The 72089-nt window shown below is 44.0% G+C and overlaps 1 protein-coding gene and 1 long non-coding RNA gene across 2 annotated transcripts; both read right to left on the reverse strand.

The window, feature by feature from the left end:
- Positions 1 to 6480: 6480 nt before the first annotated feature.
- On the reverse strand, positions 6481 to 31361 carry LOC140076149 (carboxypeptidase O-like). Its single transcript, XM_072122657.1, has 8 exons — positions 31353 to 31361; positions 31120 to 31221; positions 29122 to 29226; positions 28167 to 28277; positions 11488 to 11578; positions 10774 to 10976; positions 9684 to 9768; positions 6481 to 6826 (listed from the first exon to the last, which is right to left on the reverse strand). The coding sequence occupies exons 1-8, from the start codon at positions 31359 to 31361 to the stop codon at positions 6555 to 6557; spliced, it is 978 nt and encodes a 325-aa protein (XP_071978758.1). The 3' UTR covers positions 6481 to 6554.
- An 837-nt stretch (positions 31362 to 32198) lies between these two features.
- Positions 32199 to 38250, reverse strand: LOC140074522 (uncharacterized). The gene is made up of 3 exons (XR_011849208.1): positions 38172 to 38250; positions 36035 to 36110; positions 32199 to 32305 (listed from the first exon to the last, which is right to left on the reverse strand). It is a non-coding gene; the product is annotated as an uncharacterized lncRNA (long non-coding RNA).
- Between the last annotated feature and the right edge of the window lie 33839 nt (positions 38251 to 72089).

The raw sequence follows: 72089 nt of genomic DNA on the forward strand, positions 1-72089 counted from the left end.
GGGCGGGGTGAGAAACCACCTGCTGATGAGGGAGCAGGGGAACGCCGCAGAGCTATACTCCCTAGGTTCATGTCTCAAGTTACTGGGACTCGTGGTAGAGCACTGTTGAGGCCAGAACAATGCGAACAGGTGATGTTGTGGATTACGGACAATGCTTCTATCCATTTGTCCACCAGTCAGTCTTCCACGCAGTCCACCCATGTCACCGAAATAGGCACTCCTCCACCTCAGCCTCCTTCCCCCCAGACTGCCCCCTCCCAGGAAAATTTGGCATTTGAAACGGCATACTCTGAGGAACTGTTTTCTGGACCCTTCCCAGAGTCACAAACCACTTGTCCGGTTGCTGCTAAGCTATTTTCCGATGCCTAGGTTTTCCACCAGTTGCAGTCTGTGGGTGATGATGACATTGTTGACGTAGTGGAAGAAGTGTGTAAGGAGGTGTCGGACGATGAGGAGACACGGTTGTCAGACAGTGGTGAAGTTGTTGTCAGGGCAAGAAGTTCGAGGGGGGAGCAGACTGAGGGATCGGAGGATGATGAGGTGACAGACCCAAGCTGGGTTGATAGGCCGGGTGAATACAGTGCTTGTGAGACGGAGGCGAGTCCTCGAAGAGAACAGGTTGGAAGAGGCAGTGGTGGGGCCATACGGAGAGGCAGGGCCAGAGCTGGTGCATCAGCGCCAAATGTTTCACGTAGTTAAGCTCCCGTGGCGAGGGCTAGATTTTCGGAAGTCTGGAGGTTCTTTAAAGAAACACCGGATGACCGACGGACTGTGGTGTGCAACCTGTGCCACACCAGGATCAGCAGGGGTTCCACCACTACCAGCTTAACCACCACCAGTATGCGCAGGCATATGAATGCTAAACACCCCACTCAATGGAACCAAGGCCGTTCACCTCAGGCCGGGCACACCACTGCTCCTTCCCCCGTGTCATCTGCTGCCTCTGCTAGTCAGCCCCCTGCCCAGGACCCCGGCCCAAACACCTCCCGTGCGAAAACCACACCTTCACCTCCACGATCCTCCACCAATGTCTCCATGCACAGCGTTCAGCTCTCCATACCCCAGAAGCTGGAGCACAAGAGGAAGTACAGTGCAACCCACCCACACACCCAAGCCCTCAACGTCCACATCTCCAAAACTACTTAGCCTGGAGATGCTGCCCTATAGGCTGGTAGAGACCGAGGCCTTATCAAAACCTCATGGCGGCGGCCGCCCCTCGGTATTCGGTCCCCATCCACCACTACTTTTCCCGATGTGCCGTCCCAGCCCTGCACCAGCACGTGTCAGACAACATCATCCGTGCCCTGACCAACGCCTTTTCTGACAAGGTCCACCTGACCACGGACACGTGGACGAGTGCTGCCGGGCAGGGCCACTATATATCGCTGACGGCACATTGGGTTAACTTGGTGGAGGCTGGGACCGAGTCTGACCCTGCGGCTGGTCATATACTGCCGACGCCGAGGATTGCGGGGCCTACCTCGGTCCAGGTCTCTCAGGCCTACTATGCCTCCTTCTCCTCCCACCCCTCCTCCACCTCCTCCTCCGAACTACCATCCGTGGGCATGGCGCCATCAGTCGGTAGCTCTAGGCACAGCAGCAGTGCCGTCGCTAAGCGACAGCAGGCGGTGCTCAAACTGCTGAGCCTAGGCGATAAAAGGCACGCCGCCCAAGAGCTATTACAGGGCATCACGGCGCAGACTGATATGTGGCTGGCACCGCTGAACCTGAAGCCAGGCATGGTTGTGTGTGACAACGGCCGTAACTTGGTGGCGGCTCTGCAACTCGGCAGACTGACACATGTGCCATGCCTGGTCCATGTTTAAATCTCATAGTTCTGCGCTTCCTCAAGACATACCCCAATCTGTCTGATTTGCTCACGAAGGTGTGCCGCATCTGTGCGCATTTCAGGAAGTCCAGCACAGATGCTGCCACTCTCAGGGCAGCGCAGCGCCGCCTCCAACTGCCCGCTCACCGACTGTTGTGCGACGTGCCCACAAGGTGGAATTCAACATTAACCATGTTATCCAGAGTTTACCAGCAGCGCAGTGCGATTGTAGACTGCCAGATGTCAACTTCCACCAGAACTGGTAGTCAGGTCAGTCAGCTTCCTCAAGTCTATAATTAGGAGTGGATGTGGATGTCTGATATCTGTCAGGTGCTGAGTAACTTTGAGGAGTCAACACAGATGGTCAGTGGCGATGCCGCCATCATCAGCCTCACCATCCCGCTGCTTGGCCTGTTGAAAAACTCTCTGGCCAGCATGAAGTCAGAAGCTTTGTGCTCATCACAAGAGACGGGGGAAGAAGATTCCCCTGTTGATAGCCAAAGCACCCTCAGGTCTGTTTCTCAGCGCATATCGGAGGAGGTGGAGGAGGATGAGGAGGAAGAGGAGGAGAATGTTGGCAAAACAGATGAGGGGAGCATTGCTCAGTCCTTCACTGTTCAGCGTGTATGGGCAGAAGAAGAGGAGTTGGAGGAGGAGGAGATGGACAGTCAGGCCAGTGAGTGGAGTGAATTCTTGCGAGTTGGGACTCTGGCGCATACGGCAGATTTCATGCTAGGCTGCCACCCAGTGACCCTCGCGTTCAAAGTATTTATTCCAGCACCGATTACTGGGTATTCACTCCTGGACCCACGGTACAAGCAAAATCTTTCCACTCTCATCCCTGGAGAGGAACGGAGTGTGAGAATGCATTAATACCAGCAGGCCCTGGTGCACAAGCTGAAACAGTATTTCCCTTCTGACAGCGCTAGCGGCAGAGGGCATACTTCTGCCGGACAAGTATCGAGGGAGAGTAGGCGAGCAGGCAGCTTGTCCAGCACTGGCAGGGGTACGCTTTACAAGGCCGTTGCCAGTTTTATGTCACCCCAGCAAGACACTGTCACCTGTCCCCAGTCTCGGCAGAGTAGGGCTGATCTTTACAGAAAGATGGTGAGGGAGTACGAAGCTGACCATACCATCATCCTAAATGATCACACAGCTCCCTACAACTCCTGGGTTTCAAAGCTGGACATGTGGCACGAACTGGCGCCTTGGAGGTTCTTGCCTGCCCTGCCGCTAGCGTGTTGTCTGATTGGGTTTTTAGTGCAGTTGGTGGCATCATCACTGATAAGCGTACACGCCTGTTGACTGACAGCGCTGACAGGCTGACGCTTATCAAGATGAATAAAGCCTGGATTTCTCAGGATTTCCATTCTCCACCAGGTGAAAGAAGCTCAACCTAAATAACGTATGCACTCCTCCTCCTCATTGTCCTCCTTCTCCTCCTCTTTGTACACTAAAGTAGAGGAAACTGGCTATTTTTTGCCAGGGCCAACTGGCTCTAGCTATAGTACTCTAAGTATTTAATTTTTCTGGAGGGCCACCTACCCGGTCCTCTGTTTTAAACAATTTTGGGAGTGCCACATACAGGCACTCAATCTATTTAATTTTTATGGAGGACTACCTACCTGCTCCTCTGGTTTGAAAACTTTTTTGGACTGCCACATACAGGCACTATCCAAATTTAATTGTCTCCATAGCAGCCTCCACACATCGTCTTTATAGCTGCCTCCACACGTTGTCTCCATTGCTACTTCCACACATCATCTCCATAGCTGCCTCCCAAAGTCGTCCATATAGCTGCCTCCGTACATCATCCCCTTAGCAAACGAGCTGTGTCAGGCAGAATTTTGGGTTGTTTTCATGGCTTCCACATCAAACTTGTTAACTTTGTCACCACCCTGCTGTGTTATCCACAAAATATACTGGCAAACTTTTATCATTTACCGATATTATTTCAGCGCTTCTTGCGCATCTGTTTACATTCCCCTCACCCGCCACAACCCAAACTTATAAGAACACTACTACACTTGATCTTATACAAAAGGTTCTTAGAAGTGCTGTTGGGGAGGAGCCGAGAGACAGGGGCTTGGACAGGCGAAAGCTCGCCTGGCAGCGGACCTCCAGCTCCATCCCAAGATCCAACTAACATAGTTTTAACTGCAGCACCTTTAGTCTACTACTACTTTACTGCCTTCATACATTGTCCCCTTATCAAACGAGCTGTGTCAGGCAGAATTTTCGAGTGTTTCACCAGATACATAATGGAACTCGGCCCATCTGTCGCCGCCATGCTGGAGACCTGAAGTTGCAATCATAGCAGCGCAATATGGATGCCCCATACTGTCGCTCTTAATCATGGAACCATTTACGAAAAAACAATTAAAAATAGAACCGCTATGCTATTCCATTATTCCTAGGTGAAATATTCAAACAACCCCGCCTGCTTTGAAAATTATAATTTTTTCAAAGTAAACGCTTCTGGCCCCCAGGCCCATTTTGGGTAGGGAGGAGCCGAGAGACAGGGGCTTAGACAGGCGAAAGCTTGCCTGGCAGCGGACCACCAGCTCCATCCCAAGATTAGGCAGCCTCAGAGGCATCCATGCATACTGCCCCTGCTGTTTCCTGTCCATTTTGCCTCCACGATCCTCTACAGCGTCTACCAATGTCTCCATGCGCAACTTTCAACTCTCTATACCCCAGACGCTGGAGCACGAGAGGATATACAGCACATCATCCCCTTATTAAACGAGCTGTGTCAGGCAGAACTTTCAGGTGTTTCAGCAGATACATAATGGAACTCGGCGCATCTGTCGCCGCCATGCTGGAGACCTGAAGTTGCAATCATAGCAGCAATATGGATGCCCCATACTGTCACTCTTAATCATGGAAGTTGTCTCCATGGCTGCCTTCACATGTCGTCCTCTTATCAAACAAGCTGTGTGAGGCTCATTTTTCAGGTGTTTCACCAGATACATTATGGAACTCGGTCACTATGTCGCCACCATGCTGTGTTATCGACTAAATATACCGTCAACCTTTTGTTGACATAGGAAATCATTTCAGCACTACTTGCTCACCTCCTTTGGTTCCTCTCTGCCACCCATTGGTTTGAAGCCTGAGTCCATTTAGGGTATGTCGCCATGACACTCTCTAGCCTGCCGCTGCTGTCGCTGCCTCTGCATGCCGTCCCCTATAGTGTCAGGGTCAATTATTGGATGTTTTAGATGCTATCTAGCCTCATTCGGTTACTCTGTCATGGCCATGCTGTTGCCCATATTTTTGGCATAATGGTGCGATTAGGCATCCATGCATGCTGCTCTGCTGTTTCCTGTCCATTTCCGTGGTGTTTACATCATTTTCTGAGGTTTCCAGGTGTTTGGCAAAGCTTCCCTGTGCAGACCCTTGGTCCCCTTGAAAAATGCTCGAGTCTCCCATTGACTTCAATGGGGTTCGTTATTCGAGACGAGCTCTCGAGCATCAGGAAATGTTTGTCTCGAATAACGAGCACCCGAGCATTTTAGTGCTCGCTCATCTCTACTCATAAATAAATGCAAAACATACCACCAAAATTTTTCAACTAACATGAAGTACAAAGTGTCATGAGAAAACAATTTTAAAATCACTTGGATATGTAAAAGATTTCCGAAGTTCTAACCACTTATAGTTACACAGGGCAGATCTGAAAAAATGGGTCCTGTCAAGAAGGTGAAAAGTGGCTTCGGCGTTAAGGGGTTAATGTATGTAACTGTGTTCAAAGTTTTGCTAACCCACAATGAGATGGGGAGTATTAAAATACACAAATCTTAGAAAAAGAATAGGCATTATAAACAGGGAATGATACAGAAATGTATGAGACAGACCATATAAGGAGTACTGCATACAATTTAAGGCACCACTGTATAACAATGACATACCTGAATTAATAAGGTGATGTGGTAACTAAGTGAATTAGAGTATAAGGACAGGTTATCAAATTTCTTTCTATTTCTTTCTTTTTGAAAAATGACATTTACAGGGATTACTAATTACAATGTATTAATATCTGAATGGGCAATACAGTTATAGAGGGCTAGGTAAAGAGGATAAGTTAGAAAAAAATCATGTTAATGGAAGTAGATTCTTCAGATATATTGATACAGCAATTTGTCCTGATATATTGGAGTTGGTACGGATTTTTTCCCCACTATGGACAAATTGGCATCAACATTGGGGGACGATAAACAATTCTGACATTTATTTACAGGTCCAAAAGATTTTGGAATTATGAATTATGCAGTGTATTTAATTGATGTCAAAAACACACTCCATATAGAGTGTTGATACAATAAAATATCTGAAAGAAAAGTACATTTTTATTTCTTTACAGTGAAATTTTACAGTTTTAAGCAAGTAGCTGTCTGTGTGCAGCTTTTGAGTTGGGCCATAATTGTCATTTATCCCCTATCCACAGAATAGGGAATGTCTGATCATGAAGGCTCCCACTGTTTGGTTGTCTTGGGGCCCATTTCAGAAGTCCCATTGCAGTCTACGGCGCACAGATTGAAAACTCATCCTTTACTCCATTACATATCAATGGGAGCTCCAGTAAGTTGAAGCCAGAAGTGTGCATTGTAGGGTTGATAAGTGGGACTTCTCGCTGTCAGATCCTGTGAATAGGGGATAAATGTTGATTTTGGGAACACCTATGTTATATCTATTGACAGCGTGCAGGTTATTTTCAATCATATCAATATAGAGAACAGTATGTGCCAATGATTATTGAAACGATCAGATTTATCCATAAAGTGTCAGAGAAAATACTTGATGCACTGTTAAAATGTTTTTCATTTAGATAGTCAACAATGGATAAGATCCCATCCATAACTTCTTCACATGTAGGTTCAATCTGGTCTTCAGGAAGAACAAATCCATAAGTTCCATTATCTCTTAGCTCAAATGTATAAGTCAAAGGAATTCCTAAATCTGTAGCCCAATCCATTGAAGAACCAGCATTACTATCTGTTTAAAACAATAATAAAAGAGGAAGTGTTAGCCCCTATCCTACAACTAGTAATACAATATACAATACAATATACAATAATTCTCACAAATTTTATGTCAAAAAGACATAATTCTATGTATAAACATATGTATACAGTACATGACAGAGTACGCTCACTTTAACTTCATTGCAATTTTCAGCAATACCATAAACTATATTTATACATATAAAGCTGAGGGTATGGAGTTATGTATGTATGTCCGCTAAAGGAATCTGGCAATCACGTTTACAATCACCAAATTTTTTACAGCCAATGCCTGTGACTCAGGAAATGTCAGAATAGGTTTGTACTTTCCAAAATACACTTATTAACAACCATATACTGGAGCCATTGTCTCCTGGCTGCTGTGACAGTTAAAAGCTGAGCTGTGATTGGTTGCTATTTTGCCACAAACCATTAATATGAGCTCTGAGGTTTAATTGGTTACCATCGGCAATGAGTATAAGACAGCTTATGTGTGTGGTAACATGGTGAGAGATAGAGAGAGACATAGACAGACAGTCAAAGACAGACAGAAGGAAACAGAGAGGCAGTCTAACAGAGACAGTCAAAGATAGACAGAAAAATACAGTCAAAGACAGACAGCGAGAGATGGCCAAAGACAGACAGAGAGGAACAGTCATAGAGAGACAGTTAAAGACAGACAGAGACATTCAGAAAGAGAGATGGTCAGAAAGAGAAAGAGATACAGATAAAATATTTTTTGTTAACCCATTTCATTTTGTAACTATCCTGGGAAATGCTACAGCTAGTATATATACATATCTGCATAACACAAATATACACTGTGGTTGGAATGAAAGATCTCACATTTGGACACATAAGACCAAAGCACAAATTTCCACTTGCCTTATGTCCATTTCTTGTGTTCTTTAGCCTAAACTGGTCTCATCTGCTTGTTGCCAGGTCCTTAGCAGTGGTTTCCTAGCAGCTATTTTACCATGAAGACCTGCTGCACACAGCCTCCTCTTAACAGTTGTTGTAGAGTTGTGTCTGCTGCTAGAACTCTGTGTGGCATTGACTTGGTCTCTAATCTGAGCTGCTGTCCACCTGCGATTTCTGAGGCTGGTGACTCAGATGAACTTATCCTCCACAGCAGAGGTGACTCTGCTTCCTTTCCTTGGTTGGTCCTCATGTGAGCCAGTATCTTTAAAGTGCTTGATGGTTTTTTCGACTGCACTTGGGGACACTTTCAACGTTTTCCCAATTTCTTCTACTCACTTCAAGTAATGATTGCCGCTCGTTTTTCTTTGCGTAGCTGCTTTTTTTTTTTAGCCATAATACAAATTCTAACAGTCTATTCAGTAAGACTATCAGCTGTGTATGCACCTGACTTTTGCACAACAAAACTGAAGGTCCCAACCCCATTTATAAGGCAAGAAATCCCACTTATTACACCTGAAAGTCACCTGTGATGTGAAAACCTTTTCTGGTGACTACTTCTTGAAGTTCATCAAGTTAATGCCAAGAGTGTGAAAAGCAGTTATTAAAAGAAAAAGGTGGCTTTAATTGCTTTAATTAGTTATGGGTATGACATTTTTTTTTTAAAGTCAATAACCAAGTATCAAGCATGGTTCAAGCTCATGTACACATATCTTTGATTGTATTGCTGACAATACAGAGACAAAGATAGAAAGTCAAAGACAGACAGTCAAAAGGAGACGGAGAAAGACACTCAAAGACATACAGAGAGAGGCATTCAAAGACAGACAGAGAGAGATAGAGACAGCAAAGTACAGAAAGTCAAAGAGAGACAATCAATGGCAGAGAGAGACTGTCAAAGACAGAGACAGAGAGAGTAAATGGAGGGCTGGTGTTGGATGCGTTAATGTGGGGATCCACAGGTATGCATCAACGTGGCCAATAGGAGGGGGAGACAGAAAGCGCAAAGGATTCAAGTGTATTGTTTGATAAGGAAATATATATAATAGAATGTCTCTCACCTGGTTCAGTGAAAGATAGAGCGTAAAATAGATGGAGGGACTGCTGCCGACGGGACTCAGGTCCGGGCAAACCAGAGTTGACGGACTTGGCTGTGTGCTGAAGAACCACGAGGAGTTGTCCCGTTCTGGAGGCGCTGTCCCAGTCTATTATCTGAGTGTGACAGCGCCTCCAGAACGGGACAACTCCTCGTGGTTCTTCAGAGACAGAGAGAGTGACAGTCAAAGTCAGACAGTCAAAGTCAGACAAAGTTAGAAAGTTAAAAAACAAACAGAGAGGGACAAAGAGAGACAGACAGTTAAAGACAGTCAGAGAGACAGTCATAGAGAGACAGTCAGAGAGAGAGAGATACATATAAAATATTTTTTGCTAACCCATTCTATTTTGTTAAAGCTAAGAGCAGTTCTTTACTATTCCAGGCAATGCTGTGAGCTACAGCTAGTACATATATAAAGATATTTATATATAAATCTCAAACAAGTGTAATTGTTTTAATTAGTGAGGGGTGTGACACTTTGGGTATGTTTGTGGTATGAGTTTAATTCAACCAAGGTCTTTAATTAAGGATGCACCATTTAAACCATTTAAGGCCAATCCCCTCTTTTTAAAAAATGCTTGCCAATAAGCAAGTATCAAGCATCCCAGGTTCACATCTCTATGAACTATGATTGCATTGCTGTACTTATTCTGGTAACTTCAGATAGAACACATTTTTTCTTCAATGCTTTACTTGTTTAAACTACCTAAAGTGATATTCTTTAATAAACTTGAGAAAGGAGCTTCTCATTCTTCGAATAAATGTAAAAAAAACAAACAAATGCTGTGCCAGCTCAAAGTACATAATAAATTAAATCTGGACTACATATACTTACATAACACATGAGAAGCAGGACCAACCGTATACTGAACACCATGAACTTCTGCAATCTTTGAAGCTGAAGTCTGCCCAACAGAGAACTGTGAAAACAATATTTGCAATGTGAAATTGCAATTCATGATGGGCGCTTTTGAGAGCATAAGCTCTTGGATGTGGAGGATTGTTGCATATATAAAAACTTTTCACCCCAACTGTTTTTTACAGTGTTTCAATTTGTAAATATTAGCTGAAATATAGGTTTTGCTTGGTGCAAATATAAATATTTTATTTCTTAAGATAATTTTGTTTTGCTACAAAGTTACCTGAGGTGGACAATACTTCCTAGCGGTAGCCAAGAGAAATGCAATCATTAGGTCGTTGACTTTTAAGAAAAATAAAGGTTTGCAGGAGAAAACATTTTTTCAGCATCATTAACGGGACAATAGGTTGGATGAAGTTGATTATCTCCATAATTTTCCACATTTTTAATACATGGAAATGCCCAATTCATTTACTGAAAATGCCCCAATATTTTATTACTCTTGGCAAAGGGATTTATATTTTATCCAAGCATCAAGGGCATTCTTTTCTAGATTAGCAGATCATGTTGCTTTCATGGTCCAGCGTGGTAGTATCACCCAGAGAATCAACTTTGAAATGAAATTTAAAATGATTGTATAATGTCATGGAGTGGAGAGTTAAGATCTGAAGTCAAGCTCTCCCTGCCTCAGAATTCCCCCTTCTTTGTATTTGTGGAGAACTCTAACCATATCCAAGTGTGGTGAATGGCGTTTATCACAGCAGAGAGGTGGGCAGAGCTTTACATTTTTGCATGACTTTATTCATCCAATTTGCATCTCACTTCAAACCATGCAGAACCATGAAAGAATATTTTAGCCTCATCCGTAAGGTATTAAACTGCTTGACAACATAATGGTAGTTCCCTCTGACAAGGTAAAGGTCTACTGGCAGGTTCCATTTAATTCTTTTCAGTCAACAGGCATGAGCTATAATAACAAGTCACCTACACCAACATTAATATAAACTTCTAGTAAATAGATTATTATTCATATTATAGCTGGTGATCATCTGAATTCTTCCTTTACCATTTCATTATGATTGACTGATAGATCTTCGGTGTAGCCATAGGGAAGAAGAATATACTGTCCATATGAGTGTATTGTCAGGTAGGCCAATATATCAGATTTCAAATTGCTCACTAATTTTGACAAAGCTTTGGCCTCAGGTTCTGATGTAGGTCCAGATCCACAGAATGTATTGCTGCTGCAGTTTCTCGAGGCACCGATTGCTAGATTAAAACATAAAAAGTCAGGAACTGAAGAAGAGTTCATACATTACCAGGTAACGTAATTGTTTAAACCTAGTTTCTCCTAAATAAATAGTAACTATAGGACCATGTGTAAATTGAATATAAGGTGTACTCTTGTGTAAAGTATTCATTATGACTAGAAATAAGTGAAAAATTTGATTTGGCCGCGTTAACAAATTTTAACAGCTATTGATATGGAATGAAAATTAAAGGATTTCCTGTTGTAGTGATATCTTAACACTAAATGGGCATTCAGATTTCAGCTACAAATTTGTATCAGTGGGATATATATGGTCATTCTTTTGGAATGCAATATGCTGGACCCATTGTATTCCAAGTAAACAATAGGTTTGTAAAGTGTGGACATAACCTGAAGGTCTGCTGACAATAAATGTGATTCAGACCTTGGAAATACTTGCTTATTTTTTTATAATATACACATCTTTTTGTTAATGCATATGTAACATACTTTATATGATATTAGACTTACAGCACCAGCTCGAATTAAAGTTTCTGTTGAGGTCCACCCCATAGCAATTTCCATTTTCATATGGTGATCGAGATTTTCTCCAAAGGCGATTCTATATATGAAAAAGATCTATGAAATTACATGGATGAAGCTTAAAACACATGACACATCTATTTCTCAGTTTGTTTATTAGGTTTGCATGGCGTGATGATATGTTGAATTAACATTAATTATAACTAACATTAGTGGTTCCACTCACTTTTAAAAGTATATAAAAGTATACATGGCTTCCTACCAGCAAACTATATTGAATCTCGGGGCATTGTAATCTGCTTTCTGCACCTCTACCACCCACTTCAGCCTTCCTCATACTGCTATCAGCTGACCTCATGCTCCAAGCAAATCTCTGTCAGCTCATGATGCAGGTGGGATGCAGGTGGGAGGCTCATTGTAATGAATACTGTGTAAATATGCCACTATGTAAAAATGCCATATATAGCAATACAGTAGTATTGCAGTATATGGTAGGAACAATCAGACCATATACCGTTAAAATACCCTAGATGGTCTAAAAAATAGGGGGAAAAAAAGTTAAAAAATAATAGAAAAACATCAAAATTCAAATCACCCTCCTTTCCCTAGAACCGATATAAAACCTAATATAGAGTAAAAATCACCAACATGTTAGGTATTACTAGTTATGAGGGAGTATACTCGTCCGAGCTTGCAGATGGCAACATCTGAAAGTTGTTCTCTACACATATTGTTCTTCAAATACTATTGCGGAGAACACCGTTCTGCACGCGTGTCTCCGGAGCAGATCGCAGATGTTCCGGAGACATGCGTGCAGAACAGTGTTCTCCGAAATAGTATTTGAAGAACAATATGTGTGAAGAACAACTTGCAGATGATTATAAACATTTAATTTAATTCACATTTACATTTAATTCATTTGCCACTTGTAAACATTTCTTAAATTGCATGTTATTAAAAACAAATGTTCCAATGTGAAGATAATTTCTCATAAATGTTGCCATGTTGTCCCTTAGACACTTTGGCAGCGGTGGCTAGACATGCACTGTTGATTCATGCCTGACCACCTGGCTTCAGCAATCATTACCACAGGATGGTTGTAGGACATGCAGTAACTCCTGGACATTTCATATACAAACACCCTTTTGTTTCTTTGTGCAATCCTTCCAGCAGGTTGCCGTAACTGGTTTCTAAGGGACCATATCACCACATTTATGAGAAATTATCTTCACCCAGGTACATTTTTTTAATAACTTCTAATTGAAGAAATATTTACGGTATATATGGTAGATTAATGAAACAGAATGTGAATGCCCAGATGAGAATACCCCTTTAACCCCTTAAGGATACAGGGTTTTTTTGCTAATTTCTCGCTCTCCACCTTCAAAAATCCATAACTTTTTCATTTTTCCGTGTACAGACCTGTGTAAAAGCTTATTTTGTGCGTAACACATTTTACTTTCCAGTAATGTTATTTATTTTAACATGCCATGTACTGCGAAGTTGAAAAAAAATTCCAAATGTGGAAAAATTAAAAAAAAAACGCATGTGCGTCATGTTCTTGTGGGCTCAGTTTTTCCGACTTTGACTGTGAGCTCAAAATAGCACCTCTACTTTATTCTTTGGTTCGGTGCGATCGCGGTGATACCAAATTTATACCGGTTTTACAGTGCTGAACATTCTATCACTTTAAGCATTGCCTTCTATGTATTATCATGATTCACTGTCTCAAGGAGTCTCCATACTATTATGATAAATATTATATATTATAATTAGAGATGAGCGAACATACTCGTCCGAGCTTGGTGCTCGTTCGAGTATTAGCGTACTCGAAACTGCTCGTTGCTCAGACGAATACTTTGCCCGCTCGAGAAAATGGCATCTCCCGCCGTTGTGATTTTTGGCGGGCAGAAACAGAGCCAATCACAAGCCAGGAGACTCTGCACTCCACCCAGCATGACGTGATACCCTTACACGTCGATAGCAGTGGTTGGCTGGCCAGATCAGGTAACCCTGGAATAGACTAGCCCCTGCCCGCGCTGCTCACATCATTCTCTGTCTGGAACTCACAAGAAAACAGAAGTATGCCAAAGGACCAAAAAACTTTTATTGATATATAATTTACACCACAACACAAAAAAACCATAAAAACATTTAAAAGTGTGAACAACAAACAAACAAACAATCCAGCAAGGGTGACCGTGCTGGTCACCCCTACAAACCACCAACACCCCCCTAGCCGCACAAAATCCAGAAATGTATCTTATAGTGGATGAGATATCCAGTGTGTGTGGTCAAAGCTCATAATCCCGGGAGAATCAGCAAAAAGTAAACCAGCAATCCTCCAACAGAACAATCTATAAGCAAGTGCAATGAGGTATATGTACAAGATGGATACACATATCTACCTGCTGCAACCGAGATAGACGCAAAGGGGAGGTGAGGGGAAGCTGGGGCACACAGCCCCACGCGTATCGCCACCCAACTGGCTTCCTCAGGGGTCATTTCTGGATTTTGTGCGGCTAGGGGGGGCGTTATTTCAGGATGGGGAGCTGGTGGTTTGTAGGGGTGACCAGCACTATCACATGCTAGGTCCCCTTGCTGGATTGTTTGTTTGTGTGTTGTTCACACTTTTAAATGTTTTTATGTTTTTTTTGTGTTGTGGTGTAATTTATATATCAATAAAAATTGTTTATACTTTACCTTTTTTTGGTCCCTTGGCATACTTCTGTTTTCTTGTGAGTTCAATAGTTTATATGTATAGCCTTGACCCTCATTATACTCATCCTAGGTGTGCTAGTCCCGCTTTTTTCGTTCCTGTGTATTCATTCTCTGTCTGGATGCCGCTAGGGAGAGAGCTGCTGCTGGTCAGGGAAAGCGTTAGGGTGTTCTATTAGAATAGTGTTAGGCAGGAGTGATTCTACAAGAACCCAACAGCCCTTTTTAGGGCTACAAAAACCTTTTATTTTACTTTTTTTTGGTTTGCCTGTGGCTGGGCTTGCTGCCATTAGCAGTGCAGCTAGTACCATATTGTGAGTAATTTGCAGGGAGACTTGCTACCGTTGTGTTTAGTTCTTAGGCCCCTTCCACACTAGCGTTGCGTTTCACGTCAGGGTGCAATGCGTGAAAAACTGGCGTTTTTGGCTGCGTTTTTGTTCCACTTTTCCTTGGAGTAATTAGCGTTTTTGCGTTTTTCACGAGCGTGTTGTTAGCGTTTTTTTTGCGTTTTCGGCGCATTTTTCACGCGCGAGTCAATGGGAGACTCAAGCATTTTTCAAAGGGACCATGGTTTGGGATTAAAATGTGTTATTTAATTGAAAAATAATGTCTTCTGATAAGTTGCAAACATCTGCGATCTATTCTTCACTGTTCCCCGTGTATATTATCTCCCGACAAGTTAGCAGATGTGAAGAACAGTGAAGAATAGAATAAAAACAGTGAACACAGTGAACACAGGATCATTTAAGAGAAAAACACAGTGCAGAACACAGTGCAGAATAGATTACAGATGTTCGGCACATCTGCTTACTTGTCGGGAGATACGCGCGGAACGGTGCGCCCAAAATAGCATGTGAAGAACAATATATATGTGTGTGAATAACACATTGCAGATGTTTAAATACATCTGCAATGTGTTCTTCACACATATGGCAGATTTCATGCTAGGCTGCCTATCCCGTGACCCTCGCGTTCAAAGAATTTATTCCAGCACCGATTACTGGGTATTCACTCTCCTGTACAAGCAAAATCTTTCCACTCTAATCCCTGGAGAGGAAAGGAGTGTGAGAATGAATGAATACCAGCAGGCCCTGGTGCACAAGCTGAAACAGTATTTCCCTTCTGACAGCGTTAGCGGCAGAGGGCGTACTTCTGCGGTACAAGTAGCGAGGGAGAGTAGGCGACCAGGCAGCTTGTCCAGCACTGGCAGGGGTACGCTTTACAAGGCCTTTGCCAGTCCCCAGTCTCGGCAGAGTAGGGCTGATCTTTACAGAAAGATGGTGAGGGAGTACGTAGCTGACCATACCATCGTCCTGAATGATCACACAGCTCCCTACAACTACTGGGTTTCAAAGCTGGACATGTGGCACGAACTGGCGCTGTACGCCTTGGAGGTTCTTGCCTGTCCTGCCGCTAGCGTGTTGTCCGAGCGGGTTTTCAGTGCAGCTGGTGGCATCATCACTGATAAGCGTACACGCCTGTTGACTGACAGCGCTGACAGGCTGACGCTTATCAAGATGAATAAAGCCTGGATTTCTCAGGATTTCCATTCTCCACCAGGTGAAAGAAGCTCAACCTCAATAATGTATGCACTCCTCCTCCTCATTGTCCTCCTTCTCCTCCTCTTTGTACACTAAAGCAGAGGAAACTGGCTATTTTTTGCCAGGGCCAACTGGCTCTAGCTATAGTACTCTATGTATTTAATTTTTCTGGAGGGCCACCTACCCGGTCCTCTGTTTTAAACAATTTTTGGGAGTGCCACATACAGGCACTATCCAAATTAAATTGTCTCCATAGCAGCCTCCACATGTTGTCTTTTTAGCTGCCTCCACACGTTGTCTCCATTGCTACCTCCACACGTCATCGCCATAGCTGCCTCCCAAAGTCGTCCATATAGCTGCCTCCATACATGGTCTCCTTATCAAACGAACTGTGTCAGGCAGAATTTTGGGTTGTTTTCATGGCTTCCACATCAAACTTGTTAACTTTGTCACCACCCTGCTGTGTTATCCACAAAATATACTGGCAAACTTTTATCATTTACCGATATTATTTCAGCGCTTCTTGCGCATCTGTTTACATTCCCCTCACCTGCCATAACCCAAACTTATAAGAACGCTACTACACTTGATCTTATACAAAAGGTTCTTAGAAGTGCTGTTTGGGGAGTAGCCTAGAGACAGGGGCTTGGATTGGTGAAAGCTCGCCTGGCAGCGGAGCGCCAGCTCCATCCCAAGATCCAACTAACATAGTTTTAACTGCAGCACCTTTAATCTACTACTAGTTCACTGCCTCCATACATGGTCACCTTATCAAACGAGCTGTGTCAGGCAGAATTTTCAGGTGTTTCACCAGATACATAGTGGAATTGGCCCATCTGTCGCCGCCATGCTGGAAACCTGAAGTTGCAATCATAGCAGCGCAATATGGATGCCCCATACTGTCGTTCTTAATCATGGAACCATTTCCGTAAAAACAATGAAAAATAGAACCACTATGCTATTCCATTATTCCTAGGTGAAATATTCAAACGACCCGGCCTGCTTTGAAAATGATAATTTTTTCAAAGTTAACGCTTCTGGCCTCCAGGTCCATTTTGGGTGGGGAGGAGCCGAGAGACAGGGGCTTGGACAGGCGAAAGCTCGCCTGGCAGTGGACCGCCAGCTCCATCCCAAGATTGGGCAGCCTCAGAGGCATCCATGCATGCTGCCACTGCTGCTTCCTGTCCATTTTGCCTCCACGCTTCTCCTGCGTCCACCAATGTCTCATTTCAACTCTCTATACCCCAGACGCTGGAGCACGAGAGAATATGCAGCACATCATCCCCTTATCAAACGAGCTGTGTCAGGCAGAACTCGGCCCATCTGTCGCCACCATGCTGGAGACCTGAAGTTGCAATCATAGCAGCGCAATATGAATGCCCCATACTGTCGCTCTTAATCATGGAAGTCGTCTCCATGGCTGCCTCCACATGTCGTCCCCTTATCAAAAGAGCTGTGTCAGGCTCATTTTTCGGGTGTTTCACCAGATACATTATGGAACTTGGTCACTATGTCGCCACCATGCTGTGTTATCGACTAAATATACAGTCAACCTTTTGTTCACATAGGAAATCATTTCAGCGCTTCTTGCTCACCTCCTTTGGTTCCTCTCTGCCACCCATTGGTTTGAAGCCTGAGTCCATTTAGGGTATGTCGCCATGGCACTCTCTAGCCTGCCGCTGCTGCTGCTCCGTCTGCATGCCATCCCCTATAGTGTCAGGGTCAATTATTGGATGTTTTAGATGCTATCTAGCCTCATTCGGTCACTCTGTCATGGCCATGCTGTTGCCCATAATTTTGTCATAATGGTACGATTAAGCAGCCTCAGAGGCATCCATGCATGCTGCCCCTGCTGTTTCCTATCCATTTCCGTGGTGTTTCCATCCTTTTCTGAGGTTCCCAAGTGTTTGGCCAAGCTTCCCTGTGCAGACCCTTGGTCCCCTTGAAAAATGCTCAAGTCTCCCATTGACTTCAATGGGGCTCGTTATTCGAGACGAGCACTCGAGCATCGGGAAAAGTTCGTCTCGAATAACGAGTACTCGAGCATTTTAGTACTCGCTCATCTCTAATTATAATAATATAATTATAATATAATTATAATAATATAATATTAAGATAAATGTGTACCGTATTTTCCGGGCCATTAGGCGCACCGGAATATAAGGCGCAACAGTCCGATGCGCCTTATATATGTAATAATTCAATATATAAGGCGCATCGGCCTATAAGGCGCAGGGTCGGGGGCGTGGCGGAGGTCCGGGGGCGGAGCGGAGACCCGACGGGACGCGACGCCGAGAAGAGACGCGGCGACGCGGGGAAGGTGAGTGGGGAAGGTGAGGGGGAGGTGGAGGAGGGCAGCGGACCATACTTACATAGGTCCCCGCTACCGGAGACAGCAGATCTCCAGCGGGAACTGCAGACCACGCGGCAGAAGTTGTTCATGCCGCGTGGTCTGCAGTTCCCGCTGGAGATCTGCTGTCTCCTGTAGCGGGGACCTATGTAAGTAGGGACCGCTGCCCTCATATAGGGCGCACCGGACTATAAGGCGCACTTTGGATTTCCAAGGAAATCCAAGGCTTTTAAGTACGCCTTATAGTCCGGAAAATACGGTATATCCCGTTGAAATGGAGATAACTACATTAGTGTTCGGCTTCCGCCTCCCCCTCTAAAGTACATGTAGCCGTTACTTGTCTTATTGGTGCACAGTGAGACGCAGAAGGGAAGTAAGGCCCTGCAGCTGCCAAGATTTTAGATTCCTCATTGGCCCCTTTTGTAGGCTATAAAATTTTAGCTTTTCGTTATTGGGGCCATATGATGGTACTTTTTTGCTGGATGAGATGCTTTTTTCCAGTGTTACCATTTTGCCATTTTGGGGCTGGCATCCCATATTGTTAAAAATTTCTGAACTTTTTTTGAGGGAAGGAGTAGAAAAGCATAAATTGTGTTCTGGATTTTTTTTTCTGTTTTTTTGTGTTCACTGTATAGCATTACAAACATGTTGGGCTCTTGATGTATCCGGCGGGGTGCTGTTTACTTCTATGGTTGGCCCTGCCTGGCATAGAAATAAACCCAGCCGGCGACTTATCCCTTGTGAAAAGTTGCCAGCTGCAGCAAGTGCTCAGACACGGCGCCCCCCCCTTCACGCCTCACTGGAGTGAAGGTCGCGGATCGGGCTAAATAAGCGCAAGTGCTAGCAATGATGCTATTCTGAAGTACATATTTTTTTGAATCCTTTTTATTGCATTTTTTGTGTAATTTTTTAGTGGGTTTTTAATGTTTTTCTTTCAACTCTGTTCATCAAGCAGATTCAATAATCATCTTTTTTAATTCTACGGGTCTTACAGATGCAGTAATACTATATATTTGGGGTCCGTGTTATGATTTAGACTTTTTTTTTTTTGCTTTATATGTCTGTTATGGGTATTTTTATTAATTTATTTTTAAGAACTTTTTTTCTGTTTTATTAGTTCCACCATGTAACTAATTGATTGCTTGTTCATGATAGTACCGTGCAATACTGATGAGCAGGCATCATATATATTGGACGCAGAGCATTGAGGAGGAGACAGGCTTTTCTTACTTAATTAATCAGCCATATGCATTCATTTCTTCAATTGCACGTTATTAAAAAAAAATTCTTTGTGATGATAATTTCCCATACATGTATTTACATGGTTGGTTAGAAACAGAGGACAACTACAGGCCAATATCTCTTTTAAACAGTGATCTAAAAATATTTTCCTCTACTTTAGCCTCCAGACTGAAGTCAGGTATAAATGCGTTAATAAACTCAGACCAAGTTGGTTGTATGCCCAGAAAGCAAACTAGAGATGCCACCCACAGAATAATTAACCTGGTACAATTAGCAGGACTCCAGGGGTGACAGGGTGCACTGGTGATTCCTGGAGACGGTATTAATTCATTTTGGATTTTCCCTTATTTTTCAGAGATTAATTATGCACAAAAGCTTAGATGGGGCATACCTCTAAAAAGTTTTTAATAAGGAATGGGGTTAGGCAGGACTGCCCACTATCTCCATTAATATTTAATCTAATAATGGAGCCCCTTGCCAAAGCTATAAGACAAGATCAAGGGGATTAGCAAAGAGTCAGAGCATAAAATAGGTTTATATGCAAACAATGTAATTATTACTTGTTTAAACCCACTAACATCCTTAAAAGCTGTAAGAGAAATGATTGAAAAGTACTCCTGCCTATCATACTATAAAGTAAAGTAGTATCTTTTTTAATAAATGAAACAAGTGAGATTAAATACAAGATTAGTTCGGAATTTGCTTTAGAGTGGGCGCAAACTGATATGGTATATTTGGGAATTAGACTAGGTCCTACATTGGAATCAATTATCAATATGAACAGCTCTAATTTAGTTGATACATTAAAATTACTGGTTAAGAAACTACCTAATACATTATCATGGTTGGAAAGAATAAATGCTATAAAAAGGAATTTACTTCCAAAAATACTTTATTATCTTTGCTGCATTCCCCTGCTATTCCCTAAAAGACTGCTTAAGAAAATTCAAGATAATTTAATGCAATTTGTGTGGAACAACAATCCTCCAAGAGTTTCTAGACAAACACTATATGTTAATAGATGGTGGGTTGGGGCAAGCCTCCCCAATATATTAACATATCATCAGGCAGTAATCTTGGAGACCTGCAAAAAATGCTGGATAGATAGCCCTGCAGAGAATTGGATGCAGATAGAGGCGGATTATGCACGATATGAGCAACTAAAAGATTTGCTTATATTTATCAACTTAGACATAAAAGGAAAAAAAAAAGATCAACTCCTTTATACCACCAGAGCAATGATTAATGTATGGGAGGAACTCTGTAAAAAAAAAATATCATGGATGCAGAAAACAACTAGTTTTATCAGATATAAAACTGACCTTGTTAAGCAGATACATAACTAACTTAAATTTAAATAATTGGCAAAGATAAGGTATGTCCACATTAGCAGACATTTGAACAGAAGAGGGTATAAGTCCATTCCAATTCATAATAGAGAAGTTTCACATCCCCATCAGAATTCCTAACATATGTGAAATTGAAATCCTCTTTAAGGACTATTAGGAGCTCTATTTCAAAAATAAAGAGGTAAATCGATCTACCTTGTTTAGATTTCTAAAATCAAAAATTAAGTTTACAGGGGGGAACTTGATAGCCTATTCAGCGCTCCTGGACTCCCCTGGCAAAGGGAAACTTGGTTATATGATCAAGTGGGAACAAGATCTGGGGAGGTCCTTCTCTTTAGTAGAGTGGCTTAATGCCACCAGGATGGACAATAAAAATATTGCCTAATATTGTACTAATCATAATGAGACTTTATGTAAGTTACAGACAAGATGGTACAACCCCCCTGTGCGCCTTGCAAATATGTTTAGTGATTACTCTGATCCGTGCTGGAGACGGTGCAGACATTAAGCAAGCCTACTTCATATACCTTGGCGGTGCCCCAAGCTGAACATGTATTGGCTAAGTGTTGCCAAAATTATAGAACTAGTATACAGTATATAGCCCTTTACATTATTTCCAGAATTGTCAATACTAAATATTATTACAAGAAATTCGACAAAAAAAAAATGTGAATATAGCTGGGTAATCAATAAAATACTGACTGCTGCTAGAGTTACATTGATTAGAAAATCGAAGGCAGAAGCCTCCCCAACTATAGATGAGGTTATATCTCTGGTTAATTTTACATGGAAAATGGAACAATGTCTGTGGGAACAAGGTTAGAGATGAGAGAGCACTAAAATGCTCGGGTGCATTTTCCCGATGCTCGAGTGCTCGTCTCGAATAACGAACCCCATTGAAGTCAATGGGAGACTCGAGAATTTTTCAAGGGGACCAAGGGTCTACACAGGGAAGCTTGGCCAAACACCTGGAAACCTCAGAAAATGATGTAAACACCACGGAAATGGACAGGAAACAGCAGGGGCAGCATGCATGGATGCCTCTGAGGCTGCTTAATCGCACCATTATGCCAAAATTATGGGCAACAGCATGGCGATGACAGAGTGACCGAATGAGGCTAGATAGCATCTAAAACATCCAATAATTGACCCTAACACTATAGAAGACGGCATGCAGAGGCAGCGGCAGCAGCGGCAGGCTAGAGAGTGTCATGGCGACATACCCCAAATGGACTCAGGCTTCAAACCAATGGGTGGCAGAGAGGAACTAAAGGAGGTGAGCAAGAAGCGCTGTAATGATTTCCTATGTGAACAAAAGGTTGATGGTATATTTAGTCGATAACACAGCATAGTGGCGACATAGTGACCAAGTTCCATAACGTATTTGGTGAAACACACGAAAAATGAGCCTCACACAGCTCATTTGATAAGGGGATGACATGTGGAGGCAGCCATGGAGACGACTTCCATGATTAAAAGTGACAGTATGGGGCATCCATATTGCTTCTATGATTGAAACTTCAGGTCTCCAGCATAGCGGCGACAGATGCGTCGAGTTCCATTATGTATCTGGTGAAACACCCGAAAATTCTGCCTGACACAGATCATTTGATAAGGGGATGATGTGCTGTATATCCTCTTGCGTTCCAGCGTCTGGTGTATAGAGAGTTGAAAGTTGCGCATGGAGACATTGGTGGACGCTGTGGAGGATCGTGGAGGCGAAATGGACAGGAAACAGCAGGGGCAGTATGCATGGATGCCTCTGAGGCTGCCTGATCTTGGGATGGAGCTGGCGGTCCGCTGCCAGGTGAGCTTTCGCCTGTCCAAGCCCCTGTCTCTCGGCTCCTCCCCACCTAAAATGGGCCTGGGAGCCAGAAGCGTTTACTTTGAAAAAATTATAATTTTCAAAGCAGGCGGGGTCGTTTGAATATTTCACCTAGGAATAATGGAATAGCATAGCGGTTCTATTTTTAATAGTTTTTTCGGAAATGGTTCCATGATTAAGAGCGACAGTATCCATATTGCAACTTCAGGTCTGCAGCATGGCGGCGACAGATGCACCGAGTTCCATTATGTATTTGGTGAAACACCCAAAAATTCTGCCTGACACAGCTGGTTTGATAAGGGGACCATGTATGGAGGCAGTAAAGTAGTAGTAGATTAAAGGTGCTGCAGTTAAAACTATGTTAGTTGGATTTTGGGATGGAGCTGGCGGTCCGCTGCCAGGCGAGCTTTCGCCTGTCCTAGCCCCTGTCTCTCGGCTCCTCCCCAAACAGCACTTCTAAGAACCTTTTGTATAAGATCAAGTGTAGTAGTGTTCTTATAAGTTTGGGTTATGGCGGGTGAGGGGAATGTAAACAGATGCGCAAGAAGCGCTGAAATAATATTGGTAAATTATAAAAGTTTGCCAGTATATTTTGTGGATAACACAGCAGGGTGGTGACAAAGTTAACAAGTTTGATGTGGAAGCCATGAAAACAACCCAAAATTCTGCCTGATACAGCTCGTTTGCTAAGGGGACGATGAACGGAGGCAACTATATGGACGACTTTGGGAGGCAGCTATGGAGATGATGTGTGGAGGAAGCAATGGAGACAAGGTGTGGAGGCAGCTATAAAGACGACGTGTGGAGGCTGCTATGGAGACAATTAAATTTGATAGTGCCTGTATGTGGCAGTCCAAAAAAGTTTTCAAACCAGAGGAGCAGGTAGGTGGTCCTCCAGAAAAATTAAATTCTTAGAGTTCTATAGCTAGAGCCAGTTTGCCCTGGCAAAAAATAGCCAGTTTCCTCTGCTTTAGTGTACAAAGAGGAGGAGAAGGAGGAAAATGAGGAGGAGGAGTGCATACATTATTCAGGTTGAGCTTCTTTCACCTGGTGGCGAATGGAAATCCTGAGAAATCCAGGCTTTATTCATCTTGATAAGCGTCAGCCTGTCAGCGCTATCAGTCGACAGGCGTGTACGCTTATCGGTGATGATGCCACCAGCTGCACTGAAAACCCGCTCGGACAACACGCTAGCGGCAGCGCAGGCAAGAACCTCCAAGGCGTACAGCGCCAGTTCGTGCCACATGCCCAGCTTTGAAACCCAGTAGTTGTAGGGAGCTGTGTGATCATTCAGGACGATAGTATGGTCAGCTACGTACTCCCTCACCATCTTTCTGTAAAGATCAGCCCTACTCTGCCGAGACTGGGGACAGGTGACAGTGTCTTGCTGGGGTGACATAAAACTGGCAAAGGCCTTGTAAAGCGTACCCCTGCCAGTGCTGGACAAGCTGCCTGCTCGCCTACTCTCACTCGCCACTTGTCCAGCAGAAGTATGCCCTCTGCCGCTAGCGCTGTCAGAAGGGAAATAGTGTTTCATCTTGTGCACCAGGGCCTGCTGGTATTCATGCATTCTCACACTCCTTTCGTCTCCAGGGATGAGAGTGGAAAGATTTTGCTTGTACCGTGGGTCCAGGAGAGTGAATACCCAGTAATCGGTGCTGGAATAAATTCTTTGAACACGAGGGTCACGGGATAGGCAGCCTAGCATGAAATCTTCCATATGCGCCAGAGTCCCAACGCGCAAGAATTCACTCCCCTCACTGGCCTGACTGTCCATTTCCTCCTCCTCGAACTCCTCGAACTTCTCTTCTTCTGTCCATACACGTTGAACAGTGAAGGACTGAGCAATGCTCCCCTCTTCTGTCTCGCCAACATTCTCCTCCTCTTCCTCCTCATCATCCTCCACCTCCTCCGATATACGCTGAGAAACAGACCTGAGGGTGCTTTGGCTATCAACAAGGGAATCTTCTTCCCCTGTCTCTTGTGACGAGCGCAAAGCTTCTGACTTCATGCTGGCCAGAGAGTTTTTCAACAGGCCAAGCAGCGGCATCGCCGCTGACCATCTGTGTTGACTCCTCAAAGTTACTCAGCACCTGACAGATATCAGACATCCGCGCCCACTCCTCATTGTAGACTTGAGGAAGCTGACTGACCTTACTACCAGTTCTAGTGGATGTAGACATCTGGCAGTCTACAATCGCTCTCTGCTGCTGGTAAACTCTGGATAACATGGTTAATGTTGAATTCCACCTCGTGGGCACGCCGCACAACAGTCGGTGAGCGGGCAGTTGGAAGCGGCGCTGCGCTGCCCTGAGAGTGGCAGCATCTGTGCTGGACTTCCTGAAATGCGCACAGATGTGTCAGTCTGCGGAGTTGCAGAGCGGCCACCAGGTTACGGCCGTTGTCACACACAACCATGCCTGGCTTCAGGTTCAGCGGTTCCAGACACATATCAGTCTGCGCCGTGATGCCCTGTAATAGCTCTTGGGCGGTGTGCCTTTTATCGCCTAGGCTCAGCAGTTTGAGCACCGCCTGCTGTCGCTTAGCGACGGCACTGCTGCTGTGACTAGAGCTACCGACTGATGGCGCCATGCCCACGGATGTTAATTCAGAGGAGGAGGTGGAGGAGGGGTGGGAGGAGGAGGAGGCATAGTAGGCCTGAGAGACCTGGACCGAAGTAGACACCGCAATCCTCGGCGTCGGCAGTATATGACCAGCCCCAGGGTCAGACTTTTTCCCAGCCTCCACCAAGTTAACCCAATGTGCCGTCAGCGACATATAGTGGCCCTTCCCGGCAGCACTCGCCCACGTGTCCGTGGTCAGGTGGACCTTGTCAAAAACGGCGTTGGTCAGGGCACGGATGATGTTCTCTGACACGTGCTTGTGCAGGGCTGGGACGGCACATCGGGAAAAGTAGTGGCGGCCTAATACGGAGGGGCGGCCGCCGCCATGATGGTGCGAAAGGCCTCGGTCTCTACCAGCCTATAGGGCAGTATCTCCAGGCTAAGCAGTTTGGAGATGTGGACATTGAGGGCTTGGGCGTGTGGGTGGGTTGCACTGTAATTCCTCTTGCGCTCCAGCGCCTGGTGTATGGAGAGCTGAAGGCTGCGCATGGAGACATTGGTGGATGCTGTGGAGGATCGTGGAGGCGAAGGTGTGGTTTTCGCACGGGAGGTGTTTGGGCCGGGGTCTTGGGCAGGGGGCTGACTAGCAGAGGCAGCAGGTGACACAGGGGAAGGAGCAGTGGTGTGCCCGGCCGGAGATGAGCTGCCTTGGTTCCATTGAGTGGGGTGTTTAGCATTCATATGCGCATACTGGTGGTGGTTAAGCTGGTAGTGGTGGAACCCCTGCTGATCCTGGTGTGGCACAGGTTGCATAACACAGTCCGTCGGTCATCCGGTGTTTCTTTAAAGAACCTCCAGACTTCTGAAAATCTAGCCCTCGCCACGGGAGCTTAACTACGTGAAACATTTGGCGCTGATGCACCAGCTCTGGCCCTGCCTCTCCGTCTGGCCCTGACAACAACTTCACCACTGTCTGACAACCGTGTCTCCTCATCGTCCGACACCTCCTTACACACTTCTTCCACTATGTCAACAATGTCATCATCACCCACAGACTGCAACCGGTGGAAAACCTGGGTATCGGAAAAGGGCTCAGCAGCAACCGGACAAGTGGTTTGTTACTCTGGGAAGGGTCCAGAAAACAGTTCCTCAGAGTATGCCGGTTCAAATGCCAAATTTTCCTGGGAGAGGGCAGACTGGGGGGAGGTGGAGGAGTGCTGATTTCGAGGACATGGGTGGACTGCGTGGAAGACTGACTGGTGGACAAATGGCTAGAAGCATTGTCCGCAATCCACGACATCACCTGTTCGGACTGTTCTGGCCTCAACAGTGCTCTACCACGGGTTCCAGTAACTTGAGACATGAACCTAGGGAGTGTAGCTCCGCGGCGTTCCCCTGCTCCCTCATCAGCAGGTGGTGTCTCACCCCGCCCAGGACCACGGCCTCTGACCCCTCCAGTAGTGGGACGCCCACGCCCTCGTCCTCTACCTCTAGCCCTTGGGTTCAACATTTTCAAAATTAAAGTGTAAACTGTAAATTTCTTTTTTTTTTTTGTGTTTTTGTCTCACTTATGTGTTTGAGATGGATATGTGTGTCACTAAGAGCTATACAGAACGTTCGCAAGACTCCCTGCAAATTCGTCACAATATGGTACTAGCTGCACTACTAGTGCCAGCAAGGCCAGCCACAAGCAAATCAACAAAATATATATATAACACTATTGTAGGCCTAAGAAAGCCGGTTGGGTTCTTGTATGCCTAGTTTCTAACCTACACTGAAAGCACACAACAACTGGATTTTAAGTCACTTTAAGTTTTGGAAAAAAAAAAAAAAATCGTCAGACTGTGCCTAATTCAATCAAACCCCTAATAAATTGTCCCACTTAGGTGTTTGAGATGGATATTTGTGTCACTATGAGCTAAATAGAACGTTCCCAAGTCTCCCTGCAAATTCCTCACAATATGGTACTAGCTGCAATACTAGTGCCAGCAAGCCCAGCCACAAGCAAACAAAAAAATATATATAAATAACGCTATTCTAGCCCTAACAAGGGCTGTTGGGTTCTTGTAGATCCACTCCTGCGTAACAGTAAGCTAATATAACACCCTAACGCTATCCCTGCAGCAGCAGCAACTCTCTACCTAACGGCATCCAGACAGAGAATGATCTGAGCAGCGCGGGCAGGGGCTAGTCTATTCCAGGGTCACCTGATCAGGCCAGCCAACCACTGCTATCGAGGTGTAAGGGAACCACGTCATGCTGGGTGGAGTGCAGAGTCTCCTGGCTTGTGATTGGCTCTGTTTCTGGCCACCAAAAATCAAAACGGCGGGAGATGCCATTTTCTCGAGCTGGCGAAGTACTCGTCCGAGCAACGAGCAGTTACGAGTACGCTAATGCTCGAACGAGTGTGTTAGCTCATCTCTAAACAAGATATTATAAATACAAAGAATTTAGACAATCTGTGGAACCACTGGCCAGGTTATGAAAAGATTATTATGTAATTACTTATTGATGCTTAGTGGTAATAGAATATCTGTCAACTTCTATTTTTTCTTCTTTTCTTTCTCTCTGTCCTTTTTTCTCTTTTCTTCTTCTTTTTTTTTTTTTATCCTCATCATCTACTTTTCTCTAGGTGAATTGAACTTAGAAGGTAGATTATATAGTACACCATAATGGAAAGCAATTGGTGTTTTTCTTTTTTTTTGCAGATTGATAATTATGTATTGTGTATATTGGTATATTTGTTTTGTATACGATTACTTTTGCCAATAAATTAAGGAGAAAAAAAAAGAAACAGAGGACTCCTGCTGGAATGATTGTGCAAAGAAACAAACAGTTTGTGCATATGAAATTGCTGAGAGCTACTATGTGTCTCACAGCCATTCTAGAGTATCAAACACTGAATCCAGATGGCCAGGCACCTCAATATTACATGTCTGACCACTGCTGGGAGAGTGCAGTGGTGGTCGTATCCAAGGGCAAATTGTTTATAAGGAACAACATGGCACCAGTAATCAGAAATTATCATTTTGATACTATGTAAGCATAGAAGGTTGTTTAATTTATAATGGTTCTTACCGTAGTCCAGGAAAAAATAAAACCATCAATATTGAGGACAGGGACAATATAAAAGTCTATGTGCTTCAGAGCTTTATTTATTACAGGATTGTGGCTGTGATGTAGAAGTATCTGAAATATATAAAAGTCTATTCAAATATTTTTATGGAAACAAAATTTGACAGAAACTTTGGAGGAGAAGTTTATGAAAGAAATGTTAAAAACATATGAAAAAATATATCCCTATCCTCTACTAGGATCCTGCTAAGCATAAAATCTAAGGATTACAGACACCAGGGGCATATAAAATACGACAACAACTGAAACTGATGTTATATTGTTTTTTATGCTGACATACCAGTTATAACACAGTGTGTTAGGTTTGTTTTTTGCCGAAACATAGATAACTCTTTTGGACTGTCACTTTTCCTCCGCATCTCAAATAATTATGACCCTGATATTTATATCCCACAGGGTACTTCTTTCTTTCTAGGCGGATGTGAAAGCCATTATTTTATTGAACATTAGAGAATAAGTGGCACCCCAGGTGTTCAGTCACCAATTAGACTTCATTATGACCATGATGAAGTCACATTGGCAACAGAACACATGGGATGTCGCTCTCCTCACATCTTAGCGCCTTCCTCCTTGATTTTATCTCACTTGTGTATCTCTTCTTAGGATGTGCCATTGGTTCTCTTTGAATAGTTGAAATTGTACTATTTGCCTTCTGCACTTTTTTAGTTTTTTTTGTATTACAGTCTATTACTGTGTGTTGGCTATTACACCTTTGTTATACCTGGTTGTGCAGATCCTCTTTTGTATAGATTTACCAAATAAGCAACTAATGGTTTAATTTTAGTATTTTATAAAGATATAGAGATATTACCTTGATGATAATTTTTTTTAAAGTACATTAACAGCAGAATCTTCAGTAAAACTGAACCATAAATTGTAATGAGGAATATTTACGTACATCTCTAATAAACCATTGACAAAATGCCACTGAAATCCATTCCCGAGCATGAATTCCACAGTCCATAAATAGAATTTTCTTTTTTCTATCAGAAGGTGAACTGATCTAGAATATCAAAACACATGATAGAGGATGTTATATAATATAAAATCAATATATTCTAATTGTAAAGTGACAAACAGATATATTTCCTGGCGAAATGGGTGAACTTGAGAGGAGCAATTTGGTAAAAAAGCACACTCTTTTACAAATGCTGAAGAACAAGTAATAAAAAAATATCACCAAAGCTCAACTCTCCCTTCAAAACAAGGAAAATCCATAGACAATGGGCTTCAGATAAAATAAAGAAAGAAACAGTACTTTCAATTGAAGATCACATTCACCACTCCACCCTGTTCTGAAATGGAAGACTCTTAGTGCTTCAAGGCTTGGCAGTTACTCCCAGTCATAGTAAATGCTGTCAGTATTGATCCATTTAACTAAATCTTGCTTTCAGATGGAAAAAAACAGCCATAGAGCCTATGAAAAGGGAAACAAGCCAATCAAGCAGATCACCAAGGTTTAAGGAGATAGGTATTTATTATCGAAATACTCACAAACATCGATTAAAATGCGCATATAAAGTTTAAAAACGCCAGAGCACCTTGCCCAGTATGTGAGTACAGGCAATACCCGGGTTATGTACAAGATAGTTCCGGTGGTTTGTTTTTAATTTGAATTTGTATGTAAGTTGAAACTGTATATTTTATAATTGTAGATCTAGACAACATTTTTTTTTGCCCCAGTGACAACTGGAGTTTCAAAATAATTTTTTGCTGTAATTAGACTAAGGATTATCAATAAAGCTTCATTACAGACACCTTACAGGTGATCATTGCTGCCTGGGACTAAATTAAAGCATCCAGAGAGCTTTACCAGAGGTCACAGTGGGCAGGTCTTTAACTGTGGGTTGTCTGTAAGTCGAGTGTTCTTAAGTAGGGGACTGCCTTAAACCTTGGTGATCTACATGATTGGCTTGCCTCCCTCTTCATAAAATTGTGTTAAATGGATCAATGCTGACAGTGTATGCTATGACTGGCAGTAACTGCCAAGCCTTGAAGCACTAAAGAGCCTTTCATTTCAGAGCAGGGTGGAGTGGTGAATGTGATCTTCAATTGAAAGTACTGTTTCTTTCTTTATTTTATCTGAAGCCCATTGTCTATGGATTTTCCTTGTTTTAAAGGGAGAGTTGAGCTTTGGTGACATTTTTATATTCTAATTGTGACTACAAAAGTTTTAATTTTAAAGTACTTTTTAAAGGATTTCCAACTTACATGAAAAAGACTAAATGTGTAAGAATACTACAAATCAAAAATAACAAATGAAAAAAGCACCAGTATTTTGAGTATCAAATAGCTGTTTCAAGTACCTGGACATACACCACAAAGAGAACAAGGACTCAAGGGTCTGACCAGCAGTCGGGAAGTCCCACCTTTATTATTGCATATGGTGTCTGTAGACTTGGAGACCAACCAGACCTAGTCGGTGTCCTCAGACTGGACTGGTAATGGCCACTTATATCTTGGTCTTAGTTGTGAGATACCTGGGGTGAGGCCTGCTTCGTGAATTACTGCAATGCCCAGGATTAAGTTTGTCTGCACTGCCGCAGCACTGTGTTATGCCATCATGTCAATATGGACCAAAATCTCTGAGGAATGCTTCCAGCATCTTGTTGAATCTATGGCACGAAGAATTGAGGCAGTTCTGAAGGCAAAAGGGGGTCCAACCCGTTACTAGCATGGTGTACCTAATAAAGTGGCCGGTGAGTGTAGTTTTGATATATCACATATATAATACTTTAAATACAGAAGATGGGAATATACTATTATATTTCATAATAAATTGGTTGTCCTTTCAGTGAACCGTAACTTACAGAACATTCACTTTTAATTTTACTTTAAATGTTAAAAATATAATGTATTCACCCATACATCATGTTGAAGCAGAAAAACATCTTACTTTTAGATAATAAATGGGTCTGGTCTCATAGGTTGACCCCATATAATGTATTGTGACTAGATCTTTATGTGTTTCTTTGATTTGATCCATCCATTCATAGATCTGAAAACAAGGAACAGACAGATAAAAATGATTCTTGGAAGGTAGGGAGCAATGAATATTATTCCCATTTTTTAATCTGTTAAAACATGACTCATGATATGTTATTATGTTGCATAAATACTCTGTCTTACCTCATTCATTGGATGGTATTTTGTATAATCAAATGAAGACAGTGACCTTTTACGTGTGTGTTCAAACTGCTCATCTATTAGTTTTTGTACATCCTCTACCATTACACTAAAAGATAAAGAATTGATGTTTAATATGGTGGAATGCCGGTGTCTTTTCAAATTTATCATCAGCACTATCTAACAAAGCTTGTTTTGACATCTTTTTCTATAACAACAACACAACCGCCATGACTGTTAATTATCAATGCACATTCCCAATCGCTAAACATGCCAGAACCTATTATAGTAGGAGGCTACTATTACTATTGATGACCATAATACAATGCCGATGATGCATGCACATTATGCTGCCATTCTGCTATGTATTTAAATAAGTCCCTATGTAACAAAAACCTAATATTAACCCCTGTGGATGACATGGTTAGAGTTAAATACGTATAGGGTTATACAGACGACAAGAGATTTAGGGTTTAGCAGTATTGTTAGCTGTAGTTGAGTTAATGTGAAAAGATGGAAATAACCAACTTTCTGGCATGGAGCATAATGAGCGGACACTAGTACTTTGTACTACATTCTAAGTGGCCATCACTTTAGACTGTAGTAAAAACAACTAGTGAGTAAATGGCTAGGTCTCAAGTACAAAGAAAACGGACCCATCCCAGATCAGCTGCCATCATGCGAACCCTTTATTTTAAATGTATGTTTGTATGTGTAATAGTGTTTTATCTCAGCTAGCTCATTTTAATATTGATAGAAATAAAAGCTTTTTTGAATTGCCTCAACATTACAGCAAATCAAACCTATTATATTTTTATAAAATACACATACTTATATGAAATCTTTTTTTGATGAAGATTTTTCTTTGTATCGTGAAGTAGTGATGATGGAACTTGTAAATGTACTTCTCTGCCGGGGTAGATATCTTCTAGATAGGTTGGTTTCCACAAGTCAAACTGTGAGTGTGAGTGAAACAAAATAAAATTGCATATGTACATGATACATTATATCTCAGGAAAAGGCATTTATTAAAAATATATTATATTTTTTCTCACACAGAAATTGAATGAGGAGGACCCATCCTTCAGTACCGAGACATGTGGGCTTGTGGGTCACAATTCTATACTAGTACTATGTGTTAAAAATTTGGAGTGAACTGGTGACCATCTGGGAAATTTGGACGGTGTTCAGATGGCACTGGAGCATATAGTGGCTCATTTGGCCTAGGCTGCCCAGAGCCAATAACAAGCTGTCTTCAGTGGGAAGTGTTTCCTTCTCTGCATCTCCCTAGCCACACTCCATTGACAACCATAATCTGCTGCTGCTCTGATTAAACTCCTCCTCCACATCCTCGTCCAAGTGTGTCCCCATTGCAGCCACTGACCACTGGTCCAGCCCCCACCCTGCAGCCATGTGTGTTCTGGCCGGACACCAGTTCCTCCTCTTCTTTCTCGTGTGCCACCATTACATTCTTTGTCATTGCCAGAGGGGCTTTTACAAGAAAAAGATGGGGCAATCAGTGCTGACCATATTAGTGGCATATTGATCAAATGTATTTCCTGGCAACCCAGTTGTTGCCTTCTGCTGGTCATATTTCTTTTCCAGCATGTGGAAAGTAGTGATCGATGGTGGGTGGGCAGGCCATTGTTACTCTGCAGTTCAGATGGACGAGCAGGAGCAGAGTGTGAATGCTGTGTAGCTTGCCAGGAACCATTGCACAGCAGGTTTTGCACATGCGTAAAGCAAGAGACATGCATCAAATTAACTCAAAAGGGCTACAAGGTTCCAGCCTTTATTGAGCACCACTTTACCAGGCTCGAGCTGAACAGATGGTGTGAGCAGACTTGGTGATGCTGGTGGTAGTAGTCGTGGTAGTGTCCTCCCCTTTTAGCGAGACAAGTGCTTTCGGCACTCAGGAGGCATGGTACAGGATAAGAAAACTTAAGCAGAAAAGGGAGGGTTATTTGTCCGCAGGCATTTATGGTGCCTCTTCCACTGCAGCTTATGTTTATTTTGCAGGTGCCTGGTCAAATGTGGTGCTCAGATTGTGGGATGGCTTTTGTATGCTGAGTTCGTTGGTGGGGCCTTAGCAATCGAAGACATAGCTACGAGCTAATCGCTTCACCTTGGCACCTTATTACTTGTTCTGCCTGCTGCTGGCGGCTTCCACAACTTCTTTGTCCGAACTATCACTGCCTACCACCCCTGTAGGATATAAAACCTCATCATCACCCCTTGCTTCTTCTACCACTGAGCCCTCACAGTTCTACCACCGTAATTTTTTTCTGCCACAGCAATTGGATTTCATCATCATCACATGTCTCTTCTGATGATCAACCATCCATACCCTCATCCACGACTTTTGTCTAAAACTTTTCTAATTTGAAGGAGGGTGAAAAGGTTCTGTACATTAAACAGAGGTTGAGCATTGTGAACATAATCTCATGGAAGTTGAGGCAGTGTCTGCTATGTAATTGACCAATCTCTCAACTTTTTGTGGCCTATTGGGGCCAACTAGTGTACACTGCACACACTGGCATCCGCTTGCAGCAGAGGAACTTAGAGCAGGAACATCTGCAGCACCATCACTACCAACATCAGCAGAACCATTATCATCATTGCCACGTGCATGTCCATTCATTCCTGTGTTTCTTCACAAAAAACCCTGAAGGACTGTTTGAGAATATAGGTGAAATAATAGCAACTGCACTTCAATGCAGTAACGTATGATGCAAATAAGCCTAAGGCTGGCGCCACACGTAGCGCTTTGTCTGCGCTTGCAAACGCAGACAAAGTCGCGCCCACCGGGGCGGGCCTCGGCCCGATCGCATCTGCGTTTCTATGGAAACGCCCGCGATCGGGAACGAGCCGCCGGTGTTTCGCGTTAAATTAACGCAAAACACCGGCGGCTCTTTCCTATAGAAACACCAATGCGATCGGGCCGAGGCCCGCCCCGGTGGGCACGACTTTGTCTGCGTTTGCGTTTGCAGACAAAGTGCTACGTGTCGCGCCAGCCTAAGAATGATAGTGTAAGTTAACACTGACGCTAATACTTCTAAAACTGGAAGTGTGAAGTAAAACTGACACAAATAGGTTAAAGATTGATATTTTACCTTAACACTGGATGATGCTGTTACACAGTATAATCACATGTCCTGTCAGACATGCCTGTGGTCACTTAGGGGCTGCACGGCTGTCACTGAAACAGCTTGGCACTTTTTTGCCAAACATGAACCTAAAGAATGAACGTCAGGGTTCGTGGGTGCTGAATCCAGCTAATTGAGTAAGGACCTGAATATTGAATTGCAACCCTCTCATTACTAGTTGTAAGCTTATTATCGGACTTCACCCATACATACAACTGCAATCAATTGCACATATCTTGTATTGCTTTTTAATCTCTAATTTTGAAATGCAGTAGCTTTTTAATTTCTTTAATTTCTCCATGCCACATTCTGATTAAAAAAAACCCTTCATGTCAATTTTTACTATAGATTTTGTATGTAATGCTATTGTTTAAATTGATGCATTAAATGCCAATGTTTAGATTGTCAGTGTTCGCTAGAGCCACACACGCTGCAGTCAGTGGCGTAACTGGAAGCTAAAGGGCCCCAGTACAACGTCTGTGCCAAGCCCTCCAGCTATAATGTATGGTTTATAATACTAGTCTTCTCATATGGGAAAGTGACATCTTAAGGCCCCCTAAACCTCTTGGGCCCGGGTGCGCCCCCCTCAAGTTACGCCCCTGGCTACAGTCTTCTCAAAAATCTGGGTATTAATGCAACATTTATTTTTAGGTAGAAAAAATCTAAAAGGGAAGAGAGCCTACAGGTGAAGACAAAAATATGCCAACAACAGAGATATAATGACCTGTAGTGGCTAAGATAGATGTGTACATCTGTTTTTTCTGATACCAGTTTTGTAGAAATATAGACAGTCTTACAATTCTGTGTCAAAGGAATGTATTTATTGTACTTGTGGCTGAGTGGCTTGCAGTGTATGCAGTTATGTATGTAGTTTTCATTTGAGTTTGCGGAAGGTTTTGCTACCACTTTGTGTTTTGATCAATTGATAGGTTGAAACAGTCAAGAAACTCTATGGGGGAAATTTATCATGATAAGGGCCACACCCCCCACCCCATTGTGGCAGATACTTTAAGAGGCGTAAGCCTCTTGATGCATCCGTTGGGCGGCAGTGCAGCTGGGCAGAACTACGCCAGGTCTGACCAGGTGTAGCTTTGCGTAAAAACATTTTAAACTTTTAAAAAGTATGCAGGTACAGGGCAGAAATGCCTGTGCCAGCCACAAAAATAATTGCAATTTCTTGCAGTGTCTGAAATTGGTGTAGAAGCACTGATAAATTCCCCCTATATGTGTTAATAAATATGGCTTAGCAGAGAGTATTGTTATATTTTAGCTGATATTGATTTAATTAATTTATTTTTTATTTATAGGGAAGTGTAGTTTGTAGTTTAAAGGACACTTAAAGAAAGTAACATTTATACATCTTCCTTTTTATACATCTTCATTTATACATCTTCCTTTCCTTTGATCAGTCACATAGAGAAGGAACGCTATACAGAGTGATGTGCATTTGAGGGAAAAAGGAACAGTTGTTATACTGTATGCGATTTTCAATATTGATGTAAAGGTTGTTTTCATAGATCAAGTACATTTGTAACATACCTGTAAATTATCAGAAATTTCTTTGATGTATGCCACATGGTCTGGTGTTTCTGGGGTAATGCTTAATACTTGGTCTCTAATGGGTAAAAATAAGAGAGAAAAAATTGGCTCAACTTAATGGAAGGATTATATATACTCTTTTTGTGCTGAAAGATCCCCACTTATACTTGGGTATATATAAAAAAAATAAACTCAGTACTCACCATTCCGACCACCTGGGCAGCTCATCTTTATCTTCATGTGCGTGGCTGGTCCGCGGCAGTTCCATGGCTGCGCATCTTCTTTCTTCAAGCCAGCCCCAAATCCACAACGGCTCCGTGCACACAGCTCAGCCCACACGCATGGAGCCACCGCAGACCTGCAGCTTGCATGAAGACAGAAGAGACGCGGCCACGGAGCTGTCTCTGACCTGCAGCATGAAGATGAAGAGGAGCTGCCTGGGCCGTTGGAATGGTGAGTACTGAGTTTCATTTTTTAACGGGCAGACTACCTTCTACTGGGGGCTGGCAGGCTACCTTTTAGAGGGGGCTGGCAGGGTACCTTCTACAGGGGAATGGCAGGCTACCTTCTATAGGGGACTGGCAGGCTACTTTCTACATGGAGCTGGCAGGCTACCTTCTACTGGGGGCTGTCATGCTACCATCTACTGGGGGCTGGCAGGATACTTTCTACTGGGGACTGGCAGGCTACCTTTTACTGGGGGCTGGCAGGTTACCTTCTACAGGGGGCTGGGAGGCTATATACTACAGGAAGCTGACAGGCTATATACTACAGGGTGCTGGCTGGCTATATACTGGGGCTGTGAACAATACATACAACTTCTGCTTATACTCGAGTCGATTTTTTTTGTATTAAAATTAGGGGTCTCTGCTTATACTCGGGTCGGCTTATACTCAAGTATATACAGTAAGTACTTTAATGTTATTTGTTTAACATTTCCATGTGTTTTCTGTGAAGGTTTTTTGTACCCATGAAACACTACACAGAAAAATTCTGTATAGGTTGCTATACAGATAAAGTTTTGTTGCAAACAACAAATAAGAACTAAAAGAAAAAAAAACATTTCTGAATTCAAAACCATTTAACCTCTCTTTTTAAAAAATGTTCACATATTTACATGTCGAGAGCCAAAACTTTGATATTTTTAATGTAGCTGTATGAAGACTTTTTTTGTAGGGCAACTTGAAAAGTTAAAGACACCATTCTGTTATTAATGAACCTTTTTCTTAGCTGTTACTTGGAAGTAATAGAAAAAATGGCTATTCTGCCATTTTATGCAAAGAAAATGTTTTGCTTTTCATCATGTTTTGCTTTCATCACAACTCACTAAACCTCACAGCTCTTCATTCAGCCCACACTGAAGAAATGTACAGTCACTTGCATCACACCATTGTGTTTATAAGGTTGCTGAAGCCTAAATTTGGAAAATTCACCCTCTCATTTATGTGAAACCCTCACAGCGCAATTACAAAGGGCATTTAAAATGTCTTTTTGTGTCCTCTTGATAAATTTACCCATTAATTAGGGGAAGAAAAGACAATGGAGTTGAGGGAAGTGGATGCCTCCTCTATCCTGTATCCAGTTTAGTAATATCTTTCTTATCGTGAACCCCTTTGCATTTCTAAATACATCATAAAATTTTATTTTCTTTGGAGGCAACTGCCTGGCACAGATTTCTACAGTTAAGTTAACTGTCCTCCATATTTAAGCCGGCGGTTAGTTCTATAAAGTGTTTTACGTTTGAATACAGTATATTAGAGAGAAATTCTGGAAAGGAGGTAAAGTCACAGGAACTGATTTATAGAAAAAGAGGCAATTTTCGTTAGAAGATACTGTATAAAACAGAGGCTCTTGTTATCACGTGTACTATTGATTTAAGCAGTATATGCTAAAAAGTATCTAATAATAACATTGCATAACCTTATATTTATCTATATTAAACATTTCATTGATCCACCCAGGTCTCCAGTCTCCTTAAATCCCTCTGTTATATACTATATTATACTCTTGTTTTTTTCTTTTCTGCACTCTTTAAAACCAATTAAAAAATAAAAATAAAAATAGAATTACCCAATGCTGACCCCTGCAGTACCCAGCTTGTAACGTCATCTATATATCTATATTATTTCCAACTTACCCATGATAATGGACTTGTTCAGACAATGTCTGTACAAGCATGGCAAAGTATAGATTAATCATAAAATAATGAAGACATTTCATCTTGAAAGCAGTCATTTTCTTTGCCTTGCTTGGAGGAATATTATGGAATATCCCTCTATTCTGCAACAGGAATCTGCTGTAGGCTAGAAGCACAAAAGTAGATTTGCTAACATTATCTATGCCCATCCCTTTGCATTTATATAATAAATAACTCATAAATAAACTCTACAACTTGCAAGGACAGTTATTGCTTCAATTTTTGCTATACATTAACAAGATTCATATATAGCAGTGGTGATAGGAAGGAATGATAAAGATAAATGTAAGCAAACAGATTATATGACAAATACATGACTAATTACATGGCATGTTTTTCCCTTCAAGGGGTTATCCAGGAGTACAAATTTCTGTATATATGGCTGGGGTAGGTTTTAAAAATAATTAAGAACTTACCTTTCTTTCTGCTCCTAACACTGCCAGCCTCTGTTTGTGCCTGTTGCAGAATTAGTTTAGGCTGTAACAGGCACATGGCAGTGGTCTGAAAGGAACCACTTACCTGCCTGAATACATAGTATGTATTACATACATTTATATAGGTTTTATTAGATTTAAAAAAAATAAAATATAAAAAAAAATAAATAAATAATAAGGTGTCATTTTTTATGGGACAAGATGGCATTTTCTTTTTTACCATTTTGGGTATTCCATGACATAATGATCAATATTTATAAAAAAATGTTATGCATTGCAAAATGGTGAACAAGCACCAAATTAGACATGTGGGCCCTATTTACCATTACAGGTTCACCGCTGGGAAAAAGCATTTTTATATTTTGATAGATCAATATTTTTGGGACACAGCAATAGCTAACATGCTTATGATTTTTTTAAATGTCTAGTGAAAGGGATAAGAATTTTTATGCCACCTGTACTATTAAGTAACATGTCCATCCAGCCATATTTTAATAAAATTGTACTCCTGGACAATCCATTTAAACAACATGTAAATCTATCCACAAGAGGACTTCTCAATTTACACAGGAGGTACAATATGGGTCCCATCAATGCTAAAGACAACCAGACCCCCAGTTATTTATTGTATTATTATATTGCATTATTGCACTAACACTAATGACATGACAGGTTCACAGGTTAATCCAGATATGTGAACCAGTGTTTTATCTGTATATCTGCTTTATGTTTCTTTCTAGATTAGTCTTCTTTTCATGTGAGTAGCTCAGTATTTTATATGTATATATAGGATTTACTTTTCTATTTTAAAGGCCTCTGATTCTGTTATAGTTTTGTATGTATGTATGTCCATGGCCGGATCTTACTGTCAGGAATCATAGTCTATGGACCCCCTGGACGACTGCGGGAGATGGTACAAGCTGATTGGAGTTTAAGTGGCACCTGGTCTTCACCAGAGCCCGCCGCAAAGCCGGATGGTCTTGTTCTGGCGGGGTACCACCAGGTCGTTCCAACGGTGCGACTAGCCTGCGGTGGCAGCCAAGATAGTAATGAAGGAGACAGGAAGGGGCAGGAATTTATGGCATGCTAGCGCCAATTATCGGCGCGCTGTCCCTTTAAATCTTTGCCAGCCGGAGAGTGTGCACCCTAGGATACAGGGACGTGTGAACCAAACCGTAGAAGCCGTAGAGACTGCTGCTGGAGCCAGGAGAGGTGAGTTCCGCTAGGCTCCAGGGGCACACAGAGGGACACAAGTGTGCCCCTGATCCGAGACAATATTGTTTAATGAGAGGTTTAAAGTATAACATATTGCCAAATATTTTGTTACAAGCTAGCACTTTTAAAATGTGTTTCAGCCTTTTGTATGTCACTTACATATCATATCACATATTTTCTCAGACATTTATTTTCTGTTCCCAGTTGTTTTACAAAAAAATATTTTACTTTATAATGAATTAAATTTTTGTAAAGTCAATGAGCTTCTTTTTTTTGATCAAAACTAGAGATGAGCGAGCACTAAAATGCTCGGGTACTCGTTATTCGAGACGAACTTTTCCTGATGCTCGAGTGCTTGTCTCGAATAACGAGCCCCATTGAAGTCAATGGGAGACTCGAGCATTTTTCAAGGGGACAAAGGCTCTGCACAGGGAAGCTTGGCCAAACACCTGGGAACCTCAGAAAAGGATGGAAACACCACAGAAATGGACAGGAAACAGCAGGGGCAGCATGCATGGATGCCTCTGAGGCTGCTTAATCGTACCATTATGCCAAAATTATGGGCAACAGCATGGCCATGACAGAGTGACAGAATGAAGCTAGATAGCATCTAAAACATCCAATAATTGACCCTGACACTATAGGGGACGGCATGCAGAGGCAGCGGCAGCAGCGGCAGGCTAGAGAGTGGCATGGCGACATACCCTAAATGGACTCAGGCTTCAAACCAATGGGTGGCAGAGAGGAACCAAAGGAGGTGAGCAAGAAGCACTCAAATAATATCGGTACATGATAAAAGTTTGCCAGTATATTTTGTGGATTACACAGCAGGGTGGCGACAAAGTTAACATGGAAGCCATGAAAACAACCCAAAATTCTGCCTGACACAGCTCGTTTGATAAGGGGACCATGTATGGAGGCAGTGAACTAGTATTAGATTAAAGGTGTTGCAGTTAAAACTATGTTAGTTGGATCTTGGCATGGAGCTGGCGCTCCGCTTCCAGGCGAGCTTTCGCCAATCCAAGCCCCTGTCTCTAGGCTACTCCCCAAACAGCACTTCTAAGAACCTTTTGTATAAGATCAAGTGTAGTAGCGTTCTTATAAGTTTGGGATATGGCGGGTGAGGGGAATGTAAACAGATGCGCAAGAAACGCTGAAATAATATCGGTAAATGATAAAAGTTTGCCAGTATATTTTGTGGATTACACAGCAGGGTGGCGACAAAGTTAACAAGTTTGATGTGGAATGGCCTGTAATAGCTCTTGGGCGGTGTGCCTTTTATCGCCTATGCTCAGCAGTTTGAGCACCGCCTGCTGTCGCTTAGCGACGGCACTGCTGCTGTGCCTAGAGCTAGCGACTGATGGCGCCATGCCCACGGATGGTAGTTCGGAGGAGGAGGTGGAGGAGGGGTGGGAGGAGGAGGAGGCATAGTAGGCCTGAAAGACCTGGACCGAGGTAGGCCCCGCAATCCTCGTCGTCTGCAGTATATGACCAGCCGCAGGGTCAGACTCGGTCCCAGCCTCCACCAAGTTAACCCAATGTGCCGTCAGCGATATATAGTGGCCCTGCCCGGCAGCACTCGTCCATGTGTCCGTGGTCAGGTGGACCTTGTCAGAAACGGCGTTGGTCAGGGCACGGATGATGATGTCTGACACGTGCTGGTGCACCGCCATGAGGCTGCGAAAGGCCTCGGTCTCTACTAGCCTATAGGGCAGCATCTCCAGGCTAAGTAATCTGGAGATGTGGACATTAAGGGCTTGGGCGTGCGGGTGGGTTGCACTATATTTGCGTTTCCGCTCCAGCGTCTGGGGTATGGAGAGCTGAACGCTGGTGGATGCTGTGGAGGATCGTGGAGGCGACGATGGGGTTTTTGTGCCAGGGTCCTGGGCAGGGGGCTGACTATCAGCTGACACAGGGGAAGGAGCAGTGGTGTGCACGGCCAGAGGTGAACGGGCTTGGTGCCACTGAGCGGGGTGTTTAGCATTCATATGCCTGCGCATACTGGTGGTAGTTAAGCTAGTAGTGGTGGAACCCCTGCGGATCCTGGTTTGGCAAAGGTTGCACACCACAGTCCGTCGGTCATCCGGTGTTTCCTTAAAGAACCTCCAGACTTCTGAAAATCTAGCCCTCGCCGCGGGAGCCCTCGCCACGGGAGCTTCACTACGTGACACATTTGGCGCTGATGCACCTGCTCTGGCCCTGCCTCTCCGTCTGGCCCCACCACTGCCTCTTCCAACCTGTTCTGGTCGAGGACTCTCCTCCGTCTCAGAAGCACTGTGTTCACCCGGCCTCTCAACCCAGCTTGGGTCTGTCACCTCATCATCCTCCGATCCCTCAGTCTGCTCCCCCCTCGGACTTCCTGCCCTGACAACAACTTCACCACTGTCTGACAACCGTGTCTCCTCATCGTCGGACACCTCTTTACACACTTCTTCCACTACGTCAAGAAGGTCATCATCACCCACAGACTGTGACTGGTGGAAAACCTGGGCATCGGAAAATTGCTCAGCAGCAACCGGACAAGTGGTTTGTGACTGTGGGAAGGGTCCAGAAAAAAGTTCCTCAGAGTATGCCGGTTCAAATGCCAAATTTTCATGGGAGGGGCAGACTGGGGGGGAGGAGGCTGAGGTGCAGGAGCTGGAGGAGTGCCGATTTCGGTGACATGGGTGGACTGCGTGGAAGACTGACTGGTGGACAAATTGCTTGAAGCATTGTCGGCAATCCACGACATCACCTGTTCGCACTGTTCTGGCCTCAACAGTGCTCTACCACGAGTCCCAGTAACTTCAGACATGAACCTAGGGAGTGTAGCTCTGCGGCGTTCCCCTGCTCCCTCATCAGCAGGTGGTGTCTCACCCCACCCAGGACCACGGTCTCAGACCCCTGCAGTAGTTGGACGCCCACGTCCCCGCCCTCGTCCTCGTCCTCTACCCCTATCCCTCGGGTTAAACATTTTGAAAATGAAAGTTATAACTTTAATTTTTTTTTTTACTTTTTTTGTGTTTTTTTGTGTTTTTTAGTTTTTTTTTGTGTTTTTTAGTTTTTAAAACCAAACAATGCTATCCTATTGCTATGGCTATTTTCTAGCCAAGTATGAAAGCACACTGCTATGCCAGATGAGATGACGCTGAGTTATGAAAAAATAAACGTAAAATAAAAAGGAAATGGCAGACTGTGCCTAATTGAAATACAACCCCTAATAAATTTTCCCACTTCGGTCTTTGCGATGGATATGTGCGTCACTAAGCGCTAAACACAGCGGTCGCAAGTCTCACTCCAAATTCCTCACAATTGGCTAGTATATGCACTGCAGCAAGGACAGCCACCAGCAGATCAACCAGAAAGAAAATATATATAACGCTATTGTAGGCGTAAGTAAGCCGTTTGGATTCTCCTTTGGCTATTTTCTACCCAAGTATGAAAGCACACTGATGAGATGACGCTGAGTTATGAAAAAATAAACGTAAAATAAAAAGAAACTGCCAGACTGTGCCTAATTGAAATCCAACCCCTAATAAATTTTCCCACTTCGGTCTTTGTGATGGATATGTGCGTCACTAAGCGCTAAACACAGCGGTCGCAAGTCTCACTCCAAATTCCTCACAATTGACTAGTATATGCACTGCAGGAAGGACAGCCACCAGCAGATCAACCAGAAATAAAATATATATAACGCTATTGTAGGCGTAAGTAAGCCGTTTGGATTCTCCTTTGGCTATTTTCTAGCCAAGTATGAAAGCACACTGATGAGATGACGCTGAGTTATGAAAAAATAAACGTAAAATAAAAAGAAACTGCCAGACTGTGCCTAATTGAAATCCAACCCCTAATAAATTTTCGCACTTCGGTCTTTGCGATGGATATGTGCGTCACTAAGCGCTAAACACAGCGGTCGCAAGTCTCACTCCAAATTCCTCACAATTGGCTAGTATATGCACTGCAGCAAGGACAGCCACCAGCAGATCAACCAGAAATAAAATATATATAACGCTATTGTAGGCGTAAGTAAGCCGTTTGGATTCTCCTTTGGCTATTTTCTAGCCAAGTATGAAAGCACACTGATGAGATGACGCTGAGTTATGAAAAAATAAACGTAAAATAAAAAGAAACTGCCAGACTGTGCCTAATTGAAATCCAACCACTAATAAATTTTCCCACTTCGGTCTTTGCAATGGATATGTGCGCCACTAAGCGCTAAACACAGCGGTCGCAAGTCTCACTCCAAATTCCTCACAATTGGCTAGTATATGCACTGCAGCAAGGACAGCCACCAGCAGATCAACCAGAAATAAAATATATATAACGCTATTGTAGGCGTAAGTAAGCCGTTTGGATTCTCCTTTGGCTATTTTCTAGCCAAGTATGAAAGCACACTGATGAGATGACGCTGAGTTATGAAAAAATAAACGTAAAATAAAAAGAAACTGCCAGACTGTGCCTAATTGAAATCCAACCCCTAATAAATTTTCCCACTTCGGTCTTTGCGATGGATATGTGCGTCACTAAGCGCTAAACACAGCGGTCGCAAGTCTCACTCCAAATTCCTCACAATTGACTAGTATATGCACTGCAGGAAGGACAGCCACCAGCAGATCAACCAGAAATAAAATATATATAACGCTATTGTAGGCGTAAGTAAGCCGTTTGGATTCTCCTTTGGCTATTTTCTAGCCAAGTATGAAAGCACACTGATGAGATGACGCTGAGTTATGAAAAAATAAACGTAAAATAAAAAGAAACTGCCAGACTGTGCCTAATTGAAATCCAACCCCTAATAAATTTTCGCACTTCGGTCTTTGCGATGGATATGTGCGTCACTAAGCGCTAAACACAGCGGTCGCAAGTCTCACTCCAAATTCCTCACAATTGGCTAGTATATGCACTGCAGCAAGGACAGCCACCAGCAGATCAACCAGAAAGAAAATATATATAACGCTATTGTAGGCGTAAGTAAGCCGTTTGGATTCTCCTTTGGCTATTTTCTACCCAAGTATGAAAGCACACTGATGAGATGACGCTGAGTTATGAAAAAATAAACGTAAAATAAAAAGAAACTGCCAGACTGTGCCTAATTGAAATCCAACCCCTAATAAATTTTCCCACTTCGGTCTTTGCGATGGATATGTGCGTCACTAAGCGCTAAACACAGCGGTCGCAAGTCTCACTCCAAATTCCTCACAATTGACTAGTATATGCACTGCAGGAAGGACAGCCACCAGCAGATCAACCAGAAATAAAATATATATAACGCTATTGTAGGCGTAAGTAAGCCGTTTGGATTCTCCTTTGGCTATTTTCTAGCCAAGTATGAAAGCACACTGATGAGATGACGCTGAGTTATGAAAAAATAAACGTAAAATAAAAAGAAACTGCCAGACTGTGCCTAATTGAAATCCAACCCCTAATAAATTTTCGCACTTCGGTCTTTGCGATGGATATGTGCGTCACTAAGCGCTAAACACAGCGGTCGCAAGTCTCACTCCAAATTCCTCACAATTGGCTAGTATATGCACTGCAGCAAGGACAGCCACCAGCAGATCAACCAGAAATAAAATATATATAACGCTATTGTAGGCGTAAGTAAGCCGTTTGGATTCTCCTTTGGCTATTTTCTAGCCAAGTATGAAAGCACACTGATGAGATGACGCTGAGTTATGAAAAAATAAACGTAAAATAAAAAGAAACTGCCAGACTGTGCCTAATTGAAATCCAACCCCTAATAAATTTTCCCACTTCGGTCTTTGCAATGGATATGTGCGCCACTAAGCGCTAAACACAGCGGTCGCAAGTCTCACTCCAAATTCCTCACAATTGGCTAGTATATGCACTGCAGCAAGGACAGCCACCAGCAGATCAACCAGAAATAAAATATATATAACGCTATTGTAGGCGTAAGTAAGCCGTTTGGATTCTCCTTTGGCTATTTTCTAGCCAAGTATGAAAGCACACTGATGAGATGACGCTGAGTTATGAAAAAATAAACGTAAAATAAAAAGAAACTGCCAGACTGTGCCTAATTGAAATCCAACCCCTAATAAATTTTCCCCCTTCGGTCTTTGCAATGGATATGTGCGCCACTAAGCGCTAAACACAGCGGTCGCAAGTCTCACTCCAAATTCCTCACAATTGGCTAGTATATGCACTGCAGCAAGGACAGCCACCAGCAGATCAACCAGAAATAAAATATATATAACGCTATTGTAGGCGTAAGTAAGCCGTTTGGATTCTCCTTTGGCTATTTTCTAGCCAAGTATGAAAGCACACTGATGAGATGACGCTGAGTTATGAAAAAATAAACGTAAAATAAAAAGAAACTGCCAGACTGTGCCTAATTGAAATCCAACCCCTAATAAATTTTCCCACTTCGGTCTTTGCGATGGATATGTGCGTCACTAAGCGCTAAACACAGCGGTCGCAAGTCTCACTCCAAATTCCTCACAATTGACTAGTATATGCACTGCAGGAAGGACAGCCACCAGCAGATCAACCAGAAATAAAATATATATAACGCTATTGTAGGCGTAAGTAAGCCGTTTGGATTCTCCTTTGGCTATTTTCTAGCCAAGTATGAAAGCACACTGATGAGATGACGCTGAGTTATGAAAAAATAAACGTAAAATAAAAAGAAACTGCCAGACTGTGCCTAATTGAAATCCAACCCCTAATAAATTTTCGCACTTCGGTCTTTGCGATGGATATGTGCGTCACTAAGCGCTAAACACAGCGGTCGCAAGTCTCACTCCAAATTCCTCACAATTGGCTAGTATATGCACTGCAGCAAGGACAGCCACCAGCAGATCAACCAGAAATAAAATATATATAACGCTATTGTAGGCGTAAGTAAGCCGTTTGGATTCTCCTTTGGCTATTTTCTAGCCAAGTATGAAAGCACACTGATGAGATGACGCTGAGTTATGAAAAAATAAACGTAAAATAAAAAGAAACTGCCAGACTGTGCCTAATTGAAATCCAACCCCTAATAAATTTTCCCACTTCGGTCTTTGCGATGGATATGTGCGTCACTAAGCGCTAAACACAGCGGTCGCAAGTCTCACTCCAAATTCCTCACAATTGACTAGTATATGCACTGCAGGAAGGACAGCCACCAGCAGATCAACCAGAAATAAAATATATATAACGCTATTGTAGGCGTAAGTAAGCCGTTTGGATTCTCCTTTGGCTATTTTCTAGCCAAGTATGAAAGCACACTGATGAGATGACGCTGAGTTATGAAAAAATAAACGTAAAATAAAAAGAAACTGCCAGACTGTGCCTAATTGAAATCCAACCCCTAATAAATTTTCGCACTTCGGTCTTTGCGATGGATATGTGCGTCACTAAGCGCTAAACACAGCGGTCGCAAGTCTCACTCCAAATTCCTCACAATTGGCTAGTATATGCACTGCAGCAAGGACAGCCACCAGCAGATCAACCAGAAATAAAATATATATAACGCTATTGTAGGCGTAAGTAAGCCGTTTGGATTCTCCTTTGGCTATTTTCTAGCCAAGTATGAAAGCACACTGATGAGATGACGCTGAGTTATGAAAAAATAAACGTAAAATAAAAAGAAACTGCCAGACTGTGCCTAATTGAAATCCAACCCCTAATAAATTTTCCCACTTCGGTCTTTGCGATGGATATGTGCGTCACTAAGCGCTAAACACAGCGGTCGCAAGTCTCACTCCAAATTCCTCACAATTGACTAGTATATGCACTGCAGGAAGGACAGCCACCAGCAGATCAACCAGAAATAAAATATATATAACGCTATTGTAGGCGTAAGTAAGCCGTTTGGATTCTCCTTTGGCTATTTTCTAGCCAAGTATGAAAGCACACTGATGAGATGACGCTGAGTTATGAAAAAATAAACGTAAAATAAAAAGAAACTGCCAGACTGTGCCTAATTGAAATCCAACCCCTAATAAATTTTCGCACTTCGGTCTTTGCGATGGATATGTGCGTCACTAAGCGCTAAACACAGCGGTCGCAAGTCTCACTCCAAATTCCTCACAATTGGCTAGTATATGCACTGCAGCAAGGACAGCCACCAGCAGATCAACCAGAAATAAAATATATATAACGCTATTGTAGGCGTAAGTAAGCCGTTTGGATTCTCCTTTGGCTATTTTCTAGCCAAGTATGAAAGCACACTGATGAGATGACGCTGAGTTATGAAAAAATAAACGTAAAATAAAAAGAAACTGCCAGACTGTGCCTAATTGAAATCAAACCCCTAATACATTTTCCCACTTTGGTGTTTGAGGTGGATATGTGTGTCACTAAGAGCTAAACACAACGGTAGCAAGTCCCCCTGCAAATTCCTCACAATATGGTACTAGCTGCACTACTAGTGACAGCAAGCCCAGCAACAAGCAAACAAAAAAAAAAAAGTATAACGTTATTGTTAGAGATGAGCGAACATACTCGTCCGAGCTTGATGCTCGATCGAGCATTAGCGTACTCGTAACTGCTCGTTGCTCGGACGCGCATTTCGCCCGCTCGAGAAAATGGCAGCTCCCGCCGTTTTGCTTTTTGGCGGCCAGAAACAGAGCCAATCACAAGCCAGGAGACTCTGCACTCCACCCAGCATGACGTGGTACCCTTACACGTCGATAGCAGTGGTTGGCTGGCCAGATCAGGTGACCCTGGGATAGACTAGCCGCTGCCCGCGCTGCTCGGATCATTCTCTGTCTGGATGCCGCTAGGGAGAGAGCTGCTGCTGGTCAGGGAAAGCGTTAGGGTGTTCTATTAGCTTACTGTTAGGCAGGAGTGATTCTAAAAGAACCCAACAGCCCTTCTTAGGGCTACAATAACGTTATAATTTTTTTTTTTTTTTATTTGCAGCTAGTACCATATTGTGAGGAATTTGCAGGGGGACTTGCTACCGTTGTGTTTAGCTCTTAGTGACACACATATCCACCTCAAACACCAAAGTGGGAAAATTTATTAGGGGTTTGAGTAGAATTAGGCACAGTCTGCCAGTTTCTTTTTATTTTACGTTTATTGTTTTAATAACTCAGTGTCATCTCATCTTGCATAGTAGTGTGCTGTATTTCTTGGCTAGAAAATAGCCATAGGAGAATACAAACGGCTTAATTACGCCTACAGTAGCGTTATATATATTTGATTTCTGGTTGATCTGCTGGTGGCTGTAGTTGTTGCAGTGCATCTACTAGTAAATTGTGAGCAATTTGGAGTCAGACTTGCGACCACTGTGTTTTAGTGACGCACATATCCATCGCAAAGACCGAAGTGGGAAAATTTATTAGGGCCCGGGGTTGTATTTCAATTAGGCACAGTCTGCCATTTCCTTTTTTATTTTACGTTTATTTTTTTCATAACTCAGCGTCATCTCATCTGGCATAGTAGTGTGCTGTAATACTTGGCTAGAAAATAGCCATAGGAGAATACAAACGGCTTAATTACGCCTACAGTAGCGTTATATATATTTGATTTCTGGTTGATCTGCTGGTGGCTGTAGTTGTTGCAGTGCATCTACTAGCAAATTGTGAGCAATTTGGAGTCAGACTTGCGACCACTGTGTTTTGCGCTTAGTGACGCACATATCCATCGCAAAGACCGAAGTGGGAAAATTTATTAGGGCCCGGGGTTGTATTTCAATTAGGCACAGTCTGCCATTTCCTTTTTTATTTTACGTTTATTTTTTTCATAACTCAGCGTCATCTCATCTGGCATAGTAGTGTGCTGTAATACTTGGCTAGAAAATAGCCATAGGAGAATACAAACGGCTTAATTACGCCTACAGTAGCGTTATATATATTTGATTTCTGGTTGATCTGCTGGTGGCTGTAGTTGTTGCAGTGCATCTACTAGCAAATTGTGAGCAATTTGGAGTCAGACTTGCGACCACTGTGTTTTGCGCTTAGTGACGCACATATCCATTGCAAAGACCAAAGTGGGAAAATTTATTAGGGCCCGGGGTTGTATTTCAATTAGGCACAGTCTGCCATTTCCTTTTTTATTTTACGTTTATTTTTTTCATAACTCAGCGTCATCTCATCTGGCATAGTAGTGTGCTGTAATACTTGGCTAGAAAATAGCCATAGGAGAATACAAACGGCTTAATTACGCCTACAGTAGCGTTATATATATTTGATTTCTGGTTGATCTGCTGGTGGCTGTAGTTGTTGCAGTGCATCTACTAGCAAATTGTGAGCAATTTGGAGTCAGACTTGCGACCACTGTGTTTTGCGCTTAGTGACGCACATATCCATCGCAAAGACCGAAGTGGGAAAATTTATTAGGGCCCGGGGTTGTATTTCAATTAGGCACAGTCTGCCATTTCCTTTTTTATTTTACGTTTATTTTTTTCATAACTCAGCGTCATCTCATCTGGCATAGCAGTGTGCTTTCATACTTGGCTATAAAATAGCCATAGCAATAGGATAGCATCGTTTGGTTTTAAAAACTAAAAAACACAAAAAAAAAACAAACAAAAAAAAAAAAGTTAAAAAAAAAATTCAAGTTATAACTCTCATTTTCAAAATGTTTAACCCGAGTGCTAGGGGTAGAGGACGAGGGCGGGGACGTGGGCGTCCAACTACTGCAGGGGTCAGAGGCCGTGGTCCTGGGCGGGGTGAGACACCACCTGCTTATGAGGGAGCAGGGGAACGCCGCAGAGCTACACTCCCTAGGTTCATGTCTGAAGTTACTGGGACTCGTGGTAGAGCACTGTTGAGGCCAGAACAGTGCGAACAGGTGATGTCGTGGATTGCCGACAATGCTTCGAGCAATTTGTCCACCAGTCAGTCTTCCACGCAGTCCACCCATGTCACCGAAATCGGCACTCCTCCAGCTCCTGCACCTCAGCCTCCTCCCCCCCAGTCTGCCCCCTCCCAGCAAAATTTGCCATTTGAACCGGCATACTCTGAGGAACTGTTTTCTGGACCCTTCCCACAGTCACAAACCACTTGTCCGGTTGCTGATGAGCAATTTTCCGATGCCCAGGTTTTCCACCAGTCGCAGTCTGTGGGTGATGATGACCTTGTTGACGTACTGGAAGAAGTGTGTAAAGAGGTGTCCGACGATGAGGAGACACGGTTGTCAGACAGTGGGGAAGTTGTTGTCAGGGCAGGAAGTCCGAGGGGGGAGCAGACTGAGGGATCGGAGGATGATGAGGTGACAGACCCAAGCTGGGTTGAGAGGCCGGGTGAACACAGTGCTTCTGAGACGGAGGAGAGTCCTCGACCAGAACAGGTTGGAAGAGGCAGTGGTGGGGCCAGACGGAGAGGCAGGGCCAGAGCTGGTGCATCAGCGCCAAATGTGTCAACTAGTGAAGCTCCCGTGGCGAGGGCTCCTGCGGCGAGGGCTAGATTTTCAGAAGTCTGGAGGTTCTTTAAGGAAACACCGGATGACCGACGGACTGTGGTGTGCCACATTTGCCAAACCAGGATCAGCAGGGGTTCCACCACTACTAGCTTAACTACCACCAGTATGCGCAGGCATATGATTGCTAAACACCCCACTCAGTGGCAACAAGCGCGTTCACCTCCGGCCGTGCACACCACTGCTCCTTCCCCTGTGTCAGCTGATAGTCAGCCCCCTGCCCAGGACCCTGCCACAAAAACCCCATCGTCGCCTCCACGATCCTCCACAGCATCCACCAGCGTTCAGCTCTCCATACCCCAGACGCTGGAGCGGAAACGCAAATATAGTGCAACCCACCCGCACGCCCAAGCCCTTAATGTGCACATCTCCAGATTGCTAAGCCTGGAGATGCTGCCCTATAGGCTAGTAGAGACCGAGGCCTTTCGTAGCCTCATGGCGGTGGCCGCCCCTCGGTATTCGGTCCCCAGCCGCCACTACTTTTCCCGATGTGCCGTCCCAGCCCTGCACCAGCACGTGTCAGACAACATAATCCGTGCCCTGACCAACGCCGTTTCTGACAAGGTCCACCTGACCACGGACACGTGGACGAGTGCTGCCGGGCAGGGCCACTATATATCTCTGACGGCACATTGGGTTAACTTGGTGGAGGCTGGGACCGAGTGTGACCCTGCGGCTGGTCATATATTGCCGACGCCAAGGATTGCGGGGCCTACCTCGGTCCAGGTGTTTGAGGCCTACTATGCCTCCTCCTCCTCCCACCCCTCCTCCACCTCCTCCTCCGAACGACCATCCGTGGGCATGGCGCCATCAGTCGGTAGCTCTAGGCACAGCAGCAGTGCCGTCGCTAAGCGACAGCAGGCGGTGCTCAAACTGCTGAGCCTAGGCGATAAAAGGCACACCGCCCAAGAACTATTACAGGGCATCACGGCGCAGACTGATCTGTGGCTGGCACCGCTGAACCTGAAGCCAGGCATGGTTGTGTGTGACAACGGCCGTAACCTGGTGGCGGCTCTGCAACTCGGCAGACTGACACATGTGCCATGCCTGGCCCATGTGTTAAATCTGATAGTTCAGCGTTTCCTCAAGACATACCCCAATCTGTCTGATTTGCTCACGAAGGTGCGCCGCATCTGTGCGCATTTCAGGAAGTCCAGCACAGATGCTGCCACTCTCAGGGCAGCGCAGCGCCGCCTCCAACTGCCCGCTCACCGACTGTTGTGCGACGTGCCCACGAGGTGGAATTCAACACTGACCATGTTATCCAGAGTTTACCAGCAGCGCCGAGCGATTGTAGACTGCCAGATGTCAACTTCCACCAGAACTGGTAGTCAGGTCAGTCAGCTTCCTCAAGTCTACAATGAGGAGTGGACGTGGATGTCTGATATCTGTCTGGTGCTGAGTAACTTTGAGGAGTCAACACAGATGGTCAGTGGCGATGCCGCCATCATCAGCCTCACCATCCCGCTGCTTGGCCTGTTGAAAAACTCTCTGGTCAGCATGAAGTCGGAAGCTTTGCGCTCCTCACAAGAGACGGGGGAAGAAGATTCCCTTGTTGATAGCCAAAGCACCCTTAGGTCTGTTTCTCAGCACATATCGGAGGAGGTGGAGGTGGAGGAGGATGAGGAGGAAGAGGAGGAGAATGTTGGCGAGACACAAGAGGGGACCATTGTTGAGTCCTTCACTGTTGAGCGTGTATGGGCAGAAGAAGAGGAATTGGAGGAGTTGGAGGAGGAGGAAATGGACAGTCAGGCCAGTGAGGGGAGCGAATTCTTACGCGTTGGTACTCTGGCGCATATGGCAGATTTCATGCTAGGCTGCCTATCCCGTGACCCTCGCGTTCAAAGAATTTATTCCAGCACCGATTACTGGGTGTTCACTCTCCTGGACCCACGGTACAAGCAAAATCTTTCCACTCTCATCCCTGGAGAGGAAAGGAGTGTGAGAATGCATGAATACCAGCAGGCCCTGGTGCACAAGCTGAAACAGTATTTCCCTTCTGACAGCGCTAGCGGCAGAGTGCGTAGTTCTGCGGGACAAGTAGCGAGGGAGAGTAGGCGAGCAGGCAGCTTGTCCAGCACTGGCAAGGGTACGCTTTACAAGGCTTTTGCCAGCTTTATGTCACCCCAGCAAGACACTGTCACCTGTCCCCAGTCTCGGCAGAGTAGGGCTGATCTTTACAGAAAGATGGTGAGGGAGTACGTAGCTGACCATACCATCGTCCTAAATGATCACACAGCTCCCTACAACTACTGGGTTTCAAAGCTGGACATGTGGCACGAACTGGCGCTGTACGCCTTGGAGGTTCTTGCCTGCCCTGCCGCTAGCGTCTTGTCCGAGCGGGTTTTCAGTGCAGCTGGTGGCATCATCACCGATAAGCGTACACGCCTGTCGACTGACAGCGCTGACAGGCTGACGCTTATCAAGATGAATAAAGCATGGATTTCTCCTAATTTCCAATCTCCAGCAGGTGAAGGAAGCTCAACCTGAATAATTTATTCACTCCTCCTCCTCCTCCTCATTTTCCTCCTTCTCCTGCTCTTTGTACAGTAAAGCAGAGGAAACTGGCTATTTTTTGACAGGGCCCACTGGCTCTACCTATAGTACTTTATGCATTTAATTTTTCTGGAGGGCCACCGACCCGGTCCTCTGTTTTAAACAATTTTTGGGAGTGCCACATACAGGCACTCAATCTATTCAATTTTTCTGGAGCTCCACCTACCTGCTCCTCTGGTTTGAAAAATTTTTTGGACTGCCACATACAGGCACTCAATCTATTCCATTTTTCTGGAGGGCCACCTACCTGCTCCTCTGGTTTAAAAACTTTTTTGGACTGCCACATACAGGCACTCAATCTATTCCATTTTTCTGGAGGGCCACCTACCTGCTCCTCTGGTTTAAAAACTTTTTTGGACTGCCACATACAGGCACTCAATCTATTCCATTTTTCTGGAGGGCCACCTACCTGCTCCTCTGGTTTAAAAACTTTTTTGGACTGCCACATACAGGCACTCAATCTATTCCATTTTTCTGGAGGGCCACCTACCTGCTCCTCTGGTTTGAAAAATGTTTTGGACTGCCACATACAGGCACTATCCAAATTGAATTGTCTCCATAGCAGCCTCCACACGTTGTCTCCATTGCTACCTCCAAAAGTCGTCCATATAGCTGCCTCCATACATCGTCCCTTTATCAAACGAGGTTTGTCAGGCCGAAATTTGGGTTGTTTTCATGGATTCCACATCAAAGTTGTTAACTTTGTCGCCACCCTGCTGTGTTATCCACAAAATACACTGGCAAACTTTTACCATTTACGGATATTATTTCAGCGCTTCTTGCGCATCTGTTTACATTCCCCTCACCCGCCATATCCCAAACTTATAAGAACGCTACTACACTTGATCTTATACAAAAGGTTCTTAGAAGTGCTGTTTGGGGAGTAGCCTAGAGACAGGGGCTTGGATTGGCGAAAGCTCGCCTGGCAGCGGAGCGCCAGCTCCATGCCAAGAACCAACTAACATAGTTTTAACTGCAGCACCTTTAATCTACTACTAGTTCACTGCCTCCATACATGCCCGCCTTATCAAACGTGCTGTGTCAGGCAGAATTTTGGGTTGTTTTCATGGCTTCCACAACAAACTTGTTAACTTTGTCGCCACCCTGCTGTGTAATCCACAAAATATACTGGCAAACTTTTACCATTTACGGATATTATTTCAGCGCTTCTTGCGCATCTGTTTACATTCCCCTCACCCGCCATATCCTAAACTTATAAGAACGCTACTACACTTGATCTTATACAAAAGGTTCTTAGAAGTGCTGTTTGGGGAGTAGCCTAGAGACAGGGGCTTGGATTGGCGAAAGCTCGCCTGGCAGCGGAGCGCCAGCTCCATGCCAAGAAACAACTAACATAGTTTTAACTGCAGCACCTTTAATCTACTACTAGTTCACTGCCTCCATACATGGTCCCCTTATCAAACGAGCTGTGTCAGGCAGAATTTTGGATTGTTTTCATGGCTTCCATGTTAACTTTGTCGCCACCCTGCTGTGTAATCCACAAAATATACTGGCAAACTTTTATCATGTACCGATATTATTTGAGCGCTTCTTGCTCACCTCCTTTGGTTCCTCTCTGCTACCCATTGGTTTGAAGCCTGAGTCCATTTAGGGTATGTCGCCATGCCACTCTCTAGCCTTCCGCTGCTGCCGCTACCTCTGCATGCCGTCCCCTATAGTGTCAGGGTCAATTATTGGATGTTTTAGATGCTATCTAGCTTCATTCTGTCACTCTGTCATGGCCATGCTGTTGCCCATAATTTTGGCATAATGGTGCATTTAAGCAGCCTCAGAGGCATCCATGCATGCTGCCCCTGCTGTTTCCTGTCCATTTCCGTGGTGTTTCCATCCTTTTCTGAGGTTCCCAGGTGTTTGGCCAAGCTTCCCTGTGCAGAGCCTTGGTCCCCTTGAAAAATGCTCGAGTCTCCCATTGACTTCAATGGGGCTCGTTACTCGAAACGAGCACTCGAGCATCGGGAAAAGTTCATCTTGAATAACGAGTACCCGAGCATTTTAGTGCTCGCTCATCTCTAGTTATTGTAGCCCTAAGAAGGGCTGTTGGGTTCTTGTTGAATCACTCCTGCCTAACACTATTCTAATAGAACACCCTAACGCTTTCCCTGACCAGCAGCAGCTCTCTCCCTAGCGGCATCCAGACACAGAATGATCCGAGCAGCGCGGGCAGCGGCTAGTCTATCCCAGGGTCACCTGATCTGGCCAGCCAACCACTGCTATCGACGTGTAAGGGTACCACGTCATGCTGGGTGGAGTGGAGAGTCTCCTGGCTTGTGATTGGCTCTGTTTCTGGCCGCCCAAAAGCAAAACGGCGGGAGCTGCCATTTTCTCAAGCGGACGAAGTATTCGTCCGAGCAACGAGCAGTTTCGAGTATGCTAATGCTCGAACGAGCATCAAGATCGGACGAGTATGTTCGCTCATCTCTAATCAAAACATTTTTATTGTGGTTTTTTTACAATTTTTTGTAACATACAGTCTATGACACAAAAGACCAAAGCAATACAACATTATAACATTCCATCTCCCCCACCCCCACCCCTTTACCCTGCAGCAGGCGGTTTAAGGCTCGATTTGTAATTGTACCAAAGGACCGCTCATCCGGATCTTGCAAGTCCTACCAAAGAATGTAAAGGACCAAGACAGAAAAGTATCTATCTATGATGTGCCTAACAACATCATTTGGTATCGAGTACTGTTCCGCAAATCTATCAGTGCTTTGTTTGTTAGTCCCGCCGTATTCAGCCACCTGCCCCATATCTTATCAAATTTTTTAGGACATTTCCATTTTAAATACACTCCCCATTCCAGTCTAATTATATTATTGACCTTGTTTATGAACTCCTGCACCGTAGGTGCCGAAGTTTGAATCCACCGAGCCGCTATGGCCTTGCGTGCCAAGTATAACAATTTGTGTGTACATAGCAGGGTAGCTCCTTCTATGGTATCAGACCCAATAAGCAAGCCCTCAGGTCCGGTTCTAAGTCCACCGACAGTAGTCTCCGAATTAAATGAAGACCTTGCTTCCAGAATTCCCCCAACTCCCTACACTCCCACATCATGTGAAGCAGTTTAGCATTTGGAGTTGAACATCTAGGGCAGCAAGAATCAGATCAAATTCCTATTTTGTGTAACATTCTTGGCGTCTTATACACCCTATGCAGAATATAGATTTGTGATAATCTTTGAGCCTCTGACGGAGACAGTGATGGTTTACTCTCCAAGACTACATCCCATTGAGTGTCAGAAATTTCCCCCACATCCTGCTTCCCATTTATCCTTTATATAAAGAGGGTATTCTTTCAGGTATTCTTCCAATAATCTAGAATAAATACAGGATATGATTCCCTTATTCGGGCCCCCTCCCACTGCTATTTTTAGGACACTGTGATTTGAGGTTTGAATCCTTCCATCTCTGATTGTCTTTTCATACGCATGTCTAAGTTGGAGAAACTTATAGAATTGTGTATGTGGTAGAACATAGTATCATAGTATATAAGGCTGGAAAAGGACGCAAGTCCATCAAATCCAACCTTTAATAATTAAATAAATGTTTTATCCCCATAAACCGTGATATTTTTTCTCTCCGGAAAGGCATTCAGGCCTCTCTTGAACATGTACATAGAGTCCGCCATAGCAACCTCCTGCGGCAGAGAGTTCCATAGTCTCACTGCTCTTACAGTAAAGAACCTTTGTCTATGGTGATGGTAGAATCGCCTCTCCTCTAGGCGTAGAGGATGCCCCCTTGTCCTGGTCACAGGCCTAGGTATAAAAAGATCCTTGTACTGTCCGTTCAGGTATTTGTACATCGTAATGAGGTCTCCCCTCAGTCGTCTTTTTTCTAAACTGAATAATCCCAAATTTTGTAATCTGTCATTGTATTCTAATCACCCCATTCCCCTAATAATCCTGGTTGCTCTCCTCTGCACCTCTATATCCTTTCTATACACTGGTGCCCAAAACTGTATACAATATTCCAAGTGTGGTCTGACCAGGGATTTGTATAAGGGCAAAACTATGTCTTTATCATAAGAATCTATTCCTCTCTTGATACATCCCATAATTTTATTTGCTTTAGCAGCAGCCGCCTGGCTCTGGTCACTAAAATTAAGTTTACTGTCCACCAATACCCCCAAGTCCTTTCAGCTCCAGTTTTACAAAGTAATTGACCGTTTAGAACATAATTATACTTTTTGTTTCCATGGCCCAAGTGTATAACTTTACATTTATCTACATTAAATCTCATCAACCATTTCTCTGCCCACTCCTCAAGCTTCCACAAATCCCTCTGTAATGCTATAACTATCAAGTATTTATTACTTTACACAGCTTAGTATCATCTGCAAATATTGAAACTTGACTGTGTAAACCCACTACAAGGTCATTAATAAAAATATTAAAAAGAAGTGGCCCCAATGCTGACCCCTGTGGCACTCCACTGGTAACCTCAACCCAATCTGAGAATGTGCCATTAATGACGACCCTCTGTTTTCTATCACTAAGCCAATTACTTACCCAAATGCACAGATTTTCTCCTATTCCCAGCAGTCTCATTTTATATACCAACCTTTTATGTGGCACGGTGTTAAATGCTTTTGAAAAGTCCAGATATACAACATCCACAGCGTCCCCCAGATCCAGTCTTGAACTTACCTCCTCGTAGAAACCAATCAGATTAGTCTGACAGGACCGATCTCTCATAAACCCATGCTGACGCTAGGTTGTGCACAGTGAGATACTCCAGGATAGCATCTCTAACAAACCCCTCGAATATTTTCCCCACCACAGCAGTTAGACTCACGGGTCTGTAGTTTCCAGGATCGCTATTTGATCCTTTTTTGTATATTGGTACCACATTTGCTATGTGCCAGTTCTGTGGAACATAACCAGTCCTCAGTGAATCTTCAAATATTAAAAATAATGGTCTGTCTATCACGGTACATAGTTCATGCAGAACCCGGGGGTGTATGCCATCTGGCCCCGGTGAGTTATCTATCTTAGTGCTTGCGAGGCAGTGCCATACCTCTTCCTGGGTTAAACTGTTGACATTCCAAAAAGAATTTACATTATTCCTCATTGTGTCTTCCACCAGGGTAATTTCCTGAGTAAAGAAAGTTGAGAAGGCGACATTCAGTAGATTGTCCCTTTCCTCATCTCCTTCCACCATGACCCCCATGTTATTTCTAAGGGGACCCATACTCTCTGTTTTTAGTTTCTTATCATTTATATACTTGAAAAATAATTTGGGATTATTTTTGCTCTCCCTGGCAATTTTTCTCTCAGTCACTATTTTTGCAGCCTTTATCTGCTTTTTACAGGATATATTTTTCTCTCTATAATCCTGTAATGCCTCATCGCTACCTTCACGTTTTAGCACCTTAAACGCCTTATCTTTCTCGCTTATTGTTTTCTTTATAAGACTAGTTAGCCACATTGGCTGTTTCTTGTTCCTCTTATGCTTTTTCCCATAAGGTATGTGTTTCTCACAGGACTTTTTCAGACTATATAAGAACATTATCCCAGTCTATGCCTTTAAGGTCTTCCCTTAGTTGCTGAAAATTTGCCCTCCTGAAGTTTAGAGTGTTGGTTGCCCCTTCCCTAACGTTCTTAGTAAACCGTAGTACAAAATCAATGATATTATGATCACTATTCCCCAGGTTCCCCCCAACCTGTAGTTTTGATACCCTATCAGGTCTGTTCATTAGGATAAGGTCCAGCAGTGCCCCCCCCCCCCCCCTCTTGTTGGCTCCAGGACTATTTGCGACAGGTAATTGTCTTTTGTTGTTGACAAGAACCTGCTACATTTGAAGGACCTGCATGTTTCTGCCCCCCAGTCAATATCTGGGTAATTGAAGTCCCCCATGATAAGTACTTCACCATGCTTTGAAGCCACATCCATTTCACTTATCAGCATTTCCTCTGTTGCCTCCATTATATTTGGAGCCTTATTACAAACCCCTAGTAATATTTTATTATTCTTTTTCCCTCCCCTTATCTCCACCCATAGGGACTCCACATTTGCATTTGCGTTACTGATGTCATCTCATAGTATCATAGTATCATAGTATCATAGTATATAAGGCTGGAAAAAGACGCAAGTCCATCAAGTCCAACCTTTAAGAATTAAATAAATGTTTTATCCCCATAACCCGTGATATTTTTTCTCTCCAGAAAGGCATCCAGGCCTCTCTGTCTCCTGCGGCAGAGAGTTCCACAGTCTCACTGCTCTTAGAGTAAAGAACATTTTAATGAGGTCTCCCCTCAGTCGTCTTTTTTCTAAACTGAATAATCCCAAATTTTTTAATCTGTCAGTGTATTCTAGTTCCCCCATTCCCCTTATAATCCTGGTTGCTCTCCTCTGCGTCCGTTCCAGCTCTACTATATCCTTTTTATACACTGGTGCCCAAAACTGTACCCAATATTCCATGTGTGGTCTGACCAGGGATTTGTATAAGGTCAAAACTATGTCTTTATCAAGACAGGCTTGAGGCAAGAATTCACATATAAACAAACCCCTCCCCCTTTTTTATTTATACAATCCTTTCTAAAAAGACTATAACCATCTATAGTAACCGCCCAGTCATAGCTACTGTCCAGCCATGTCTCGCTGATTCCCACTATATCATATTTCCGCTCCAACATCAAGAGTTCCAGTTCCTCCATTTTGTTTGTGAGGCTTCTGGCATTTGTATACATACACTTTATATGGTTTTCCCTGTCCGTATTCCTTTTGTTCTTATTCCCCAATCTCATTCCAGCCCCCCTTCCTCCCCCATGGACTATGACTCTTCCCAGCTCTATCTACACTGTCTATTTGCCCTGCACAAGTGTAGTTGCCCTCCCCCCAGGTCTCTAGTTTAAACACTCCTCCAACCTTCTAGCCATTTTTTCCCCCAAAACAGCTGCACCCTCCCCATTGAGGTGCAGCCCATCCCTACTGTAGAGCCTGTAGCCAACAGAAAAGTCAACCCAGTTCTCCATGAAACCAAAACTCTCCTTCCCACACTAACTTTTGAGCCACTTATTTACCTCCCTGATCTCCCGCTGCCTTTCTGGTGTGGCACGTGGTACATGTAGTATTTCTGAGAAAACTACCTTTGAGGTCCTTGCCCTGAGCTTATGACCTTACACCTACCTCTTTGTCATTAGTGCCAATGTGGACCATGACCGCTGGTTCCTCACCAGCCCCTCCCAGTAATCTCACCAAAAAATTGAAAAACACAACATCTAAAGTATATTACGTATAATACAAAACAATCTTTATTGAGAAAAAATAGTGCATCACAATGCACCAGCAGCAATACAATATAAAAACAACAGAGAGTGCCACATAATATAAAGTTGATAAAACCAATGGAACAAATAGAAACTGGTAAGTGTAGCCTACTAACAGTCACAACCTAAGTAGGAATTGTAAACAGAGGAAGAACATCCCTCACATAAGAGCAGTAATGTTACCTATACCAGTAGGAAGGCACACGCTGTACACCCCGACACGTGTTTCGCACTTGGCTTTTTCAAGGGGAGTGACTCTTATGTGAGAGATGTTCTTCCTCTGTTTACAATTCCTACTTAGGTTGTGACTGTTAGTAGGCTACACTTACCAGTTTCTATTTGTTCCATTGGTTTTATCAACTTTATATTATGTGGCACTCTCTGTTGTTTTTATATTGTATTGCTGCTGGTGCATTGTGATGCACTATTTTTTCTCAATAAAGATTGTTTTGTATTATACGTAATATACTTTAGATGTTGTGTTTTTCAATTTTTTGGTGAGATTAATTTATACAACGGGGGGATCCAGTACAATCTATGCCCATACCACCCGTTTTATTACTTTGGTTTTGTCTACCTCCCAGTAATCTGTCAACCCGATCCGAACATCCCGAGCACCCGGCAAACAACACACTGTTCGGTATGCACGGTCTTTGTGACAGATTGCCCTGTGTGTTCCCCTAATAATCGAATCTCCCACTACCAGCACCTTTCTGATCTTGCCTGTGCTCCCATTATCCTTCTTACTGAAGCAGACAGTCCCCTGGTTGCTAGAGGCCACGTCTTGCTGCAGCATTGCTACCCCAGAGCTGATATCCCCCTCATCCGCCAGCCTGGCAAACTTATTGGGGTGCACCAGATCAGGACTAGACTCCCTACAACTCTTCCCTCTACCCCGCCTTCTACATGTTACCCAACTAGCTGCCCCCTCTCTCTGCACCTCTATACTTCCCTCCCCACACCCATTTTCCCGAGAGAGTTTGTGCTCCAGGAGCAGCAAACTTCGCTCCATATTGTCAATTGGCCGCAGCCCTGAAACTTGCTCATTTAGATCCAGAATCTGGGCTTCCAGATGAGCAATTTTCACACACCCCACACAGCAGTATTCCCCCTCGAACGGCTGTTCAAGGAAAGCATACATGGCACAGGATGTACACTGTGTAACAATGCCACTTATGGAGTCCATTGTTCTAATGGGGATTACACTAGAAAAATGCTCAGAAAGAAGAATTTACAGTTAAAGTAACACAAAATACAGCAGTTACCTGCTAAAGCCCCTCAAACGTAAGTCCCTTAAAGGTAAGTCACACTTAAGACACTGCACACACTGCGGATCAATGCACACTCGCCACCAAGCTCACACACTCGCTTTTCTGATGCTTTTTTTAAAGGTAACGTGTTACAAGACTGCTGAGCTCACTGCAACAAGATCTGGCTGCAAACCACCAAACAAACTGACCACAGAAGTATATAAAGAATGCTAATTAGATAGCCACACCCCACTATTAATTAGGCAGCACCTGTGATTATACTGTCTAGATAAGGTGAATGCCTCCATGTACCCCCCACACAATATACAGATTATGCAAGTAAAATAAAATACCTTCAGATCTACTTGGTTGCAATAAAACTCACACAATGAATATCAGGAAATAAAAATGTAGATGCACTTATCTATTTGTTGCTGGATCCAAAAAGTACTCCTTCCCTTAAACCTAAGTCACACTTAGGACTCTGAACACACTTCGGATCAATGCACACTCGCCACCAAGCTCACACACTCGCTTTTCTGATGCTTTTTTAAAGGTAATGTGCCACAAAACTCTACTGAGCTCACTGCAACAAGATCTGGCTGCAAACCAATGAAAAGACTCTTGCAGCTGCTCAAAGGATTTAAAAGTCTCACCCTTTATTAATTGATGAAGAAACCATATTCCTTTGCCCTCCCATGGAGAAAACCCTTCAAGTCTGAACATCTCAGGAAGCTGCGGATTGTGCCAAATAGGAAAATATTCACTATTCCCTTTGATCCCGGGTATACTTTTAATCTTGCTCCAGGTTTTTGCCAGTAGGCACAGAGTCGGGCATCTCAATCCATTTATTGTTCCCAGCTTTCCTATCTCAACTGCTGCAATTGGCGCTACCATACCAGTCATGGCTGATACTAATCTACCGTTTGGCCCTAATCTATCTAAATCCTGCGCCCAGCCTCTTAGCTGTTGTGCCTGTGCGGCCAAGAAGTAAATCCATGGGTTAGGTATAGCTAGTCCTCCATTATCTTTGGCTCTCTGCAGGGTTTCTAATTTAATCCTGGGGTGCCCCTTTTTGAATTTCCGGACAATTTTTAGAGGCAATGCGTGTACCGGAGAGTCCATTGATAACTCAGCCAGTGGGAGAATTGACAATTTGTCCCAGTTTATCCTGAGTCCTGATCTATTGCCAAACTGCCTAATCACTTCCATAACCGGTTCTATAGAGCTATTCACATCTCCCAAGTACAACAAAGCATCATCCGCGTACAATGAGATACGCTCCTCCTTGGTACCCAAAGGAAACCCTTGAATTCCTGGCATAGTTCGTATCACACTGGCCAGAGGTTCTATAGCTATCGTGAATAGGAGGGGAGACAGGGGACACCAGTAAATGAGCTTCTTGGTGCTCCAGCAAGGTCAATATTTAGACTGAAGCCCACTAGTGCTCAGCAAGTGAGTATAACGTTAGGCATGTACCGCAGTTAAAAACAGCTATTTATGGCACCTTAATAATATTGCTGGTGCTGTTGTAAGTGTATGGTACATGTGTGTAAAGCTACATGTACATATTTTGTGGTGTAAATTAAGTAACCAATAGGAGATGAAACATTATACAAGACAGTCTTAAATAGAGATGGGGGAATCGATTCTAACGAAGTGGAATTCAGTTAGCATTTCAGGAAAACTTTGATTCGTCACGAATCCGAAGTTTACGGTGATTCGTGGGAACAAAGTTTTTTTTTACCACACTCAGCTAAATGGGCACGAGCACAATGTGTTGCATGAGGCAGAGAACTGGGAAGGAGAAAGGAACACCCTCGATCACATGTGCAGACCTGTAAGCCAATCAGCGACCGTCAGGCTTATGTGATGTCACAGGCCTATAAAAACAGGCAGCCATTTTCAATGTCTGCATTTCACACTGCATGTGCTGTCTATAGCATCCAGCTGCTTGTACTGTACTCTGCTGTAATGATTTTTGCTCCAAGGGTGTCCATTTTGGGGGATCTTTATACCTCAAATTGCTGATCTTTTTTGTTGCTGAAGTTAATAGCATGAAATCAGAGTAAAATCCATATGGTTGCTGCCGTATTTTTTGCTCCAATGCCGGGGTGTCCGTTTTGGGGGATCTGTAAACCCCACATTGCTGGTCTTTTTTGTTGCTTAAGTTAAAAGCCAGAAATCAGAGTAAAATCCACTTAGTTGCAGCAGTGATTTTTGCTAAAATTCCAGGGTGTCAGTTTGGGGGATCTGTATACCCCAAATCGCTGGTCTTTTTTGTTGCTGAAGTTAATAGAAAAAAATCTATGTAAAATCCACATAGTTGAAGCAGTGATTTTAATTCTAATTCCAGGAAGTCCATTGAAGGAGGCCATTACAAAGAGACAACGGTCACGGATGCACCTGCAATCCTTGTTGTGGATCGCGGGCACACCCGTGCCCCCGGCGTGGTTCTGGGCTTCTTGACTAGGCTGCATCCTCTCTCCTGCTGCCAAGGCCCCGCGCTCTCGCTGCTAGGGTGCCCGCGCACCCTCTCTTCCAGCCCTTAAGGGCCAGCGTCTTCCTGAGTGGCACCGGCTAATACGGCTCAGCGCTTATAATTCGGCAGCTCCCTTCATTCCTTGCCGGATCATCAGCATTGCTGCAGCATTGTCTTAAGCATTCTTTATGTAACTTCCAAGGTTTACACACCTCGCTTCCTACGGTGGTTCCTGCTGAAGAAGAACGCCCATCAGTTTCCAGATGCTCCTGTTCCTCCAGCGTATCCAGATGCCTCCATGTTCCTCCAGCGTTTTCAGACGCCTTTGTGTTTCCTGTCTCCAGCGTTCCCATATTGTTAAATAATATACTAATCTTTAAAATACTAATAATATAGATTGAGTGAAAGATCAGGACCATGTATGGCCAGCACTCGAGTTGTATGTACATACTTGATTACACTTAAAATTCAATGAAAGGAATCATTCCTTCCCCCAACTACATCCATATGGCAAGTTACCTTTACCATATAAGGGTCCCTTTAGGTCCACTGGTCTTAGAGTAAGGGTCCTAGGAATGTTACCATATATGGTTGTGAACAAGGCCAACGGATGAATTTGACTTACAATGCAAGTCCATGGGAGTTTAGGGTTTAAAAAGGGGTCCTATTCAAGGGGTCTGGGGGGAGCTTTACCTTGCACACACTGAGCTCTCTTCACACATCACACACACATTTTTGTATTTTGGGAAACTTTATTTTATTTTGCTTTTGAATTCCTTATTGTATCTTATTTTTTGCTGTGTTATTTTATCCCTTTAAATACTTTTTTTTTCTCTTTTGGTGTTAATTAAACCATTTTTATTCAACTTAAACTCTTATATGAGCTTTATTTGAGCTCACTCTCTGCATTTATTGTCAAATCAAGAACTGCTAAGGACATTCAACACATATGCTCCCGGTGGCTCCCGTATTCCAGCATTCCCAGACACCTCCAAGCCACCAACTCTCCTCCAGCTACTGCCTGCTTGCCTGTCGTGAGTTCCAGCTCATCCTGTCAAGCCGCCTTCCTGCTGTCATCCCAGGCTCAGACTGTGTTCTACATCCCTGTCATCCCTGGCTGACACTGCGGGTTTAGTCGCACCCATAGAACAACCTGGTGGCACCCCACCACAGCAAGACCATCCGGCTTTACGGCGGGCTCCTGTGAAGACCAGGATGCCACAGACTTCTCCCTCTGGACTTCCCATAGAGAATTTCCTCCTGGGTACTCCCAGGTACCTTCCAGTCATCTGTATAACCCTTACAACTGTATGCGTCCATTCTAAAGTGCAGAAGCTGACTGTGCTCATGTCCTAATGGCTTGTGCGGAACCGAGGTGGAGAGTTCCAAGCCGAAATTTCTTCAAAAAGGCAGTACCAGCCCTTCACAAATATGAAGAACAGAAGGTGGACCAGTCCTTGAGCTTATCGTTTTTTTTCCAAGGTGCGTGGAAGCACAGACGTGTGGAGCTAAAACTATGGCCAGGGACAGTACACGTCCTTTACGGCCCACTGGGTGAATGTGTTTCCCGCCCAGCCACACCAGCAACTCCTCCATGTTGTCAAACTGCTTCTCCTGCGCCATTCTCTGCCTCCTCCTTCTCCACCACCACGTCAGCCTTCACAAGTCTAAGAGCTGCTCCATCATACCACATGTGCAGGGCACAGCGGTGTCAGGCAGTTCTACACCTGTTTTGCCTGGGCGAACGAAGTTACACAGGGGAGGAACTGCTCCGTGTCATGTAAAAAAAAATCAATCTTTGTCTTTCTCTGTGACAACTAAAAATTGGAACCATGGTGACAGACAATGGGAGGAACATGGTGTCCGCGCCGCACCGAGGAGCGATGGTCCATGGTTGTCAACAGGTTTCTCAAGGCTTCCACCCATCTGCAAGATATTCTAAAAATGGCCAGAAAAAAGTGAAATCACTTCAAAGCCAAGCACACCCTCATCGAGTTACATCGGCAGAACGGCCTCCCCCAGCACAGTCTGTTATGCAATGTTTCCACCCGTTGAAATTCCAGCTTCCATATGTTAGACCGTATGAACAGAGCAAAGCCATTAATGATTTATTGATGATGCAAGTGGACAGGAGTACTCCCCTGTGTAACTTTGATGACAGCCACTGGCAGCTCATCCGTGACACCTGCCGTTTGCTCAGGCCCTTTGAAGAGGCCACGTTACTTGTCAGATGCCAGGACTGCAGGATGAATAACGTCATTCCAATGCTTCATGTCCTGGAACAGATGCTGCAAAATCTGTCTGGTCAGGGCACTGGAGAAGTGAAGACTACATCTCATGGCCACATGAGTCTGGTGGGTGTTGAACTGGAGGAGGACATTGGAGCACAAGCACACTCTGGTGAAATCAGTGGTTTTCCACTCAGGTGACAAGAGAAGAGGAGCAGGAGCATCTGGAGGAGGTAGAAGACGAGGAAGATAAGCCAGAAGCAGTATACAGTGGAGATGGAGGCTGGGAGTCCCCCAGAATTATTTGCACAGATGGCCAGCAGCATGCTGCTTTGCCTAATTATTGACAGCTGAATGGTCAACATCCGGCATAGGGATTACTTTTGGCTCTCCACCCTCTTGGACCCTCGCTACTGGTCAAAATTGTGTGTCTTTTTTCCAGCTGCGGAGAGGAAGGAACAACTGCCGTACTATAGAGAAATACTGAAAAGACAGTTGGCCGCTGCCTATGTGCACCATTGTCCAACCTCTCTCAGGTCTGACCGCGGGATTCCTGGCAGTCATCGCTCACGTACTACTGCCATGGCTGCTGTGGGGAGATGGAGGGTAGGAGCAGTAGCAGCTGTATCATCAGCAACTTAAGTCTGGAGTCCTTGATGAGCAGCTTTCTTCACCCACCTAGTGAGGAGGGTAGCCGCGGCCACCAGCAGCAGCAGGACATGGAGCAGACCCTGCACCAGCAGGTGGTGGACTACTTTGTCAGCACTTTACCACCCCAGGTAGAGGATTGCAGTAGAGAAGCTGTCCTGCACGGCCAGTAGTGTGGCATCAGAGTGGGGTCTCAGTGCGGCATGGGCATGTGGAGAGAATGAGCTTTGTAAAGATGAATCAGGCTTGCATCGACCAAGGTTACCAAGACATACCAATACCTTATGCATCAGATTAGATCAGCCATGACGCCTCTCCCAAATGTTGAGAAATGAGTCTATATTCTAACAAACTGCCTCAGCCCCTATTCTGATGCTGCCACCCGCCTGATGCTACATATCTGCCTCCCACTATCTTTACCAGGGACTGGAATTGTCACCCATCTCCACACTATATCATTGTGCCACTCTGTGTCCTACCATGTTGCCGCCACCTCCAAACTCTGTCATTTTGCCACTCTGTGGCCCACCATGATGCAGTCACCTCCACAGTCTTATTTTGCCATTCTGTGGCCTACCATGTTGCTGCCAGTTAAAGAATTTGTCATTGTGCCACTTTCTGACCTCTTGCTTCTGCTGCTTCTGCTGTCACCTCCACACTCATTCTGCCACTTTTTGGCCTACCATGGTGCTGCCACCTCTACACTGTCATTGTGCCCCTCTGTTGCCTACCATGTTGCTGTCACCTCCACACTGTCATGGTGCCACTTTCTTTCCTCTTTCTGTTGCTGCTGCCACCTCCAAACTCTGTCATTTTGCCACTCTGTGGCCCACCATGATGCAGTCACCTCCACAGTCTCATTGTGTCACTCTGTGGCCTACCATGTTGCTGCCACCTAAAGAATTTGCCAACGTGCCACTCTATGACCTCATGCTGCTGCTGCCACCTCCACACTCTATCATTGTGCCAATCTGGTCACAGGGGAAAGAAGAAACGAAACTCCGCAACAGTGTGGGGTAAAATCTTGTCTTCTTTTTGAAGAGCCTTTATTTCAAATTACGTCCAGTAAAACATGGCAAGCATTATCCCAAAAAGTGCATACGAGGAAACACAAAGGGGGTCATTTACTAAGGGCCCGATTCGCGTTTTCCCGACGTGTTACCCGAATATTTCCGATTTGCGCCGCTTGTACATGAATTGCCCCGGGTTTTTGGCGCACGCGATCGGATTGTGGCGCATCGGGGCCGGCATGCGCGCGACAGAAATCGGGGGGGGGGGGCGTGGCCGAACGAAAACCCGACGTATTCGGAAAAACCGCCGCATTTAAAAACCGAAAATGTGTCGCTTGGGGAGCGCTCACCTTCACCTTCTATGGGATGGTGCATTCCGGGGCGTTAAGATTATTTTCGGCGCTGCAGCGCCACCTGGTGGACGGCGGAGGAACTACCATCTTAAATCCCAGCCGGACCCGAATCCTGTGCAGAGAACGCGCCGCTGGATCGCGAATGGGCCGGGTAAGTAAATGTGCCCCAAAGCCTACACGTTTCTGGTGCTCAGTGCACCCTTAGTCATGGCTTTGCTCTCATTGAATTTGAGGAGATATGTAATGCTACACCCACGTCACCTAACCCAGGTATAGCCAAATAGCGGAACAGACCCCAGCACTTAACATAATAGAAATCTTACACAACACATAATTAAAGTATATAATGAGAAAAAATTGATATAATTAAAGAAAATAATCCTGTCCTGTTCATAAGAAATACATATGTTTATCCCTATACCACATGCATCAGGTCATATTCGTCTTACAACCCAGTTATGACAAATGTTCCAGTCCGGAGTTTGATATTCCGGCACCCATCATGACGCTTTAGGATATTTAAACTAAGCTAACAAAAACACAGTCAAACATAGCATAATAATGAGTAGAGATGAGCGAACATACTCGTCCGAGCTTGATGCTCGTTCGAGCATTAGCGTACTCGAAACTGCTCGTTGCTCGGACGAATACTTCGCCCGCTCGAGAAAATGGCATCTCGAGCGTTAGGGTGTTCTATTAGAATAGTGTTAGGCAGGAGTGATTCTACAAGAACCCAACAGCCCTTCTTAGGGCTACAATAACGTTTTATTTTACTTTTTTTTTGTTTGCTTGTGGCTGGGCTTGCTGGCATTAGTAGTGCAGCTAGTACCATATTGTGAGGAATTTGCAGGGGGACTTGCTACCGTTGTGTTTAGCTCTTAGTGACACACATATCCACCTCCAACACCAAAGTGGGACAATTTATTAGGGGTTTGAGTAGAATTAGGCAGAGTCTGCTGATTTTTTTTTTTTTTAAGCTGTATTTCATTTTATAGCTCAAACTCCTCTTGCAAAGCAGTGTGCTTTCATTGTAGGCTACAAAATAGCCATAGGAGAACCCCAACGGCTTACTTAGGCCTACAATAGCGTTATATTTCCCTTTATTTGTTTGCTTGTGGCTGGCCTTGCTGGCACTAGTAGTGCAGCTAGTACCATACTGTGAGGAATTTGCTGGGAGACCTGCGACCGTTGTGTTTAGCTCTTAGTGACACGCATATCCACCTACAACACCGAAGTGGGACAATTTATTAGGGGTTTGAGTAGAATTAGGCAGAGTCTGCTGATTTTTTTTTTTTTAGCTGTATTTCATTTTATAGCTCAAACTCCTCTTGCAAAGCAGTGTGCTCTCATTGTAGGCTGCAAAATAGCCATAGGAGAACCCCAACGGCTTACTTAGGCCTACAATAGCGTTATATTTCCCTTTTTTTTGTTTGCTTGTGGCTGGCCTTGCTGGCACTAGTAGTGCAGCTAGTACCACACTGTGAGGAATTTGCTGGGAGACCTGCGACCGTTGTGTTTAGCTCTTAGTGACACGCATATCCACCTCCAACACCGAAGTGGGACAATTTATTAGGGGTTTGAGTAGAATTAGGCAGAGTCTGCTGATTTTTTTTTTTTTTTTAGCTGTATTTCATTTTATAGCTCAAACTCCTCTTGCAAAGCAGTGTGCTCTCATTGTAGGCTACAAAATAGCCATAGGAGAACCCCAACGGCTTACTTAGGCCTACAATAGTGTTATATTTCCCTTTTTTTTGTTTGCTTGTGGCTGGCCTTGCTGGCACTAGTAGTGCAGCTAGTACCACACTGTGAGGAATTTGCTGGGAGACCTGCGACCGTTGTGTTTAACTCTTAGTGACACGCATATCCACCTCCAACACCGAAGTGGGACAATTTATTAGGGGTTTGAGTAGAATTAGGCAGAGTCTGCTGATTTTTTTTTTTTTTTACCTTTATTTCATTTTATAGCTCAAACTCATCTTGCAAAGCACAAAATCCAGTTGTGTGCTGTCAGTGTAGGTTAGAAACTAGCCATAGCAATAGGATAGCATCGTTTTGTTAAAAAAAATAAAAAACTAAAAAAATTTTTTTTTCAAGTTTACACTTTAATTTGGAAAATGTTTAACCCGAGGGCTAGGGGTAGAGGACGAGGGCGTGGACGTGGGCGTCCAACTACTGCAGGGGTCAGAGGCCGTGGTCCTGGGCGGGGTGAGACACCACCTGCTGATGGGGGAGCAGGGTAACGCCGCAGAGGTACACTCCCTAGGTTCATCATGTCTCAAGTTACTGGGACTCGTGGTAGAGCACTGTTGAGGCCAGAACAGTGCGAAGAGGTGATGTCGTGGATTGCGGACAATGCTTCTAGCCATTTGTCCACCAGTCAGTCTTCCACGCAGTCCACCCATGTCACCGAAATCGGCACTCCTCCAGCTCCTCCACTTCAGCCTCCTTCCCCCCAGTCTGCCCCCTCCCACCAAAATTTGGCATTTGAACCGGCATACTCTGAGGAACTGTTTTCTGGACCCTTCCCACAGTCACAAACCACTTGTACTGCTGCTGCTGAGCTATTTTCCGATGCCCAGGTTTTCCACCAGTGGCAGTCTGTGGGTGATGATGACATTATTCACGTAGTGGAAGAAGTGTGTAAAGAGGTGTCGGACGATGAGGAGACACGGTTGTCAGACAGTGGTGAAGTTGTTGTCAGGGCAGGAAGTCCGAGGGGGGAGCAGACTGAGGGATCGGAGGATGACGAGGTGACAGACCCAAGCTGGGTTGATAGGCCGGGTGAACACAGTGCTTCTGAGACGGAGGCGAGTCCTATAGGTTGGAAGAGGCAGTGGTGGGGCCAGACGGAGAGGCAGGGCCAGAGCTGGTGCATCAGCGCCAAATGTTGCCCGTAGTCAAGCTCCCGCGGCGAGGGCTAGATTTTCAGAGGTCTGGATGTTCTTTAAAGACACACCGGATGACCGACGGACTGTGGTGTGCAACCTTTGCCAAACCAGGATAATCAGGGGTTCCACCACTACTAGCTTAACTACCACCAGTATG

This window comes from Engystomops pustulosus, chromosome 8 (genome assembly GCF_040894005.1).
Source record: "Engystomops pustulosus chromosome 8, aEngPut4.maternal, whole genome shotgun sequence".
Taxonomy (NCBI): domain Eukaryota; kingdom Metazoa; phylum Chordata; class Amphibia; order Anura; family Leptodactylidae; genus Engystomops; species Engystomops pustulosus.

Excerpts from the sequence above, each read along its gene's own strand:
- LOC140076149 (XM_072122657.1), bottom strand. Across the intron at positions 29,227-31,119 it reads GACCCATTTATTATCTAAAA|ATCAGTTCACCTTCTGATAG; the intron begins GTAAGATGTTTT and ends TTGATATTCTAG. Across the intron at positions 11,579-28,166 it reads TTATTTTTTCCTGGACTACG|AATCGCCTTTGGAGAAAATC; the intron begins GTAAGAACCATT and ends TTTCATATATAG.